At 47.9% G+C, this 61,436-nt stretch overlaps 16 protein-coding genes, besides 1 other annotated feature; 5 read left to right on the forward strand and 11 right to left on the reverse strand.

Annotated features, from left to right (window-relative positions):
- Nucleotides 1-1,704, forward strand: part of GSTUM_00007754001 (uncharacterized protein) — a 3,127-nt gene extending 1,423 nt beyond the window's left edge. Inside the window, exons 3-5 of the mRNA XM_002839641.2 lie at nt 1-338; nt 409-771; nt 844-1,704. The exon at nt 1-338 is cut by the window's left edge and continues 494 nt beyond it. Of these exons, the coding sequence (XP_002839687.1) occupies nt 1-338; nt 409-771; nt 844-1,469 (1,327 nt within the window). The 3' untranslated portion in view covers nt 1,470-1,704.
- Nucleotides 1,705-1,709: 5 nt separating this feature from the next.
- Nucleotides 1,710-3,894, reverse strand: GSTUM_00007755001 (uncharacterized protein). XM_002839642.2 has 9 exons: nt 3,567-3,894; nt 3,449-3,509; nt 3,201-3,391; nt 3,171-3,177; nt 2,999-3,040; nt 2,843-2,942; nt 2,631-2,787; nt 2,124-2,581; nt 1,710-2,033 (listed from the first exon to the last, which is right to left on the reverse strand). The coding sequence occupies exons 1-9, from the start codon at nt 3,764-3,766 to the stop codon at nt 2,005-2,007; spliced, it is 1,245 nt and encodes a 414-aa protein (XP_002839688.1). The 5' UTR covers nt 3,767-3,894; the 3' UTR covers nt 1,710-2,004.
- An 8,680-nt stretch (nt 3,895-12,574) lies between these two features.
- Nucleotides 12,575-14,108, reverse strand: GSTUM_00007756001 (uncharacterized protein; the record flags this gene model as incomplete). XM_002839643.2 has 2 exons in its annotated part: nt 13,868-14,108; nt 12,575-13,758 (listed from the first exon to the last, which is right to left on the reverse strand). The coding sequence occupies exons 1-2, from the start codon at nt 14,001-14,003 to the stop codon at nt 12,575-12,577; spliced, it is 1,320 nt and encodes a 439-aa protein (XP_002839689.1). The 5' UTR covers nt 14,004-14,108.
- Nucleotides 14,109-14,739: 631 nt separating this feature from the next.
- GSTUM_00007757001 (uncharacterized protein) lies at nt 14,740-17,479 on the reverse strand (the record flags this gene model as incomplete). XM_002839644.2 has 3 exons in its annotated part: nt 14,740-15,956; nt 16,009-17,358; nt 17,419-17,479. 3 exons carry the CDS (start codon nt 17,477-17,479, stop codon nt 14,788-14,790), a joined length of 2,580 nt encoding a protein of 859 aa, XP_002839690.1. The 3' UTR covers nt 14,740-14,787.
- Nucleotides 17,480-21,170: 3,691 nt separating this feature from the next.
- On the forward strand, nt 21,171-24,432 carry GSTUM_00007759001 (uncharacterized protein). XM_002839645.2 has 4 exons: nt 21,171-21,974; nt 22,038-23,477; nt 23,539-23,804; nt 23,865-24,432. The coding sequence occupies exons 2-4, from the start codon at nt 22,204-22,206 to the stop codon at nt 24,176-24,178; spliced, it is 1,854 nt and encodes a 617-aa protein (XP_002839691.1). The 5' UTR covers nt 21,171-21,974; nt 22,038-22,203; the 3' UTR covers nt 24,179-24,432.
- Nucleotides 24,433-26,331: 1,899 nt separating this feature from the next.
- GSTUM_00007760001 (uncharacterized protein) lies at nt 26,332-29,683 on the reverse strand (the record flags this gene model as incomplete). XM_002839646.2 has 5 exons in its annotated part: nt 29,469-29,683; nt 28,753-29,403; nt 28,082-28,690; nt 26,842-27,952; nt 26,332-26,794 (listed from the first exon to the last, which is right to left on the reverse strand). Exons 1-5 carry the CDS (start codon nt 29,548-29,550, stop codon nt 26,332-26,334), a joined length of 2,916 nt encoding a protein of 971 aa, XP_002839692.1. The 5' UTR covers nt 29,551-29,683.
- A 1,689-nt stretch (nt 29,684-31,372) lies between these two features.
- Nucleotides 31,373-32,861, forward strand: GSTUM_00007761001 (uncharacterized protein; the record flags this gene model as incomplete). Its single annotated transcript, XM_002839647.1, has 4 exons — nt 31,373-32,065; nt 32,112-32,117; nt 32,183-32,333; nt 32,386-32,861. 4 exons carry the CDS (start codon nt 31,373-31,375, stop codon nt 32,859-32,861), a joined length of 1,326 nt encoding a protein of 441 aa, XP_002839693.1.
- A 780-nt stretch (nt 32,862-33,641) lies between these two features.
- On the reverse strand, nt 33,642-35,847 carry GSTUM_00007762001 (uncharacterized protein; the record flags this gene model as incomplete). XM_002839648.2 has 6 exons in its annotated part: nt 35,788-35,847; nt 35,626-35,724; nt 35,475-35,548; nt 34,826-35,408; nt 34,720-34,741; nt 33,642-34,623 (listed from the first exon to the last, which is right to left on the reverse strand). The coding sequence occupies exons 1-6, from the start codon at nt 35,807-35,809 to the stop codon at nt 33,642-33,644; spliced, it is 1,782 nt and encodes a 593-aa protein (XP_002839694.1). The 5' UTR covers nt 35,810-35,847.
- A 323-nt stretch (nt 35,848-36,170) lies between these two features.
- Nucleotides 36,171-37,491, reverse strand: GSTUM_00007763001 (uncharacterized protein). XM_002839649.2 has 3 exons: nt 37,198-37,491; nt 36,777-37,149; nt 36,171-36,713 (listed from the first exon to the last, which is right to left on the reverse strand). The coding sequence occupies exons 1-3, from the start codon at nt 37,225-37,227 to the stop codon at nt 36,259-36,261; spliced, it is 858 nt and encodes a 285-aa protein (XP_002839695.1). The 5' UTR covers nt 37,228-37,491; the 3' UTR covers nt 36,171-36,258.
- A 1,080-nt stretch (nt 37,492-38,571) lies between these two features.
- GSTUM_00007764001 (uncharacterized protein) lies at nt 38,572-40,199 on the reverse strand. XM_002839650.2 has 1 exon: nt 38,572-40,199. Exon 1 carries the CDS (start codon nt 40,089-40,091, stop codon nt 38,640-38,642), a length of 1,452 nt encoding a protein of 483 aa, XP_002839696.1. The 5' UTR covers nt 40,092-40,199; the 3' UTR covers nt 38,572-38,639.
- Nucleotides 40,200-40,503: 304 nt separating this feature from the next.
- GSTUM_00007765001 (uncharacterized protein) lies at nt 40,504-42,691 on the reverse strand (the record flags this gene model as incomplete). XM_002839651.2 has 6 exons in its annotated part: nt 42,454-42,691; nt 42,169-42,374; nt 41,402-42,032; nt 41,162-41,342; nt 40,652-41,108; nt 40,504-40,593 (listed from the first exon to the last, which is right to left on the reverse strand). Exons 1-6 carry the CDS (start codon nt 42,503-42,505, stop codon nt 40,504-40,506), a joined length of 1,617 nt encoding a protein of 538 aa, XP_002839697.1. The 5' UTR covers nt 42,506-42,691.
- Nucleotides 42,692-42,856: 165 nt separating this feature from the next.
- On the forward strand, nt 42,857-44,168 carry GSTUM_00007766001 (uncharacterized protein). XM_002839652.2 has 1 exon: nt 42,857-44,168. The coding sequence occupies exon 1, from the start codon at nt 42,956-42,958 to the stop codon at nt 44,039-44,041; it is 1,086 nt and encodes a 361-aa protein (XP_002839698.1). The 5' UTR covers nt 42,857-42,955; the 3' UTR covers nt 44,042-44,168.
- Nucleotides 44,169-44,328: 160 nt separating this feature from the next.
- Nucleotides 44,329-45,354, reverse strand: GSTUM_00007767001 (uncharacterized protein; the record flags this gene model as incomplete). Its single annotated transcript, XM_002839653.1, has 1 exon — nt 44,329-45,354. The coding sequence occupies one exon, from the start codon at nt 45,352-45,354 to the stop codon at nt 44,329-44,331; it is 1,026 nt and encodes a 341-aa protein (XP_002839699.1).
- Nucleotides 45,355-48,801: 3,447 nt separating this feature from the next.
- On the forward strand, nt 48,802-51,656 carry GSTUM_00007768001 (uncharacterized protein; the record flags this gene model as incomplete). Its single annotated transcript, XM_002839654.1, has 5 exons — nt 48,802-48,867; nt 48,929-49,338; nt 49,397-49,604; nt 49,667-49,771; nt 49,824-51,656. The coding sequence occupies 5 exons, from the start codon at nt 48,802-48,804 to the stop codon at nt 51,654-51,656; spliced, it is 2,622 nt and encodes an 873-aa protein (XP_002839700.1).
- Nucleotides 51,657-51,973: 317 nt separating this feature from the next.
- On the reverse strand, nt 51,974-54,535 carry GSTUM_00007769001 (uncharacterized protein; the record flags this gene model as incomplete). The annotated part of the gene is made up of 6 exons (XM_002839655.1): nt 51,974-53,486; nt 53,541-53,871; nt 53,934-54,102; nt 54,186-54,251; nt 54,313-54,417; nt 54,479-54,535. 6 exons carry the CDS (start codon nt 54,533-54,535, stop codon nt 51,974-51,976), a joined length of 2,241 nt encoding a protein of 746 aa, XP_002839701.1.
- Nucleotides 54,536-57,496: 2,961 nt separating this feature from the next.
- Nucleotides 57,497-57,538: a sequence feature (Short protein (GSTUM_00007771001, CAZ83893.1) was converted to a misc_feature.).
- On the reverse strand, nt 57,538-59,109 carry GSTUM_00007772001 (uncharacterized protein). XM_002839657.2 has 3 exons: nt 58,747-59,109; nt 58,417-58,644; nt 57,538-58,361 (listed from the first exon to the last, which is right to left on the reverse strand). The coding sequence occupies exons 1-3, from the start codon at nt 58,766-58,768 to the stop codon at nt 57,691-57,693; spliced, it is 921 nt and encodes a 306-aa protein (XP_002839703.1). The 5' UTR covers nt 58,769-59,109; the 3' UTR covers nt 57,538-57,690.
- Between the last annotated feature and the right edge of the window lie 2,327 nt (nt 59,110-61,436).

Raw genomic sequence — 61,436 nt, forward strand, 5'->3', positions numbered from 1 at the left:
TGGGCAAATAGGCGATGGAGACTTGACAGAGAGGCCAGATATGGCTTTTGGCTTTGACGCTGGCTTTGGTATCGGTGATGATGATGGTGGGGATATGGGCTTCGGGGAGGGAGGTGAAATATGGGCCAATGAGACGATCGTGGATGCCGCACAACGGTTCATGAGCCCCGCCAAACGGCCTTTATTAGGCCTCGGAGGCGAAGGCGATGAGGACGAGGATACAAAGGAGTTTACAGTGGGTTTCGGGGGAGGCGGCGATGATATCCTGAGCTACTTCGATGAAACTCTAAAAAAGAACTGGGCTGGGCCCGAGCACTGGAGAATCCGGAAACTGAAAGGTTCGCAGAAAATTACCTTCTATTGACCTAAACCAGTAATCTATACACTGACATCAAAAGCGAAAGCCAGATAACTCCAAACCCGTTAATGCACCCGTCCGTCAGAGAAAGGAGAAAGAAACATTCCTGATAGATTTCATGAACCCTGAAGCCGAAATAACAGACGACGTAGTCCGCCCAAAGAAGGGAACCGCAAGCATAAACATGCCCAAGAAGGACTGGAGAAGCAAGTCTCGAAACCTCCTCCCGGACGACAAGCACTTCAACTCTACACAGCTCAAAAAGCTCTTCCTAAAGCCCAAAGCGGTGCTATACGCCGCCAAGAACAGTAAAACCACTGGCAGCGGCAAACCAGTCGAAGACCGTCCAGAAGACATGGACGAAGAATTCTGGGCAAGAGAAGATATGGCTAAGAATATCCAAGCTTCTTCAAGTATACCCTCTCTCCCCCGCCCCCTTCTACTTCCAATCAAACTAACATTCTCCCCAGCACCCGACCCCAAAGTCTCCGGCAACTACGATGCCAACTTCTTCAGCGACGAAGGTCTCGGCATCCCTGGGCCGGTAGACGATGACGACGACGACTTTGCCGATGCCCGGGAAGTCTTCTCGCCGCCGCCACCAGACGCTCTCCCCCCGGGCGCCCAAAACCCCATAGTTCCCGACCCCTCCCCACTCAACGCTCTACTCGCCGGTGGCGGTGGCGCAACCCAAGGTGTGGAATTCGGCAACCAGCTCGTAACCTCCAGCCGACGCGTCCGCCCAGAATACGTACAATATGCAAAAATTGCGAAAAAAGTAGACGTACGCAAGTTGAAGGAGAAACTATGGGACGGACTATCGTTTAGCAACACAAAAAAGGAGGAGCAGCAAAATGCAGGAGGAGAGAATGCAGTAAAGGATGAAGAAATGGAAGACGTCAAGGTCGAAGAACGCAAGTTCACGCAGGTCATGAACGGACTGCAAGAGGTTTACCCGCAGAAAGCCATGGCGGATATCTCCACCTCTTATTGCTTCATTTGTTTGCTGCACTTGGCGAACGAGAAAGGGCTCGTGATAGAAGGGAATGAAGCATTGTCCGAGTTGAGTATTCGGAGGGATATGACGGCTGAGGGGATGGATGAGTATTAGATGCTGCTGTTGGTGGTGGTGGTGGCGGCGAGGTTTACTTGTGTATAAAGAAGCGGGTGGTGTGGCACATTTATTTGTGTGAGTAAGGATGGGATCTGTGAATGAACAGACGATAGGTGGTGAACTGCTTTTTTTCTTATTTCCATGATTAATATTTTACTCGGTTTGGGCATTAAGCTTCACACATGCTCGACCTCCTGGCGCCCGGGGTGAATTCACACGCAATTGTTTCTTTAAAAGTGGCATATTATGACATGGTTGAGTTTTGTGTTGTTCTTTTTCCCACAATATCACCCGCGAACCTCTGATTCCTCAAATGAAGGTTCAAGAAGCGAGTGATTTTCCATGAAAGCCTATTCTAGAGATTGGAGGGGGGGGGGGTTGCTCCGCGAAGAAAAAGGGAAACGTCAAAGTCGATTGGCTCGAACAAGAGCAGGAGATTAACTAAGAACTGCAGATTTAAGAGGCTACAAGATTTTTTTCTTTTATTCCATGTCAAACCTGATTCAAACTCCGTATCAGTTCTATCGTGGCCTCACATGCGCCGGCGTCCCACGTCCATGCCTAACATTGTGATCAACAAATTTCTTTAGAGCCACGTCATGTTTCTAAGGATCATGGAGAGAGGGCCTCTATCTGGTGCCTTGTACTTACCACCCATTAAACTTGCGTCATCACTCTTGAAACCATCGCCATCGTTAAAGAGGGAATAGGAAAGAGCTCCTAGGGCAGCGGACCAATCCTTCATTGCCTTCATTCGTTCGGCATCGACATTAACCTCAACTTCAATCGTGCCCTTCTGCTGGTTAATTTTTCCGCGTATCTTCTTATCAAGGATAAGAAATCCCAAGATCTCTTGGACCTCTGCGACATGTATCTTAAGCTGCCTGGCAATGAAGTCAAGGGTGAATCGGGTAAAGGGGGCAATAAGCTTCAAGAGAGCTTCAGTACGGATGTTGCGAGTAACCTCGTCGATATGTTCGCGGATAAAGGGATCCGATAATATTTCAGCCTTGTGAGTCTCCAATATCGACTCGTAACGGTGGATCTCGTTGCGCTGGTAAGCCTCTACAAGGTCCGTCATAGCTTGTATGCGAGGGTCTGACTTATATCTGTAAGGTGATTAGGCTACAGGCCCAGAAAGGACAAGGAAGGACACACGGTTTAGTCTCTTGAGATTCAAAAGGATTGATCTCCGACTTCATAAGCATACTGGCTAGGACGAGATACTTCAATACCTGTATCCTCTGGATCGAGCCAGCTTCATCGTAGTTTCGAAATGCCTCGAAAAAGTCACTTTGAGCTTCCTTCCAGTTTTCTGCGCAACGAGTCAGGCCTGGATAGGGTATAGACGAAAGCAGTCAACACAATACCTTCATTCATGTGCATCTTCCCACCACATTCCCGAATAATTCCCATGATCCTTGGATGGGGCACAGCAGAGCGGACACGCAGAGATTGATTATACAGCTCCTACTGAAAAATGAGACTAGGACATCTGCCATGCGAGGAGAAAGGCTCTTCATTACCTTCATTTTTTTATTATTCCCGGTCTCCGAATACATTTGTATCTCAATGGCATAGACCTCAAGAAGATAAGTTCCTTTAGAGGGGTCATCACTGCCGTCAGGTCTCTGACAGGCTTTATGAAGAAGACGAATGTTCTTCTGAAGGCGTGCATATTCCTTCCTATCGAGCCACAGCTTCGCTAATTTGATGTTAGTCTTCAACCATAGGCGCTCGTTGTTAGTCCCCTGGAAAGCCGCAAGCGTCATGTCGTAGAATCTCTCCATGTAAGGCATATCATCCTCGTCATTAGACGAAGAGATATAATCCAGCATATTATTGAGAGACTTCTCAGAATAATTGCGTGTGACGGCGGAGCGGATATAGGTGAGAAGCTCTTCAAAGTGCTCGACAGCCTGATCGGAGTTACGGGGTTAGTAAATGAGGAGGATATGGTTTAAAAGGCAGAATACCCGATCATGCTTCTTGAGTTTGAACTCAAGCTTGATAGCTTGTTTCAAGCCCTTGAATCCCCTAGTAATCACAATTTTTAGCTAAACTCGTCTCCACCTAACAGCTAGGAAAACTTACCAATCACCCTTCTCTTTCTCCAGCCCAACAACTCCCAGAAACTCGTCTATCGCACCCCGAGGGTCACTCGGTTTCATCTGCTTAGCATTGTAATATTTGTTTTCCACATCGACGTCTCCGGATTCCTCCTCCCCTTCATCCTCGTACTCGAAATCGTAACCCTCTTGGTCGGATTCGATCATGAAATCATCGTCGGACATGGTTGGTGTTGTACTGAATCAAACCGGGACGGGTGCAAGTTGGTATGTGGTTGATGAAGGAATATGGTAGGGACTGTTGTGAGGCTGGGCGAGTGTATTGGTAGGCAACGGGATGGGGTAGACTACTGAATCATGGCGAGGCTGGGCGGCTGCTAATTATTTTAGTTGATGGAGTTGGTCAGAACAGTTGGCCCTGATCCAACAAGAGCTATATGATGACTCAGCCAGAACAGCTTAACCTAGTTAAGCTGTAAGTAGGATATCATACAATCATACCGTGCTCAAGTACCGGTATCGTACTGTATTGGGTGAGTGAGCGAGGCCACCGGTCTCCTGCGGATTCCGACCACTTTCTCCTGTTCACCATTCTGATATTACCGTATTTGAGTACGATATCATAACTCCGCGCTGAGTATTATTTATTCTCCGCCGTTTTTTATTATAGAATTATTCGGAGTACCGCTACTTGGAGGCTATTTTACTCATAAAACGTACCCGGTGCTTCCAACAATATCCCATAATTGCACCGCAGCCATTTCGTACCGGCACGGTACTTGCGAACTCCTACTCCCCCATTCACCGGCACCCGTGTTTACACGCAGCCCGGCGAAGCAAGGCAAAGTTCTCCTTATAAGTCTGTGTCGCACTACTACTATAGAAATCTGCAGATATTCCAATATCGTGACAAGGCCCTCACTAATCTAAGAAAATCTTACTTAGTCCGGGAGAGGCCCTTAATATCACTTACCATTGACACCAGAGCGCTCCAGCTATTTCTTGAGACTTCCGGAACCCTTTGCTCTGTGTAACTTAGAGCATCGTTCTACTGGCCCCGGTCCGGTAAAAGGTGATGCGTCGCGGCTGGCAAACTATGATAGACAGATACGCTCGAAATATGATCCCCTGGGTTCACCGCGGGTTCGTACCTTCACAGCTTGTAACGGTGAACAGGATGTATTTCGGTTCTGAAGTTTCGTCAGGGTGTTGCAAATATCACGCAATTTGGCATACTATAGCGTTAGTTCCGTCTCCTTACCGGTCCTTTTTTTTTATTGAAGTGTACAGTACTTGGCTATCTAAGCAGGGTAGGGTACAATAATACTATGAGATATTACACAAACCTTGGAAGGAAGGAAGTAGTAAACGACATAAAAAAGAGCTATGGCCTTGTTCTAATAAAACAAGTTCCATATCTACACAGTGTTGTACCCACACTTGATTTGGTCCTGTAAGAAGAGTGTAGTAAAAAACGAGATGAAGACAAGATGAGAAGATATCGTACGGAGACTAGAGAGAACCTCCGCAAAACGGCGAATATGCGATTAACATAAAACTTAAAAATATCGTGTGCGCCTCTGTCGCCCTTACTTAATCTACATCCGACATGTGGCCAGGGCCTTGGGGATCCCCAGCAGCATTAACATCAGCCATGATCCTGCTCCATTCTTCCCAATCGTTACCGATAATTCCGCTGCCGTGCGAGGTAGACGAGTCAATACCCAACTCTACTAATAGTTCGTCCAAGCCGGGGGGTTTTGCATCTCTAAGAGATGTTGTAGGAGGCTGCTTAGGCTTGGGTGGGTTCATGCTGCATATATTGCTTCGGTAGAGATATAATGAATGCGAAGAGATGGGAGAAAGCTTTGTTGGTACAGGGAGCCCATAGCGACCTACCTTATGGGTGCCTCCACGGTAGAACCACTCATCCGAGACCATCTTTTTCACATGGGTGGTCTTCCATGCATCCACCGGGATATCCTGACAGTCAGGATCCGGGAATGGTTTGATGTGATACTCATTCCTAGTATGGACGTAGTGGTACTTGTAGCCAGTGCCTATGCTCGTCCATCCAAATGATGGTGGCAGGCTCACAACAAGATCATCTATGAGAAGGGTTGGGATGTCAGCCCAATTCCCCACAATCCCAAATGGTACAGGTTGTCCATACCAGAATGGGTCACCCGTAAATACCTTCCAGGCAGCTTCTCAACCCACGTTGCCAACTCTCTGTTCCCTGCCTTCGGCTGGCCAATGGTAACCTAAAAGTTCACGCATCAGACAAATCCATATGAGCGCTTTACCTTCCTAACTTACCAGGTCAATGGGGCCACCTCCGCAGAAATCTTTGGCTACCGCGAACTGCGCACGCAGCAGGTATGCAACCGCTCCGCCAAGAGAGTGTCCAGTAATAGTAAGAGCAAAGCCCTTATACTCAGGTAAAGCCCATAGCCTCTTTATTTCAGTCCTGACGATTTTATGGATCTCGCGTGTTGCTATCCAGAAGCCTGAGTGCATGCAACAACCTTTACACAGATGTCTCGCGGGAACAACAATAATCGCTGCGTTTGCGAGCCAATTCATTAGGCCGATGGTTCCCCGAACAGACACTACAATCTCCTTGGCTTTCTCATCAACCAATCCCACCGCACCAATTCCTGTAATACCGAACGCAGACCTCGTCCAAATCCTTGGGCTAAATTTCGGACAAGAGTCAGAACCTATAAATCACCCCCAGGGCTAGAACCTGGTTTGTTGCAGGAACACTTACTAGTGAGTCTTCATGATTTTAACCGAGTTTTCTGGCATGATGAAGAATTCCTTTCTTGTCCGTTTTTGGCCATCTTTCATACCCAAGTTTTCGTTTTAACAACTTCATGTGAGGTTTCCAACCGCCCCATGATTTTTTCTGGACAGTATGCCAAAAAGGCCCGCTCTGCGTTTTTCTTCATCAACATGAGCTCGTCTTCGGTCACGTCCACCTCTGTGGTTTCACAGGTTAGTCTACATCCTACCCAATAACCGCCAAAAGACAGGTATGATAATACCGGCAGCTGCTGGGAATAGCTCATTAGGGTTTTTCCCCGGAGCAATCGACACAATGTCATATGCAGAGATAGGACGTCCATCCAAACCGGAGCGTCAGGCCCCGAAACAGGCTGGGAACCAAGGAGCGGCTCTAGAGAGTGCGCGTTCCTCACAGCTTCTTCCACCTCGTCGACCCACAGACTCTCCAAGTCCATCCCACCCGACCCCTGCGAGCCGCTAGGTGACGGGTCTCTTGCCGGGACACTCGTACTTATTGAAATAAGTTCTGCGAGCGTCCATAAAGCACCCCATATTGTTTTATGAGTGAACATCCCGTAGCCAAGAAAATATATACCCTAATCCACCAGTCGTGAAGACAGCTGAATATGTGTGTATAAAAAGCGGAACGAGCAGAGATTGTAAGCACGGGGTATTAACAAGTAACTCGTTCCGTGTTTGGAATGAGTTATGTCGAAGGGCGCCGGCGCCTAGGCTCTGCCGTGCCTATTATTTGGCAGATATATGTAGTTGATGAATTCGCGGCACCAGAGGAAGCTGGTCGCTTTTGGTTGAATGGGAGCAATATAGGGCAGTCTCCAAGTGCTCCTGGTCTTATATATATTTGGTTGAAACTTTCACCTATCTCCAGCTTGCCCCACGAATACCTTATACCCATTGCCAGATAGGCGGAGAACATCCTCGCCTGAGGTTGCCTCCGTTGGGTTGGTTGGAAGCATCACCGGATGGCTTGCTATCAGCCCGGCAGCCTCTGCACAAGGAACCAGATCCCAGATAGAGTCTTGCCCTCTTCCGGGTTACCTTGGCTACGAAAATCGGGGAGTGGCCTGCACCCACCGACACGAATAGATGATTCGGTCATCCGTAGTGCCCTCCTCTCGTGTCCGGGCAGGCAATGCAATTGACTGAAGCCACGGAGTTTCTACTGACTCCGGCGAGGTTTGTGAGCCTTCTGAGGTATCGTCCTACCATGACCACCTTCCAACAATAGTCCGGTAGCTCAGGAGAATAGAATATGCCAGAATAGGAGGATAATTTCTTACCATTCCGAGCCCATAATCCCGTTCGGAGGCCCGGATGTGCTAGTACAAACCATAAAAAGAGCTGGATAGAAACATATATCCTACTAGCAAGCGCAAATAAATCCCGCCATGTTAAAACTACACTTACGGGAACTATACCTACAATTATTAACCCCCGTAACATTCATTCACGTCCGACCTTATGCCAATGTGACACCTAAAAGAATAGAGTCTGATATCAGATTAAAAATAATTCCCATACTCGAGCAGTACCTACTTGTACTAACAAGAAAATGCAAAGAGAAGGTTTACCTGTAATGCCTGAAATAATTCAATTTATTTACCAGTAGCACAGATGGGGTGCATGAATATCCACCAGTATATTGGTATTGCGCAGAACCGTACTGCCACTAATGCTCCCACGAAGGCCAATATATCCTTTCACGATGCAGTTAATCGATTTAGGGATTTTTTCCCTATCTTCACGTTTCTCTTTTCACCACTTTTCTCCCATTCCCCCTCTTATCTCTCCCTCAATTCCCTTTCTCTGCATCAAGATCAAGCACAAATGAGGAAAAATGAGGGAGAGAAAGCGAGAGTTGTACCTCCAAATTCAAGCTGTGCTCCCGGCAGCTACGGTCCACCGAGCGACGTTGGTTACTGGATCAGAGGGACGGAGTTTGAGCTCCGGCGCCACAGTGCTGAGGCTAACTTTAGTTTTTGCGGTGAACGGAAGAGGAGTTTCCTACGTTTCGCACTGGACCAAATAATGAGGCCCCCCGGTGAATAAAAGAGCTACCAACGGGCTTCGGTAGGAACGCCTAGCGGGGGTGCTTCGGGAGAAGCATTAATTTAAAGGCCCACGCTATGGGTGCTGTGGGCGCTGATTAAGTATTCTGGAATCAAATGTTAGCGCATGATATGATGCCAACCGCGCCGTAGACTAGGCCTTTGATTGATAACTGCATTCCAAGGACCGCCCGGGCTAAGAAGCATCAACACACATAGCATGCCGATTAAGTACGAGCGCTGAAGAGGGACCAGCCGTTATTGATTTGAATGAGATACAAACATCCCACTACACGATAGGACGTGAGGTTTCCTAGTCCCGGGCTGGGCATCACTGGATGAGAATGTGCAAAATTGATGGTTGCAAGGATTAAGTCGGCGGTAAAGGTCTCCCATACCACCCAATTTTAAGCTTTATTCCTCCCATACCACCCATCCCTCCCATGTCACTACATTAAAATGTAATCCCACGATTACCTGGAAATCTTATTTTATTTTAACATTTGAAGCTGGTATAGCAAATAGCCATTTTTTGTAATATTATTTTTGAAAATAGAATATTTCCAAATATCTAAAACCAGTGGGGGCATGAAAAAGGATTTATATAACTATTATATAGTGGGTATTTCTCTATATACTCTCTTAAAAATAGGAAATATGAGAAGAAGTACTTAATATGAAGGAATGAATGAGGAAAATTGTAGTATTTTAAAATGTATCATCTCTGATCTCACTATCTTTTCATAACTATATTACCGATATCTCTCTTAATCCTCAACATATATACCATATACTGATATTTTACTTGGATAGAATTAGCAGAGCTTCATCTGTTATATAGTTACTACTAGATTAACTTCTTCCTCAAAGTAAGCTTGCTCTAGATATTAGGAAACTTATTGTTTTTAAAAGTTTAATATAATTATACAAAATATGTGCATATTAAACTGATTATAAATTGAAATATACAATATAATTAATAAGATTATATATTAAAAGAGTGGTATGGGAGGGATGGGTGGTATGGGAGGGATAAAACTTAAAAATGGGTGGTATGGGAGATCTTTACCGTGAAGTCGGATACCGATTCCGTACCTTAACTTAAACCCTAAAGCCAACTTATGAACCCCTTGTTAGGGGCAAACGATGCTAACCCGAAAGAACTATGATAATTATGATGAATGTCATAATATTATTATTATCATATTATGATAATGCAAGGAGAAATGCCAAACCCAATACTCACAGTAACTGTTTAAGTTAACCATAATCGAACTTATTCGAGTACAGTACAGGTTACAATATCCCCGTTCTACAAAAAGCCCTTTACTACCACATATTATGATACTACAAACCCCTTCATCTTCCACTGAATATAACCTACATTCGAGCACTATTGCACTCGGCCACGCAAGTGCAGTACAGTGCCCGGACTTGTTTTGGGCATTACGTTACTACCCCCCACCAATCTATCGGGCTATTCGATCACTCGCACAAGCAATTGTCCACCACACCAGACATTACACCATCCCGGCACCGGTATGCTACCGTATCGAAATCCATCCCTATTCAAACAGTCTGTCCAAGAACCCCCCCCCTCCGAACCAAACTTGAGCCGTGCACAAACCAAATCTAGTGATGGTTGATAGCCAATAGCCAAACTATATATATAAAAAAGAGACGATCAAAACCTCGCAAGTCCTAATGTCATACACAATATTATATCAGGATGACATGACGCTAACATACATTCCTATATTATACTGTTATAAGTAAGACCACGCATGATATGTGCTACAAGTGCTGTATTATACTGGCCTCCAGTTTTACACCAGGTTGTCTCTTGCTTTCCAAGCCTCGCTATCCACAACCTGACTACGATAGCTTATCCACAGTGTCAATTGGCCGGGAATTAATTACAGTATCGTAATTATATTAGGGACCTAAAATTTTCATCGTCCAAGGGCAGGACGACAAGCGTCGTAACAACGATACGAATAACACGATACTGGAGCACCCATCACGCCCACCGTACAGTACTCGAGTATTGTGCATGCGTGCAAGCAACTAGCTGGACTGCCTTAACTGTATCCTGAGTTATTATGTGATATATTTACATACAGGTATGGTACTACCCACCCACCTGTGCAGAGCTCTACCACTCGTACTTGTACGCCGTATCGTAAAAGAAGACCTATGATAGTCCATAGGATCACCCAGAAACAGCCAAGTTAGGTTCCTGCACTCCTACTATCCCTGGAGGCACCATAGGCTTTTCCAAGCCAGGGTTAAATTTACCTCTCAATGGCATACCTTAGCTCGCAGCACAATAAAAGCTATGATGATATTATCACGGTGACAATATCATACCAGTATACATAAAAAAAGAAGCTTTCGTGCTTTAGAAAGAAAATCTACAGCTGTGGAGTGACCACCTTAATAACCACAATAAACCAAACCAGGCTAGAAGTAAGAAAGAGAAAAAAGGAAGAGAATTCCGATACAATCCTACCATGCTTACTCTAGTGTACAACATATCCTTATACCCTCTCTTGGCACTCCACTCTGCCAGTCCCCCGCATGATGTTTCTATAGGCCATGATAATCTCCCCACAACCCCCTCACCCTAGTTACAATCACCACCCGCCCCCAGCGGCCCAGACCAGACCAAATAAGTTAATCGGGATTAATATACTTCCTCCAATGTGGGCGCCATGCCTCTCCGAACCCGGGGAGCGGGCGGGTTGGCGAGTGGGCAAAACTTCCTTCCGGGGAAGAAGACTTCGATATTAAATTTGTGAGTAAGCCAGCCAACCAACCAGATACAAGGGAGAGAGTGTGTGGGAGGGGGCATGCACTGTACCAGCGTTCCCTCATCTAGGCCATGGAGGTTTTTGGTCCAGGTGGGTACACCACAGTATGCAGTTCAGACTCGCCAGGACACACAGATAATGCAGATTCCAGTCCCCCCCCCCTAACAAGTACTGTCCAGTGCTCGTGTGCTGTGCAGTAGGAGAAGATATCGAGTGACAACCAATGATCAATTGCCAACGGCTTTGGAGATTTTGAGCAGGAGGATCTAATCTAATGGGGTTGGAGTTCCGTGCGTTTATGTCGATACGTGAGAGCCTGAAGAGCTACGATACGGGGATATTTGGAATGGTCATGCATTACAAGTATCCGAATTTTCAGGATCCTAGGGACGAAGCTTCGAAGTTCCACTCTTTCCCCCTTATGCGGTAAACAGACCGCGGGGGTAGGTCATCCTATCATGACACCGGTACACACCCTAATCCGCCACCTACTATACTGTACCAAACACCTCCCAGTATGGTAGTAACATACCGGCACTTCCAAGCTATTTTGCCCTATCGCTTGCCCTATCGCTTGCCCACATAGTCTACTTGCCTGGCTACCTGCCCCGTACTTGTACTATCATATGTGCAGCAAACCACCTCCTACTGGACGAGACAACCCCCCACCTGCCCTCCTACCGGCGGAGAGTTGCCGCTACCTACCCGTCACAGCATATGATACTTGTACCGGTGTGCTGCGGTGCTACTGGAACTTCTAAGCAACCTAGACACACTGACCTAGCCTGCAGGCACAATATTGTAGTTGTATGGGTGCGGCACTATACCGGTACTCCCCCTGCATCAGGTTAAAAAGGAGAAGGACATGTCCCTGGCACGACACAAGCACAGTCCCCGGATCAAAGGTTCCTGTTTTTCTGTCTCCAAAAAGACCCAATGGGGGGGTTAACAGAAATATTTGCGACCAACACCAAGTCTTGTGCATCGTACTGTGTTTGTATTGTACTCAGCGAGTCTTTGCTATCCTGGCCCCGTTGCCACACGTAGACTAACTCGCCTCAAGATAGGCATAGTTCGGATTCACGACTATCGTACCCCCCTGCCCGTAGCAAAGCTTCTCATTTCGCTAAGATACATACATACATACATACATACGGACATACAGACGTCCCGTATAATAACTCGTTTACCATCATGGTACTGCCTCGCTTCTTCCAAGAAGGGGTAGGTAGAAAGTAAAAAAATGAAAAAGGGAAAGAAAGGATACCAGTAGAAGAAAGAAAAAAACCAACCCGTGAAACGGGAAAACAACACGGACTCCAAATCTAATGCTTTCAATATAAACCCACTCCCTTCATTCTTCATTCCTCCTCACTGGACTCGCTTTCATCAAGCACCCCCCCACCAACCATTCCCGAGAGACTCGTGGGGACCGCAGATTTATGGACGAGTCCTAGTCTTGGTCTGCTGGTCGCGTCGTCGTCTTCGAAGATAATCTCTGAATCACCTCCTTGGACAGCGGGGCCGGGGTCCTCTTCACTCTCCAGGGCTTGTTCGAGTTCCTCAGCAAGGTTGGAGGCATCGTCGTCTTCCTCTTCCTCGCCTTCTTCATCTTGCCCAGGGGCGACCACAGGAACGGTCTGCTGAGGAGCTCTAGGAGAGTTCGGCTCGTCGTCCGAATTCTCGTCGGTGTCCGACTCTTCCTCGGGTTCCATGTCTGGAAATTCAAATACCATCTTCATATCGTCGTCGTCGATAGGTCGGGTATTCTTGGGTGGCTTGTGAGGTGGAGATTCATGACGAGGTGGGGCGCGATAGTGCTCATCATCATCCTCGTCGTTATCCTCGTTGTCCGCCTCGCTCTCTTCAGAGCTAGGGCTTGGGGCCGCCACGCCGCGGCGTCCCGTCGGTAGGCTCTTCCTCCCGCTAATAGCGGGGCTCTTCCCGCCGACTTTCCTGTTTGAGATATAGGATTTCCCAGTCCTGCTGCTGATAGGCGGGCGCCCATCGTATGTAATACCTAGCCCTAACCCACTCTCTTCCTCATCTTTGCCACCCTTCTCTCCCTCCGAGTCGTCGGGATTCTCCGACAAAGCCCCAACAGCGATCAAAGCTTTCTTTCTCCTCTGCTCCTTCTCTGCTCGTTGCTCCGCTCGGCTCTTGGTTGTAGCCTTCTTGTTAAGGAAATGTCTGTAATCAAACGGGTTGTCGTCCTCCTTCTCTTCCAGGGAAATCTCATCATCATCCCCGTCTATGACAGGCGGCCGTAGAGGAAGTGGGGGGTGAGCGTTTGCAAAAACCTTTGCGTTAAAGGTGAAAGCCGAAGACAACTTTTCCAAAGTGAATGTTTGCTTCGCAGGATCGAACAGGAGGATGCATTCAGTCTTCTTAGGGATATGCTGAGCACCCTCGTAGACGATATGATTAGGAGAGGGTTGGCTCGGGGGTGTGAGCGTTAAAGTGTAGGGTGCCTCACCGCCAGCCTCACTCTTAGTGAGACGAGGTGGGACGCTGTTAACTAGTGAAGACGGCGGCTTAAAATTATCTATACCACAGATCAAGTCAATTTCAAATCCGACTTCCACCCAATCACTTCTTCACAAGGAGTAACCGGCAAAGTAGGTGGGGTAAAGTGGGCGGCTAGGTTAACAAACATTTGACACTCGCGAAGAGAGCTCCATCTCCGTGACCATTCTCTCGCTTAAGGGAGTCCCCGATGACTATGTTGTACATTCCCTGCTTTATAACCTCGACAGTCGGCTTCGCCGATTTGTCTGCCGCAGCAGGCATTATAAGAGAGAAGTGATCAAAACCTGATGCAACTTGAAGAAAGTTCTGTGGCTGGTTTTTTTTTTTTCGCCCGTGGGGTGTCGGTAGGAAGGTGGTTAGATAGATAAGTGGCAGGAAGCGAGCGAAGAGGAGGGAAGACTTGAGTTGGGGGAGGTACGAGTAAGTTATGTGTGGTAGAGAAAAGGTGTTAAATATGTTTAACGTAAGCGATGTCCACAAACCACAATACCGTACGAGTAAATTATGCATAGAATTTGGTTGGTCTACGGTTGTGGCAAGCTACCCCACACCCTAACCTCATATGCAGATGTTGGAACGAACTTTGAATGTATTAACATAAGCGATGCTTCATTAGATTGGAGTACATATCAGTTGATGAAAGCTGGGAAAAAAGGCCCAGAACACCAAGCTTTCGGGGAATTGTTTCTCCCAAAGAGTTTTTGTAGGGCTTGTTTAAGGGGGGGAGGCATTACTCGTACAGTCGGCGTGCCGCTATGAAGTAAAGATATCATCCTGAATCATGCCCATTACGAAGGTTAATTCGAGTGAGAATACACGGATCTAAGCAGATCCTGAGTTTGGGGCCGCTAGGGGGCTCACTATTCCACCATGATGATGTTTGTCTCCTGGCGAATAAATTGTACGCTGGATAACGAATCGGGGGTTTGCAGGAATGGAAAGGTTTATGGTGCTTTAGATACAGCTTTCAACCGCATAATATCATGTGTGTATCATATTCATACTCAACATTCGGACACCGTTAGCGATCAATCTATCGTACATATCATCCCCCCAGAGTCTCCTTCGCAATGAAAGACCCCAAAAGCTGCGACGAGAAACGCACACCCCGAGCTACGACCGCCGCCTCAGCTTTATCGGTCACGACATCAGTTCCCTTAACATGCTTCTTCAAGAAGAAAAGCACACCACGAACTAACCCCGGGTTCTCCTTTATCTTGATGAACACCCTTTTAAGACTCTCCTCCACGCCATCCTCCTGGCCAAGCGTTTGCAGAATGACCGTGATGAACATCAGCTCCAGGAAAGTCTTAGTCTTGCTCTGCAAGTATGCTATGTTAAGAATCTTGAGTATGTCTAATCCTAGAGCATCCTGGGCGACCAAGGTCCCGTACATCCTGGAAAGATTGAGGATCTTCCGCATGTCTAAGTCTTCATCGTTCTCGCCATCTTCGCCAAAGAGATCCGCCTCCCCTCCCCCCTCGCCCTCGCCCATACGACGGAATACCCCCCAAAGACTGAATGTGAAGGCCATACGCAGGTTATTCTGCGCACAGAGCTTTCGGGCAACGAGTGTATAGTAGGGATTGTATGAAGCTTCTGAACCGCAGCAATGGATGAGAACACGGGGTATCTCAGGCTCTTGCTTGCGCTTTAGTCGGAGTTTTAGAATACGGAGGTATGCGTCCGTATAGTCTTCCGCAGACATGATGGCTACGAAGATTGCCTGTCGGATGTCTGTGTTCATTCGTTGCTCTCGGGCTAATTGCAAGAGGTCTGTGTTCGAGTAAAAGTCGAGGTCTTCCGGATCTTTCTTAGACTTCTTGGGGGCTTTACTGGGCAGTCCAGAAGCTGTGGATGTCGATGTGGATGCTGGGTTCCCTGCCCATGATGCGCCGACAAGCCACCATTTCCCCTTTGCATCAGTGTTCCTGATGTCCTTCAGAGAGATACGCAGAGGCTCGCTTGCCCGTATTCGGCCGTTGTTCAGAGCCCCCAGAAGTCTCTTCATGCGAATTGTTGCTTCCGCAACTACAACTGAGTTAGCGGCTGCCGCTTTCAAACGGTTGTTCTTAAGATTTGTCAACGTTTCGATCATAAATTTCGTTCTGATGCTAAGGTTTTCATAGCCAATCTTAGCAATAGCGGGCTGCATCATGATAACAAGATCCTTTAAGGAGGTCGGGTCGTCTTGTCGTAATTGGTAGCCACAATCTGACCGAATTAGCTTAGTGAACTGAACTCAGGAACCAGGTGAGTATCATACTCCTCGCAACTTTCAAGAGTAACTCTGTGTTCAATTCAGTTATCTCTTCCAGAAATATCCTCAAAAGATCGAAAATGAGCACAGCTCCCACGACCTGGAAATTGTAGAGCTCTGAAATGAAACTGATTAAATTTGTGCATTTCTTGCCGGCACTCGCTGGGTCATCGATTCGGTTCACTTTGCGGTAGTATCCGTCAAAATCCTCAATGACAGCTTGTACGATGTGAGCTCCAAAGTCCATTCCCATGATTTTATATATCCCAGCGACAAAGCCAGCATGTAGTATCATGAAGGTATCTGACAGAGCCGACTGATCACCAGCAATGGTTATTAGGAGGCTGGAGAGTGTGGATGTGACGTCGCCCCGGGGATTAGTAGTATAGAGTCCTTCCACTTCCGAAAGAATTGGGGTGAGATTGGCTTCCGAAAGACGATTGAGGAGACCGTGGCACTTCCGCCGGAGGCGGGCGAGCTTCTCGGGCTCAGTGGCTTGAGTTTTTCGAAGTGACGGTGGAATGTATTTCGGTGCGCCGGGAGTTGCGGAAACGCTTTTCCTCGGAGAGGCATTATCCCCTGCTTCCTGATCATCTTCTATATCCGGGCCGATTCCCATGAATTCATCTTCCTCCTCATCGCCTTCGTCCTCACCCTCTATGTCACTCATATCCTCATCCATGCCTTTTACATCTTCACCCTCGTCATTTAATTCCTCATCTTCTCCGTCGCTGTCATCCCCCCCTCCCTCCCCTTCCTTCCGTTGATGCGCCCCCTTGTGTGATCCCGGTTTACGTTCCCTCATCCTCTCGTTTGGCCTAGGCTGTACTGCCTCATCCCGATCGATCTCATCCAATCCTTCGAACAAAAAGTCCAGTCCATCCTCTTGAAAGGCTTTTGGCAATTTCCCCTTAATCTTCAATTTATTTTCCAAATACTCAATCTCCATATCATCCTGCTCAAGCTTCTCCCTCACGGCCCTCCGAAGCACAGGTTTTGGCTCCCACACCTCTTCCCCTTCTTCATCTTTGGCCCTCACTGGCTTCGGTTTCTTGAGGATGGACTTAAGTACCGGTCCCGGGTGTTTTCCTTTCCTTTCGTTCTTCTCTTTGGCTTCTGGTTCCCTTGGTTTCCCCCGGATAATCGGCGCTGGAGGTGGGGGAGAGGGCGATGGTGAAACCGGGGGGCCCGAAGCACGACTCACCCGTCGCTGCTGATGCTGAGATTCCTTCACTATGCGTTCCTGCCGTCGTTGTTCTTTTCTGCCCAGAGGTTTTCCATTTCGTGAGCTCCTAGCGCTTCTGCCACCGGTTGATGTACTGGATTTGGTGCTGCTGGACTTAAGGTTATCGCCGCCTTAATTTAAATCCTTGTTAGCGTTTATCCCGGCGGTAGAGAATACTTGAGAAGGCTTACCTAGACCCAGTTCCTCGAGGACCGACTTTGGTAGTCGTGTTGTACTTGTTTTTGGCGGCATTGTTGAATTTTTTTTTTCGGCAGCGGGGGTCGATTGAAGTTTTAAGGTTGTGCAAGATTGCTAAATCGGGCTAGTGGGGTGTTACCGGCAGCCGGTGTTTTATAGTAGTCAATGATCAAGCTGTATGGTGCTGGCTAGCAGATAATTTTTCGCGGAATCATGGAAGCTCGAAATTCTTTATAATACCGTACCATTTTTGCTTTCTCTCTGGGGTTTGGGATCAGAGTTTATTTCTTTGAAAGTGGCGTATTTTTGAATTTCGCGAGATTAAACATTTAGAACTACAAGTACGATATTTGCAGGTATCTAAGTTATCCAATGAGTCCGCTAGCAAGCATTTCCAAATCCTCCAAGTTTTCTGGAGCTTCAGCAGCTTCGATAACTTGCCCTCTGGTCTTCCCGGCTTTCTTTTCGGTCTTCTCCTTTTCTTCGTCATCCTCAAACCATTTTCTCTGTCTCTTAGATTGTCTCTCGTCTTCGACATCCTCATCTTGGCCGAGTTGATCGCCCACTACCTCCCCGTAAGAAGCCAACTCAACCCGAAACTCATCCTCGTCGCTTCTTTCCTCCATTACTACTTCCTCTGCAGCACGGAGTTTCTGAATCCTCCTCTTTTCCTTCCTCCTCTCTTTTGCCAATTTTCTATCTCCGATGTCCGCCTCTTTGACCTTCTTCCCTTCTTCATCCAGGAACTTTCTTCTCTGGATCTCTGCCGGTCCTGCTTCACGGAACTTATCCTCACCTTGAAGCTCGTGTAATTGATGCGCTTCTCCGCCATCGTCGAAAACAAGTTTTGTGCCCTTGGGTTTGAGCTTCACCAACTCCTTTTTAGACTTGAGCATTTTTTCCTTGCGTTTGGAGTTTATTATTATTTCCTTCCCTGGCACCTTGAGTGTTTTCGATCGCATTCCTGCGGGATCGGGGATGTCGGAGTCATAGCCCGAACGTTTGACGGTCAAGAAGTCAGCTTCGTCGTCGGTTTCCGCTCCATCATCTTGAACCAAGTTCGCATAATGGACATTGATGTTTTCTAAAGATGTTAGTGCTTACGATGCGCAAAAGAGTAGGGTAGTAATTACTTCGTTCGACCATTCGGTCATATTTAGTTCGCACTTCCTTTTTGTTCTTGTTTTCTCCTTCCCTTTCCTCATCGCTAGAGGCACCCTCTAGAGCCTTTAGACCTCTAGGTGCATTTTTTATTTCCTTGATCTTAGCTGCATCTACACTCTTTAGGCCCTTAATCCTTGGGGCGCCAAGGAGCCCGATACTAGTCGCATACTCGTCTAATGGCAACTCCTCAAGCTTGAATATCTCTCTATCCTTCTGAACACTGACGCTTCGGCAGTAACTCACAAAAGCCTTTTGTCCCAAATATTTGAGTTCAGGATCTTTGAACAGCAGCCCTTGGAGTTGGTTTTGAATACTCTGCTTTTTAGAGTTTTTCTGGCCAACCCTGTTAATCAGAACCTTCTTAGTGGCCAACCAGTCTGCAAACTTCTCTTCGCTCGGACACAGGAATAGCAGTGCCTTTCCAGTCTTTTCAAATCTAGCAGTTCGACCAACACGATGGATATAGGTATCAGCGTCCTCCGGTGCATCTAGCTGAATAACCCAATCCACCGCTGGAAAATCCAAGCCCCTTGCAACTACGTCGGTCGATAATAAGCAACTCTGCTTCGCGGCAGAAAATTTTGCTGTTATGTCTATCCTGGCGCTTTGTTTTTGCTTTCCGTGGAGATGAAGCAGCGGAATACCAATATGCAGTTGCCTAAAAGTCTCATACACGAAACGGACTTGTTTACAGGAGCTCATGAAGACCACCATTTTCGACTGCAAATGATTCCGGAGAAAGGCGAACAAGGTATTCAGCTTCTCCGGCAAAGGAATGATCATGTAGAACTGGTCCAAACCAGCCGGAGTAGCTGAAGTAGCCGTTTCATGGACAGCAACGTATTCCGCATCCTTCAATCCTAGCCTCGCGAGATCCGAAACACTTTTCGTTTGTGTGGCGCTGAATAGCAATGTTTGTCTCTCTTTCGGCAGATTCTCGATGATGGCGTCTAAAGTCTTTCGAAAGCCCATGTCCAGAATCCTGTCGGCTTCATCCAAAACCAACATTTGAACATTTTCCAGCACAAGTCCGACTGTCTGGTCCATGTGTTGTAACATTCGCCCAGGTGTGCAGACGACAATATTCATCCTATGCAGTGCTTCCTGTTCATCCTTCAATTTCTTTCCGCCGATGACCAGCCCAGCGGAGAATGCGTGCTCTCTTCCGATCTTTCGTAGAACATCAAATATTTGCGTTGCAAGCTCGCGGGTAGGTGAGATTATGAGTGCGCCTAAACCATCCATAGTTGTCCATTTCTTCCGATACAGAATTTCCAAAACCTGCTTTTATCAGAGGCCTGACTACATACCAGAAAGGCAGGAGCTTTCTTACAGGAACCAAAAATGCCAGTGTTTTCCCACTTCCTGTCTTTGCAGCACCGAGGACATCCCGACCTTTCAATGCCAATGGGATAGCCTTCCGTTGGATGTCGGTCAACGTCTTGAAATGCGCTTTATGTAATCCCGTCGACGTCTGCTTCGTTAAGGGTAATTTTGAGAAACTGGTGACGTCTTTGTCAACCTAATCCTATAATTAGCCACTATCCAGCAATCGGGAAAAAGACGTTGTGTGGGAACGCATACGAATTCCCGTACACGAGTCTCTAGCAATTGAAATTCTTCAGCATTCCTCTTTCGCTTTAGTTTTCTCGCAGCACTCTTTGTATGAACTGGGCGCTCCCCCTTTTTCTCTGGCAACCTTACCGGCGGTGGCATATCTTCCAAGTAGAGAATCAATAGTAGCAGCAATGGTGGTGGTGTTGGTAGTGGAGGGGGTTACACTCTTCAGCGGAGCATCATATTCTTCACACACACAGTGGTTAAACCATTTTTATTTTTTCCGATTCCCGGACTAGGACTGGTAGGGTAACCCGGATTTTGGATGTGTGAGGCTACGTTCCTAGCGGGACACTGAGAGGAACTGCGGTTTAAGCGTTTAGGTCCTGATTTCACATATCATAGAAATTGGCACTGTGTGATTTTCCTGGGCAAGAGAGGAAACCGAAGGGGCCAGAAAATGGGAGCTGTAATACTTGTAGTCGGTCGGTCGGTGGTGGTGCGATGTGGACTAGGATGTGGATGTCTGTGCCTAGCCCGACAAGCACCGCGATGTAGGGAAAGGGTCTAGAGTAATTGTTTTGGGTGCACTGCAATACCGGTATCATATGTAGGTATGATACTATGTGTTCCTCCTGGTGCCGGAGGGTTGCGGTAGGAATAAACGAGATGAGATTTTGGGTTAACTTACGGTACTGCTCGAGCTAGAGTGCAGAGTGTTGACTGCCGTGAGTTCAGGATTAGGAAATGTGGGCGATTTGAGATGCTCTTATTAACCTCAACGCACACACGGGAATGCGCAGTGCTTGGGGGAGCATGGATATATTGGGCGCCGGGGATGATAACCAATCCTCAACTATCTTTTAACATGCCTTTGGCATGAACTACCTCTTTGGGCACACTTGGTACCGGCAGTTAGGCGCCACACAGCAGCAAAGTTCTGCGTTTTTTTCGCATCTTTTTTTTCGTTGGTCCCGCACACACACCACATGAACCAACCCCATCCCTCTCTCTCGCCCTTTCTCCCTTTCCCAAACAACTCCTCAAATACCCACCGCCACCACCACCGCTACCACTATCATACCCAAAGTTATACCTAAAACTCGTCACAAACTCCTCCACCTAGTTTGCCTTTCTGCCAGCTCTGTTTCTCACTCTGCTCTGACCTCTTCATCTCAAAAAGGATCTAATTTCGCACCCGAATCGCTTCATGGGTTCTCCTTCGCATTGACTATCTAGCCACTTTCGAGGGTCAAACCTATTTTCAGACCCCGCACAAAGGAACTTCTTACCATCTTCGAACACATCGTCCCTTGTCTCAATCACCTTAAAACTATCCACACAGCAACCACTCTCCACCTCATCCTTCCCCCGGAATCTCGAGTCACCTTTGTCAAGTTCAGTAGAGCAATTCTTGTTCGGGTTCTCTGTTGATTTCATCGTTCGTGGAACTCCAGTGCCTCCGCGGCCTTTCAACCCACAAACCACCAAGTTGGCGGGATCCATTTCTCCAAAGTTCTCCTTCGCTCTCCCTCTCCTCGGTCCACTATCTTGGGTCCTCGGAGCTTCCAAGAAACCTCCATAACTGGCCCTCTGGTTGGTCAATCAGAAGAAGGACCACTGCTTATAGCCACTGTCCATACCACCATCAAACATCCCTCGGTCTTACAGCTGGGTAAACTTTTCGGCCCCTTCTCTTACCTTCCTCAGCTCTTGTTGAGGGTGATTCCAAACCCTCAAAGCTGTCAAATTGATTGCAACTAGCGTGGTGAGCGCACCTCGCGGCTCGCCCTAGGTGCTGGAATTCTCGGATTCTGGGAATTTGTTTGTGAGCAAATCTAGACGTCCATGAAGCAGTATCAACAATGACTGATGCGTTTTTGCGGTCTAGATTTTTATTATTATTATTACGGCTTTCTCTTCTCTTCGGTCTCATTTGCAAACGATTCATCGTGTATAATTTGATTTACAACCGCGATATTCATTTTTTTCATTCAATAATTTACGCTGGATTTCTACTATCTTATTGAACTCGCCCCCGGAGGAAGGCAGTAGCTATGGACACCCCACGATCCGAGTCGCCTCACTTTACTCCTGCCCCTGCTGCCGAGCTGGACGACCATAGGTTCCAGGCGCATTCTCTTCCTCGCTCTGGAACTACATCGTCGGATGCTCGTGCCCGTCCGGACATATCTCTCATCATCGAGGACGCTCATGGCCCAATTCACAGGGACTACGAGCAGGCTGTGTTGGATGACGACACACGCGATAATAGGCCTGCCCTTTCTCCGGATGACTGTGGTGGTCGTCAATACAGTGCACGCTACCCATCCCGCTCTTCTTCTCGGGCCCCTTCCACCAGATCGCCATCGCCGCCGAACTCTGTCGATGCGTTTGCGAATCCTGAGCACAGGCGCCGCGTCGACCGTTCCGCCACGATCAGCTCTCAAGCTCCTGCGGATCTTGCCTTAGGCCTCCGCAGGACTATGTCACGGCGTCCGACCTTTACTGAGGATGAGGCTGCTGGAAATGGCTCTGGTGATGAGGCTCTGCCTAATGCGGAGGAGGATGTTTGCTTCCCGCCTCCTGAGGAGAACAAAATTCGAGGTGGAATTGATTTTGAGGAGATGGATGAGTTTGTGGCCAATCAATCTCGCGCGGGTCCTTGTGAGAGGAGAAGGAAAATGAGCACTTGCGGGGCTGTGATTGGGTCTCGGTACTTCGACCAAATCAAGAACAAGGAGGATTCGTCTGCCACTCCCGGTGTTGTCGGGAAAGAGACTCCCATCCCCTCCACGTCATCTATCAATGATGAGAAAGCCGAGTTTTGTAACACGCCTACCACTCCCCGCCCTAGGCGTATAAGCAATCCTGATCGATTCAGCTTCTTCTCATCCGAGGGTGACGCTACGATTCACGCTCCCGAGATTGGCGACCTCCTATGCGATGGCGAGAATTTCCACGAGCTCTTCCGTGGTGGCCAAGGTGTCTGGTGGTTGGACTGTTACAATCCTACCACTGAAGAATTGGCTATGCTCATGAAGGCTTTTGCAATCCACCCTTTGACCGCTGAGGATATTCGAGTTCAGGAAACCCGCGAGAAAGTTGAACTTTTCAGGTCTTACTATTTTGTGTGCTTTCGCTCTTTTGTACAAAATAAGAACTCCTCAGACTTTATGGAGCCTGTAAACGTCTATATTATCGTCTTTCGCGAGGGAGTATTGAGTTTCCACTTCGCACCTTGCCCGCACAGTGCCAACGTTAGGAAGCGGATTAGGCAGCTCCGTGATTACGTTGCTCTCTCATCAGATTGGATTTGCTATGCGCTGATGTAAGTTTTATGGTGCTTGTGGTGGTGTTGAGAGATCGGCGCTGACTTGGATAAACTATAGCGATGACATCACTGATTCTTTCGGTCCCGTGATTCATGACATCGAGAAGGAATCTGATGCTATTGAAGATGGCGTTTTTGTCGCACGCACGGATGATTACACTCCCATGTTGCGGCAGATTGGCGAATGTCGGAAGAAGTGCATGACCTTGATGAGACTGTTGGGCGGCAAAGCCGATGTTATTAAGGGATTTGCAAAGAGATGCAACGAGCAATACCAAGTCACTCCTCGTGGTGAAATTGGATTGTATCTCGGTGATATTCAAGGTTTGTTCGTCCTATATTACTAGCTTGAAACTAGGTTCCCTAATGCGTGACTCCTTTTAGATCACGTCGTCACGATGATGGGCAGCTTATCTCACTTTGAGAAAATGCTTTCCCGCTCGCACGCCAACTACCTCGCGCAGCTCTCGGTAGACTCTATCCAAACCAATAATCGTGCCAACGAGGCCCTCGGGAAGATTACAACCATCGCGACAATTCTCGTCCCGCTCAACCTAATTTGCGGTCTCTTTGGCATGAATGTAACAATTCCAGGCCAACACGACCCACACCTTTACTGGTTTTTTGGAATCCTGGCAAGCATCTTTCTGTTCGTCACCGTGTCCTTCTTCCTCGCGAAGCGATGGAGATTTATATAAATTTGCCATTTGCTTTTTATTCCCTTCCTAGTGGCTTCTTATGAAGAAAAAGAAAAAAAGAAAATGTCCCGGGCGACGTCTTTTTAATTTTGTTTTCTGGGAGACTATTCCTCAGGCTTGTGCCTTCCTTTGAGATTGCTGTGTCTTTCTCCGTGTTAAATTGTTGCTTTTTTGGGTTTCCTTTCACCTTGTTTATTCACGTGTAATAAAAAGTTTCTCCTGTTACCTGTTTGTGCTACTAGCCTGTTCCCTATACTTTTCTCGATAGAGATTAGAGTGATATACTATGGTATCGGTAGTCTATGAAATTGTAGCATCGTGAAGGGGCAAGATGCTGTTGCCCCAGGCTCTGGGAGTAAAATACTGTACCCCAGTAGAATAGAGGAGACGATAAACGGGAGGTGCACAGCGGAGAGTTCTGTCAAATTTGATATTATTTGCCACTAGGTTTTTGGTGAATTTTTCGCCACTCCCCTCTCTTCGTTGTCATGATTTCCAACAGCCTTGGGTTGCGGCCGGTTGCCGGAGTGATGATCCATGATCCTGTTCCTAGCTCGAATATTTGCACAAAAGCTTGTCCCGGGTATCGAAATTCGAGCTCTAATAAGTTAGGATGCCCGCAGATTTCCCTATTATACTTGAGTACGGTACTCGTTCAGCACCTTGACGCATTAAACCGCACACACTACACAAGCGGGGAGGACCACCATGAGATTGTCGCGCTAAGACAACAGTCATCCCATAGGGATACACGTCACGGGACGTCACTCGGATTAAGAGATTGTTTGCAATGTTATGGGCACACGTGGTGCGGGAGGCCAGAGTGATCGGGCTGATAGAAAACCATGGTAGGCACGGGGTGGTGGAGGTGGAGAAGAAGAAAACGAGATGAGATGGTATCGCTCCTGCTTCACCCATCGAAATAACCCTGTCCCGGTGGTGCTCAAGTGGTGTATGGTAGTGGGAGGGAGGAAGAATAAAAAATTGCTTGACAAGCTACTCGTATTGTACTGTTCATATTCTGCGAGCACAGCAGTTGGCCTTGGGGCGGTATTATCCTATTTTACTCGTACCTCCGAGCTAAGAATTGGCACCTCTGTCGGAATAGCCCCCCATGGACCAATAAAAAGTATTGTGTTGAAGCCGCTACTATCTAAGGGAGCGCATAAATTTACACTGCCACGCTGTAGAAAAATAGACATCGCCAGCATTGATCGCACAATCTTTCGGCCATTAAACCAAATGGAATTGTATGCTACCACGTTTCCTCACCATTACCAATAAAGCTATGTTGGGCCATTGAGTCCTTAATGTCCCTATATGGTTCAATCTCTTTATTGGGTGGATTTGGTGGCAAGAAGGAAAAGCGTCCAATCCATTGTAAGGGTCGTTGTAGAAACGTGTGATGGGATACCATTATCTTGCGCCACTGGCACAGTCTTTCAACCAGCTCGAGCCCTATACTTTTTACGGGTCGGCCGCCATTCCAAAAGAGGTGCCAATTCTTGAGGCACGAGTACGGTGCTCGTACAAGAGTGAGTGGGTGGGTATTCGGGTATTCGGCGCTGGGTGCGCTCGGTATGTACGAGTAGTCACCGGGCTGTCATGTTTTGGCTCAGGATGAATACTGACTGGTGTTATGGTGCATGAGGTAGTTTTAATTGCTATCAGGTACTGTACGAGTATATATGATTCTCATTCACTTTTATATTCGTTCGTTCATTCATCCGTTAATTGATCAATCAACTTGTTGTTTATCCTGCCCAAAAAACTAGCCAGGACTACTTCTGGTATAGCCAATTTTAACAAAGGAAACCAGAAGTGAGTAATGTAAAGTGTGCTGTACCCTAAAGATTCCTACAATATGTATAATTATCCTGCTGAACAATAGAGCGCCCAAGCGGAAAAGAGAAAGCAGAGGATGGGGGTTAAATAGGTAGAAAAGAGAGGGAAAAGAAAAACTCCAACCATGCAAATTATAAAGAGCCGCCGCGTCATCCTACCTTACTATACCAGGGCCATTTCTATCACCTTCCCTGCTGCAATGTGAATGAGTGTATGCCTACCCAACTTTCTGCGCACAGCCATAATGCACGACCGCTCCACTACTACCATCAGCCACACTTCGGGGTAGGGAAGAGAACAAGAAAAGCTCACCTAGCCAATCTCCAAAGAACGCTCGCACCCAACCTCTTATGACAAACACCACAGCTCCTCTCCTCGCCTACCACTACCGCAACTCCTTGCTCCTTCAGTAGGCGGTCTTGCACGTCTACTAGGTAACTCTTTCTCAGCATTGCGGTTAATCGGTCAGTGCTAGCTTTAGAATTTGCGGTTCGAATGCGTGATTGGAAGTATGATTCTAGTGAGGCCATCGTTGTCCCCTCTGGGATGAGAGCTAAGGTTTCTGAAGCTTCGAGACGGGCGCCGTGGCGTGAGAGTAGGGTTAATGCTGGTGCTAGGTGAGGGGTGTGCGGAGGCGGGGGGCGGAGGTAGAGTGTTAGGAGAGTGTGATAGATTGTTGGGGTGGTTGGGGATGTTAGGTGGATTCGTTTGCAGTATCTGTCCCTCGTTAGCCCTTGCAGTGAAGAGGGGAGAGGAGGGACGGGGGGTACTCTTCAGCTTTGACATGATCGTGTAGCTTAAAAACATAAATCTCCAACGCAGCTTTGTGCTGGCCCATATTCCTAAGGACAATTGCCCTCGCTTCGTAGAACGCCGGGTCCTCTCTGGGCAGCCAGCCCAGGACTTTCTCACTACGGTACTGTTTACTCGCTGTCAAAAACGCAAGCAACTTCTCGCTGTGATGCGCAGAATTGGGCATCTGCTTCAGCGTGCTCAAGTAGAGCCAAATCAACCGGGTGTGGAACTCGGGCGTCTGGTCACCCAATTCGTGTATCACGTGTTCGAGATACTGGATTGCAAAACTAGTGGAGCGGGATTGTAAGTGCTCGACGACCTTTGAGCGAGGTAGGGATTCGGCGTTCTCGCTGTCGGCTGTGAATATCTCCATGCCAAAACTAGGGTCTACTTCCAGGGGCCATTGAGAGAACTCGAGGATGAGGTCTATGTAATTCGCTTTCAAACTCTGCAAGTATGCGATTGTCCTACGAGGTCCGCAGAGTGAAGGAGCACGCTCATCTTCTGGGCTCTTGCCGAATTGCAGGAGAAGATCTAGCGCTTCGCGATGTAGCTCTCGCTGGTAGAGAAAGTCTATAAGTTCCGTAAATTTCCCGAGTTCGCGGAGCTTCTCGCTGAAGACTTCTGGGTCACCGTGTTTTTGGATGCGCACAAAGGGACCGACCAGGCCGGGTCGTGTGATGATGTAGATCTTAAAGAGGGTCGTATCGATTAAGCGGGCGGCGGTGAGGAGCTTTTTTGTTCGCTCAGCATAGGCCTCCGAAGATTTATCTAGAGGTTTGCCGGCGGCGAGAAAGCTGGCTTCGAAGGGATCGCGGTTTGTGCTAGAGGTGCTGGAGGCGTTGGATATTATGTTTGCAGGGTCGCCGCGGAGAGTGCCGTCCGGGTGGAAGTATTTTGATAGCGCTTGACGGGTGTCGTTTAGGTGTGCGGAGAGTTGGTCTGCAGCCTTCTCGAGCTCGTGACCTTCTAGCACTGGCGGGCCATCTGAGACAGTTTCTGTGTGTTTTACGGCTATACTTGCTGTGTCGTCATCTACGTGGCTCTTCCCTCCTCCAAAGTTGAATATGGAACTTGCATCGCCGACCTTTTTGGTCAGGGATATGTTCCGGATGGAAGAGGTCTCGGGATTTGCTCCATTTAGCTTCTTTGGTATTGGCGTTGGCGGCTTCCCGTTCAGTGGAGGGGGTGTCCCCGACTTCTTTGGCGTGATGGGCTCAGCTCCTGTTGAGCAAGCCTCGCACTCGGGGGTTCCGGCTCGACTCCCAGCATCCGAACCATCCACCGCCTCGCCAGAGTCGACAGAATCGCTGGCAGTAGTATCACATATGGACAGATCGCCAGCGATAACTTTCGGGAATAGTCTTATTACTCTTTCAGGGGGGGCAGATACTTCAGTGAATAGGTCCATGCTTTCCCGGTATTTTCTCTTTTCGAATAACCGCTCTGCCTTCAGCATCTTCACCTCTCGGAGCTGCTCTTCTTTACTGTCTAGGAGTACGCTCTCCAGGATTTCAAGAAGACTTATTGCTTCGTCGAGATGGTCTCCTTCTATCAACTGCTTGATCTGTGTCTCATAGTCTGCTGCAGTCATCCGCCAGACTTGGCTTGAGGAACCAATGTAAAACAGTTTACCAGCGTGGACGAGTGATACATTTGGTGGGGGCACATGGAGTATTGAGACGTTGTTCAGGTGGACAGTTTGGAGTAGGGTATACGTAGATGGGTTGCGAACTTCTAGATGTTGCTTAGTGGTGCTCAGGGATACCAGGTACGGATATGAGAAGGCAACAGCGTCTGGAGAGGCTGGCCATGGCACTGGTCGCCTGTTTGGGATGATTGCGCCCTCTGAATCAATAAATAAAGTTGTAGCTTGCAACCATCAACTCAGTTAGGCGAGAAATAGTATAGGTTTAGGATACCAGTATACTCACAGTCCTTCACTAGTAAGAGGTCATCTCCACCCAAATGTGTACTCAAGGGTCTAGACCCCCAACCCCCCATTCCCATATAAGCTCCCCACCCAGCAACTTCACTGCTGGCAGGCCCAGAAGCTCCACCACCTTTTGTTTCTGGTGGAAAAATTTCCTTCATGACTCCAGTCCGCACATCAACTATAACAAATCCACCAGCAAGTCCCGCGACAACCTTTCTCCCAGAAGCCCAAGTAAGCGACCTCACAGCACCGCTCAAAACCACCTCCTTCCCTTCCAAGAATTCCTCATCATGCCATGAGTACAATAACAGCCGCTTCTTAACACCAATAGCTAACCGACTCACAATGCTGGGAATCTGTGTCTTTTCGTCCCGTTCAATATTACTCGTGACAGCAAAAGTTGAAGCGCCCTTTGTTTTTGTCAGGGTCTCGGTAAGGGTAAATTCGTTCAGGTCGTGGATGTGAACATAGTTGTCGCTGAGGGAAACTAGGATCTGCACTTCTTTGATACATGCGAGCAGTTCTATCGATCGTCGGGAGAACTTGTCGATATTGCGTAAGAGCTCTAATGAGATCTGGTCCGAATCCGGGGATAGAACCTTGTAATGCCGAAGAGTACCATTTGAGAGGCCTAAAAGTAATTTGTCACCTGCAAAGCCTTCATTAGCTGTGGCCTCTCCTCCATTGGGGTCGAGGAAGGCGAGGGAGACGAACCGTAAGCCAGTAGTGATTCGATCTTGAAACGCTCTTTCGGAGCTAGCTCAAAGATTGAATAGGCATTGAAAGCGTTGAGCATGGCTTCCGGCCGGCGCAAGAGCAGCAGAGGCAAATGAGGAGTGAGAAGTAATATTGAAGTTTCGTGATTTACTGAGATCCAAAGGGTAAAAAGTGTTGGAGAGGATGGTGTTTAGCGGAGGAGCTGGGGCTTGGGGGTTGTGTGAGGTCAAATGTTGGTGCTCGTTGTCCAGCTGTCTTACATACGTACAGGATAAACCTATCATCGACGCAGGTTGCATCCCCTGAACTGCCAAATTGACAGCGACCGTTTCGCCAAGCCCAGAGTGCATGCTGGAAGTTGTCTGCATCAGGAATTTTGGACGAATAGAGATTGAAGAATGAGAGAGTGTGAGGGTTTTCCCCTCAATTGATGAAATCAAAGGACTTATCATACTTACTTAGGGTATTCCACATTTAATCCGGTTTAATGGCGGGAAAAAATAGAGTATCCGAGCGAAATGGTTTTATCCCATGTTCCTGAAGCTGAGCAGTGCTACCTGCATCCTGCTAAACCTTACTCGGTGGTTATGCAATCCAAGACAGCCTTAAATCCATGCATTATGCCTTGTTGAGTTGTGAATATCATCCTTATCAGATTTCTTCATACTTGCTCACTCCGGGTGAAAGTGTGACTCGAGTGGTATTTCATGATTGAAAAACCCGACGTATGATACTTCAGGTTAAGAGATAATCTAGTGATTTCAATTGATTTTTTCTCTCTCACACTTTTTTTCTCTTTCGACATAATAAGCTACTGATGGTCTCATTCATGGGATCGACGTATACCGTGGCAATGCTATGTACCACTGGTCCCGATTGTTGGAAACATATACCGCTGTAGTAACGATACTTTACGCTGAAACTGAATCACCATAAAATAGTTTCCTGTACTCTCCTGAATCTCGAATTGTTCTTATAGTATGCCCTGGTCAGTATACAGGAAATATTCGTAGGGTTGATTCCATAGACTGCTTCTTGATATCTGAACTAGTAGCAGTAGTGATCATTGGGAACTTACGTCTCCCTCATGAGATCCACGCAAGTCATTCTTTAGACACATCCTTTGCCACGCAATCCTCCTTGTTGCTTTGTTTGCAGCGGCGACTACTTCCCTACCTATTTAAACCCGCACACGGTCTCACTTCTCTTGGTCCCTTTTTTTTTTCCCTCTGCACCCGCGGCTCCCACCTTCTGGGCTCTAGCACCCTTTCTTGAACAACTTCATCTGCTCCTAGTTGCAGTTGTGAATACGAGCTCTATCCTGAACTCCTTACCCACCGGCCGCAGATTCCCTTGTAGACAATACCCTCACCAATCGACCTTGCCTCACCCATTTACCAGTTCGCCCAAACAGTTCAATGTAAGTCTATACTCTCCCCCCTTACTGCTTGTGAGATTGTGCATACTATCATACTCTTTGTTATGCCTCTTCCGTCTTTAATCAATCCTGTTTAATCCTGTTTGGTAACTTTTTCTGTTTTCCTACTTTTCTTATCATTCTCCCCCTTCTCCTCCCTCCCTCTTCGACCAAACTTTCCGGCTCAGGACCGTTGATATAGCCCCTTCTTTACTCGCCCCACTCTCATTTTTTTCTCTGTGATATCTATTTTCGTCTCTGGTGCCTTCTAATTCACTTGGGTATTTTGTCGTATATTGCCTTCGTAACAGCATTAACGGTGAGTGGTTTATCGTAGTCGGAACTTGCGACAATGTCTATGCAACTTCGTCCTAGGGTTTCCTCTAAATCACTCCCTACCCCTTGTGTCAAAATTGGTAAGGGGAGGGGTAAAACTGCAAAGGCTGAGGTTTTGGAACCCATGATCAAAAATAGTGTTTCCAATATGGCCAATGCTAAGAGACAGAGGGTTATCCACCCTAAAAATGAGGCTATTGAGTGGGCTCAGACACCCAAATTTCTTCAGTCCGAGAACGATGAGAAGGTTTCCCTTCCCAACGAGAATACTCCAAGAATAGAGGCGGTTATCAAAAGAGAAGCCATCGAGAATGAAGCCGTGAAAGGAGGATCTGATGAAGATATCGAATCCCCCGGTCTTATTAATGGTCAGTCCGACCTTGACGGTGAGACCAAGACTAGAAATAGGAAACTGGCTTATGCCTTGGGCACAACGCCTTTTCCTAACCATAAACTTCCGACACCCCACGACATCGAAGAGGTAGTTGCCCTCCTCACAGTAGCGCATGGGCCAGCAATTCGCCCAGACAAAGTGCCAAAGCCGGATAATTCCGTCTCTGGATGCGGGGAGGTTCCATCTGTCTTGGATGCTGTAATCCGCACTCTCCTCTCAGCGAATACACACAACAGTAATTCTTCAAAGGCATTCGCAGGTCTCATCGATAGATTTGGCCTTGTGCCTGAGTGTTCTGAAGTAGAAGGTGTTAAGGGGAGAAGTGACGCAGGCACTGTTGATTGGGATGCCGTGCGTAGAGCCGATCTTGACGATGTTGTCAATTCCATCCGTAAGGGCGGCATGGCTCCTACGAAGGGTAGAAGAATCAAGAACCTTCTTGATGCTGTTTGGAAGGAGAGTATCGAACGCAAACGTGCCGAGAGGATCAAAGAAGAGGGTTCTACTAAGCTGGAAGATGGCATAAAAATGGAAGAGAGCATTGAAAAGGAAGAGACTGTCAAGAAGGAGCCTCTCAGCAACCCCGACAAGGATGACGAAGACGGTGACCTATCTTTAGATTATATCCATAAACTGTCTGACGACGAAGCTCGCCAGAAGCTTACATCTTTTGATGGTGTCGGTCCTAAGACAGCTAGTTGTGTTATGCTCTTCTGTAATAACTCCTTCCCTCTACTAACATTTCAATTACTGATGATTCATTACAGGCCTCCGACGTGACTCCTTTGCTGTGGACACACACGTTTTCAGACTATCCAAATTTCTCAAATGGGTCCCGGCAAAGGCAACCAGAGAGACTACCTACGCTCATCTCGACGTTAGAGTCCCCGCCGAACACAAGTACGCATTGCACAACCTCCTTATCCGCCATGGGCGTACCTGCAAAGAATGTAAGGCCGGTCCAAAACATAAGGGCAAAAAGCGCGTCTCTTCCGAAACCTCCTTAGACCTCTCCCCTGAACCTGGACCAAGGATGAGAAAGGTCTGGATCGGCACTGGGATGATGAAGGAAATCCTCGTCGAGGTTCCGGATATCGGTCAAGAAGGCGAAGCAGAATCCGAGAAGTGTGTCCTTAGGGCCTTGCTCAAGCGTCAGCGCGATGAGAAAGCTAGAGCTAAAATGGAACCCAAGGAAGAGATGGATGCGAAGACTAGGGGTCAATGTGGTGGAGTCAATGTCTAGAAGGAGGATGTGTGTTCCGATGTAGGTGGTGCACTCTTTCTACTGCTCCCATCTTGTTATTTGCGTTTTCGATGATTAGCCGGGTAATTTTCTAAGGAAGGAAGCAAGTTTCTGCACATATATCTTTTCTTATTTCTCTAATATCGCTTTCTACTATGGTATTGCTTTTTCTCTCTAAGATTGCTCGTTGAATATATCATCTTCACTCATCAATACTAATGACCGCATGGGTGTACTGTTGACTTTTCATACTATTATCTCATCTTTTTCAAAACCCCCACTCTTATTATTTATCCTTACGAAGTTGCTTTTAAAATCTTGATTGGGCACAGGTACATGATTCTGCGCCGGATGGTAACTCTTTTCCTGGTTTTTTTTTTTGCTGTTTACGAAAAACATTTCCACACTTGCATTGCCGTAGCTATAGATCCCCTTGCTTTGTTTTCAAATTTCCTTTCATGATATGTATTCTAGATCACGGCTATGATTGGGGGATTGTTGACGATTGATGTTTCATGATCGATGTCATGATTTTATGGAAATAAATGATAAAAGATCCTTTTTTTAAAAAAAACGTAGATTTCACTGTGTAAAGAGACTCACTTTAGGGATGAACCGCAAACATCGTGTCGTAAAGAGTACTAATAATAGAGAGAATTAAATAAAAAAAACTTTTGTAGCAAGCCTATTTACGATACACTTTCCCCCTCCACGCCCGCCCATCTACCCACTCAAATAATATCGGACTACCCTCTATCACAATATCCACTATAAAACCCACTACATTTCCTCGCTACCCTTCCCACCCTTCTTCCCTTTACTTCTCTCCCCTTCCAACCTCCTCCTCTTCCTCTTCAACCCCTCAACCTCGCTTTCCTTCTTTGCATTTGAATAAAGCATCTTCTCATACAGCTTTCTCTTCCTCCGACTCATCATGATTTTCTTCATTTCCTTTTGATCTTCTTCCTCTCGTTGTTGTCTGCTCATTTTTTCCTTATTCTTCTTCTTTTGCTTCTTCATGTCCTGTTCAGAAGGGGCGGGGAGTCCAGCACCGGCAGCTTCGGTGGCGAGCTCACGTTGGTAGTTCTTCTCGCTCTCCTCCTCCTCCTCCTCTTCCGAGGATTCGCCTTCGATGGGGGTGACGGTGGTGGGAAGGGGAAGGACAGGTTCGGGCTCGGGCTCAGAGTCAGAGGCTAGGTCTTCTTGCATACCATTGTCTGAGCCTTCTACTTCTTCGTTGTGCTCAACATCTGGGAGTGCAGCGGTGGGGTCGTATCCCTCACCAGGTTTAACCCACGGGCTCAGGTGTGGTGGTAGAAGTGCCCCAGGGGCGTACTCCCCCGGCGGAAGTAGTCTCCCGGAGTTAATGCAGTCCCAGACGTATTGTGGCTGGATGTATATCCTTCCCGGAATTCTCCCTGTGGCAGCAGCATTTGTGCTAGGGGCGTTGTCGCCGCCTGCGGCAGAAGGAGGGGGAGGAGAAGGGAAGGTGGAGGGCCGGTCAACGATTTGATGGGTTATGCTTGTGTCACTAGAATTCTCGGTGTATGCGCCTGCGCCTAGTACAGCATCCCAGCCGATGCGCTTGCAGCCGAAGGATCTCAGGAGGAATTCTAGCGGTTCGCGGGGGGTTTCACGGGAGAGGTAGAAAGTGGTACCTGAGAAGAGAGCCGTTGAGGTGGAGGTTGTTTGTGATGGAGTAGGTTGCGGGAGCTGGTCGGAGGCGGCGGCAGGGGTAAAGGTATCTATTGTTAGGTCTTCTCTAGGTGTTCCCTCTTGCCCGGGCTCGGTGATGGTGGTAGAGTCTTCCTTCGTGAAGGAAGCAATCTTAGCACCCAAGGTAGCCATCTGCTTCGACACATCCTTCCTCTCCCCAGCCTCTTCACCACGCTTCTTCTCCTCACTCCCAGCAGTAAAAAGTCCAACAACCCCTCGACTCTCAATACTGAAAGCCCCCAACCCACCCGCATTCTCATCCATATCCTTATCAAACCTGGGCGGGTAGACGAGCCCCTCGATAGCATATAGCCTAAAAAGCGCGAACCCAACAAGTGTGGTATAAAACTCCACAAAGGTATGCATAATCCGAAAGTCCACGTCAATCGGAACATCCTGGGCGAAGCTGTACGGGACCAACCAAAGTACCTCCTGACCGCCCCCGACCTCAGCCTGGTAATAAATCCCCTTGATGCTCAAAAAGCTCTTCCGTAGCGCGCCCGCACGGATGACGTAGTGTGCCCACTCCTTCGTGAGTCTGGCGCAATTGACCACGGTTGCGGGAGGCAAGTTTTCATTTGTGGGTAGGCTGGCGAAGAGGTGGATCATGGAGAGGGCGTCGTCCAGGTCGCGCAGGGCGTCGGTGAAGGTTGGGTAGCGCTCCTTCACGATGTGGTCTAGTCGGACTACTGGCTTCTGGGTGGTTTCCAGACGTTTTGCATCTGAGAAGTCACCACGGCCGAGGGCCTTTTGGAGTTTTTTTGCGAAGGCTTTGTGGTCGCGGAATTTTTGCAGGACGGGTTCGTGGAGGAGGTATTGGATGTCTTTGGTCTATCATATCCCACCTTCACATTAGTCATTAAAAGAAAGCGGAGTTGAGAGGAAAAAAGCACATACGTAATAAAAAGTGGTAGACTGTGTAGACCCTTTATTCGCCTTCTTCTTATTCCTAGGTTCACGGGGATAAATTCCTAATTCTCATCCATCCACCCTTCAGCATTTGCCCTTTTCCTCCTCTCCATCCGTTAATGAGAGTAAGCAAACACACCTTTAAAAATACACAGCCTCCGAAAATCCGGTAGCGAAACCTGCAGCTTTCGAACGGCTTGCGTCCGTGTTATGAAGTTTTTGGCATTGCCAGAGACTCCTGTTGTTAATTGTTAGCCACACACCCCTTTACATGGCGCCAATTTATTGCAATAGCACCTACCCTTCTTCTTGATTTTTGGCATCGTTGATTTGTTGCGATTGAAGGTGGAACTTTGGTGTTGGGGAGTGGTTGGAGGAAGGAACCTTTACTTTTTCTTTCAATGAAGAGCAGTTGGAACCCTACGGGGTTACCCGGCTGCATGGTGGGGTGTGGAGAGAGGGTCGCGGGTGGGTTGCAGAGCGAGTACGATACAAGTAGAGTAACTTAACTTACAAGTATTTCGAAGGCTTGTTCCCAATAGTAGCCTTTATTTTTAATTTTTTAATTGATCATTGCTTTTTCCGAGGTTGTTCGCATGGTGTGATCGACGGCAGTGATATTTCACGATTGAGAACGGTCTAATCTCTAAACACTTTAAAACGAAAATTTTAGGAATAGGGTAGTCTAGCCATTGCATTGGTATTTCCCGTCATGATCAAGTCGCTATCTGCTACTCATACAAGTATACAGGCCCCATTCCAATTCCCAACCTTATCCACCCTCACCGTTCCCACTCCCATTTGCAACTGCCTTCTCTGTCTTCGCCAACAACTTTTCCGTAATCCCCTCAAACACCGGGAAAAGCTTCGATTCTCCATACCTCTGTAGCAGCCCCACCTCATCCGTCGTCTCCTTCTGTCTCTCGAGCATAAGATTGAAGGCCGGATCAATCGGCACGGCGCCGAAAAAGTCCACGCCAAACTGCTCCGCCATGACGGCACCACCGCCGCTAGAGAAGATGTTCGTGCAGGTGGAGCAATGTGGACACACGAAACCACTCATGTTCTCGATCACGCCGAGGATGTCAAGCCCGACCTTTTTGCAAAAGTTGAGCTCCTTGCACACGTCTGCCGTGGAAATTGCCTGTGGGGTCGTCACGACAATGGCGCCGTCGGGGGATACGCTGCGGAGCTGCTCTGCTAAGGAGATGTGTTCGTCGGAGGTCCCTGTCGTGCACCTCGTATCAACATCGACAGGGGCAAACGAGAGAGGGGGAAGAGAAAGAATACCTGGCGGAGTATCAACCAATAAATAATCCACATCCCCCCACAGAACGTCGGTAAGGAACTGCCTGACCATAGCCGTCTTCTTAGGCCCTCTCCAAACAACACTATCTCCCCGATCTCGAAGCAGGAAACCCAAACTCATACACTCGATACTCCCTACACCATCCCCCGCTGAGCCCAAGTCCCCGACTTTCACGGGGATCCAGCCACCGGGCGCCTGGTGGACCTTTTCCTCCTCTACGTTGAACATCCGCGGGATGTTCGGGCCTGTCAGGTCTATGTCTAGGACTCCGACTTTTTTGCCAGCCCGGGCGAGGGTCAGAGCAAGTTGAACAGATACGGAGGATTTGCCGACACCGCCTTTGCCGGAGAGGACCTGTGGGGGGTTAGCCAGTGGTATTCAGGGGTAGGGGGGAGGGCTTACTAGGACAACATGTTTTACGTTTTCTAGCATTTTCAGGTTGATTGGGGGTGGATGTTGGTGGTGGGGAGGAGAGAGGCGACTAAAGATGGTGGGGTGTACTGTAGACGCGGGGGATGGTGCTTATAAATGGAATGAAGATTCGTTATTCTCGATATAATGGACTCTCTGCCCATTCGGGGATTTCAAAGGCAGACAGATGGCTTATAACAGGTTGTAGTTTCCCGTAGGAATCAAAGGAGGAATTAGCCCGCATTATGATACTCTTTGCACCTGGTATGATATAATATCTAATCATGGCACCCAGAGATCTCGAGGGCAAGGCGCGAACCCTTTGACCTCACTTTGGTAAAACCTAGGATAGGCTTGGCAGAGCTATGATGGTAGCCCCCGCCGGCCTTCATTCGGCGCGTTGAGTTCGGAGGAATGGACTACACGGTACCCCGTCGGAGGACCACCGTACTTGTGCCACCCAGCTCTTTTCACCATCTCGAACACTGTACTCGAGTACTTGGGTACGGTACCTTACAGCGGGGGAGGGGTCAGATTTAGTGACACCCTACAGCAAGACGAGTACGAGTATCGGTACCACACCATCCTTGCAGCAAGCAAGTAGCAAAAGCAAACAACACAGCCTTTAACTCGCAGCACCATACCCCACTCCTCTCACCTCCCCCTACAACCAAGGGGGGCCATGGCAATCCCCTACACCCGCTTCGAAGTAGAACTTGAGGTTCCTTCCCTTTCCCTCCATCCTCACCCAACTGCTAACGTGTCTAGTTCGTCCAATGTCTCGCAAACCCCTTCTACCTAAACTTCCTTGCGCACAGCAAAACCCTGGAAGACGAGCGATTCAAAAACTACATCATCTACCTTCAGTACTTTCGCAAACCAGAGTACACGAAGCTGCTCACGTACCCAGTGCACTCGCTGGCGGCACTGACGTTGTTGCAGCAACCGGGCTTCCGGGCGGAGATCATGAATCAGGGGTTGGCGATGGGGATGTTAGGCGAGGTCGTAGCTGAGGGGAAGAAAGAAGGAGAGAGGGAAAGGGGTGCGGAGAAAGCTGGGGAAGGAGAAGGTAGTGGTAGCTGTGGGGAGGGTGGGGTTGGGGGGAATTGAGGGATGGGTGCCGCAATACTGTAGCTATGGGATTGAGCGGGATAGCTTAGACCCTGTTGGGCGGAACAAAAAAATTGTTGATTTTTTTTACTTTTTGTGACGTTTTTTTCCTCATGATTTAATGTTTGTGCTGTAATAATGTACAGAAAGGGAAGCTTTTTGTTGACTAGATGTATCCAGTCCTGGAGTTCATGCTGCTTCTACAAGTACTAAGCGGTTACAATGGTAATGTTTTACATTGCACCTTAAATCATACCCAATATGAGGGGCAGCAATTGAGCCACCAGGAGAAACAGCCTCGAGGAGACCCCATCAAACCAAAGCTATCCCCTTCCAGCCAACGTCTCCAGCCTACTTGCCAGAACTTTATGCTTCGCTACAACCCCTACCCACTCCTCTTCCTCTCCATCCCCATCCTTTCCCTCCTCCCGTTCCCCATCTCCCATGCCAAAACACTCAATAACGCCCAGAATAGCCCCAAACTCCCCACCCAGTCTTCCCATACTCCCGGCAGCGTACAGCACCTGCGTAAGCAAACTCTCCCGAACACTCCTCTCCTCAATAGTCTTCAGGTACCTCCCCAGCGTCTCGGTCAAGAGCGACAACAAATGCAACACAAAGCTTGCCAGCGGATCTGGAGCCTGGCCACCTTCAGGATCATCATCATTCGCGCTGGAGCTCATGTTCGATAGGGTTGAACTGCTCCTACTGCGGATCCCTATCCCCACAGAGCTCATTATCGGCGAATGTGGATGCGGAGAACTCGGTGGTGGGGGGTCCGGGTTCGCGGCGGGGAGAGCGTTCGGGAAGATGCTCTTGTACATGGAAACTATACCGAAACTCTGCTCTCGGAAGACTTCTATCCAGCGTTTTAAGTAGCGCTCTGTCTGCGTGCCGCCACCCCAACTACTAGGTGTTGTGGTTGTTGTAGTATCGGTTGAGGAAGTATTTTCGTCTCCGCCATTTTGTCGGCGCTCCCGCTCTTCTTCAGCTAGTTCCTTGAGCGGGTCTAAGGCGCTGAGGAGGCCAGAGAGAAATGCGAGTCTGCAGACAAGAAATAGTCCGCGCAGACCTCGTTCATCCATTACGGCTTCTTTGGTACCACAGCGGCGGAGGAAGCCGATCGTTTTCATTGCTGTCGGGAGCTTCAATGGACCGCGGAGGGTGCTGATCAGATTTGCGGTCATGGACTTTTGTAGCGTTTCGCATTCTGCGTAGACCGAGTCGATTGTTGGCGAGTCATGGTATAGCGAATGTAGTCTTCGGACATGAGCTAGAAGGTCGAGCGCTGTTGGGTACGAGGATGTAGAGATTAGGGATTGGAGGAGCGCTGGGAGTTGCAGAATGTCCAAGAGTCTGTCCAGGTTTTTGGAGAGGAGGTGGGTTCTTGAGCGGTTAGTTAGGTATGTCCCGTCTCGACTAAAATTTGTGGTAAAGCTTGTTATTTCAGAGTCAATCGCAGGCAGGCTGTTCTCGAGTGTAGTGAGGGAGGAGTGAAGCGACTGGATGGATTGGGGGACCGCTGAGAGGTGGTTAGAAGCGGCTATGATGGACTTGTGAGACCGTGATGAGAGGGATTGTAGCGAGAGGTTTAGGGAGTGTAAAGAAGATGATAACGATGCTGGTTCGGAGTCCACAATTGAGGTGAGTGCAAGTGAAGATATCCGGGAGAAGTATTGTGTTGAAACGGCCGGGTCTGGTAGGGCAGCCGATTGAGGGATGTGCGGAAGCAAAAGGTCGAGAAGTGGGTTGAATGAGGAGACCGAGGGATCCATTATTGGTATTTGTGGGGGTGACACTATCTCCACAGAGCAGTTGAATTATGTGTAGACGACTGATTGTGGGGTATGCTTGTAAAAGGAGTTAATCCAAGTTAACAATTGATCTTAAGCTGGAGTACGGTATGATACAGGATAATACTCGAGTAGACTAAGCATTCTACCGCCACCTCTGAACCCGGAACCTGTGGCTATTAAAGTTACCCGGTTATGATATTACGGTATGATGATATCATACCCAGGAATTGGGTATCACATAGCATCACTCGGGTTGGCCTCCAAATGGTTTATAATTGTGGTAATATTACTAAATTTTGTATGATAGCATGTGGCACAATGAGAATCTGATTTTGATATAATTTTGCCCAAGAAGTTCAATGAAATAGTTCTATGTCTTAGTAGCTTTTGTCTATTCCTCTTGACCCCCGCCACCCCCACCACCCTGCTTAGCCCCCTTGGCGCCGCAGATTTCATCAACACGAAGAAGCAGGCATGCAGACTAGAGAAATTATTAGTGAAATGCAAATTCAAACACGTAAATAAGCTTCTTGTCTCACCTCAATAGCTGTCTTAATGCTTTGTAACTTCACTGCCTCGGGCTCCCAGACACCATACTCCTTCATATCAACAATCTTGCCGGTATCGCCGTCAATGCCCCAGGTGTGCTCCTTCGCGACATGCTTTGCGCGTAACTGGGTGAGTACTCTAATTGGGCTGGCGCCGGAGTTCGTGACCAGTGTCCTAGGAATGACTTCCAGGGCCTCTGCAACTCCTCTGTATGGCCACTGCTGCACACCCTCTATGGACTTTGAAATCTCTGCGAGGCGTGCAGAGATAGCCATCTCAGTTGCGCCACCTCCAGGGGCCAACCGGGGGTGGAAAAAGACGTTGCGTGCCACTGCCATTGCGTCTTGCAGATTACGTTCGATTTCGTTAAGGATATCTTTGGAGGGGCCACGGAGGAGGATTGTGCAAGCTTTAGGATCTTCGCACTTTGTCATAAACGAAAAATATCTAAGAGAGTCAGTTGTGCTGCTCTCATGAAGCCCAAGGGTAGGATCACATACTCATCACCAATTTTCTCAATATCAAAGAGACCACATTTTGTGCCAACATCTGACTCGTTGATGTCGTCTACACGATTCACAATTGTAGCACCAACGGCACGGGCGATACGGTTGTTATCGGTCTTTCTGACACGACGAAGGGCTGTTACATTGCCCTTGAGGAGGTAGTGCTGAGCAAGATCTTAAGGCAGTATTGTTAACCTTTTGTCCCAATGAAGGACCATGGGGGGGGGGTCACACCCGAAACTCCCTTTTCAGTAACGACCAAATCCGGCTTGAACGCTAAAATGGCATCACACATAGCCTTAACCTGCCTCTCCTCTATTTCCAAGATCTTACTCCAGTCCTCCTCCTTACTAATTTCGATATTAGTCTGAGACTCTCCCTTCTTATACTCCAGCGGGCAATCCAGTAAGATAATTCTAGGGTTCTCGATCCTCCTCCTCATCTTCGGGTGCGTAATATCCTTATTCAGCATGACACCGTCAAGAACTCTCGAATCCTCAATCTCTCCCCCAGGAATCTTCTCAACCCTGGCGTAACGCTTGATGTCGACCTCTTTCTTTCCACCCTGATCTCTCGCCACGGTGCGGACAGCCGAAAGAGCAAGATCACACATTAGCTTCGACCACCTAGAGACAAACTTTGTGCCGATGGAAGACTGAATCAAGTTATGCATCGCCTTATCGTCGTCAGTAGAGATAGGAATGGAGATGTCCTCAACGATAGCCAGGGCATCGGCAAGAGCTCTCTTGAAAGCTTGGATAATGACGACCGGGTGAATGTTGCGTTGCAAATGGGGAAGAGCTTGTGCGAGTATTTCACCGGCAAGGATGATAACGGTAGTAGTGCCATCACCAACTTCTTCGTCCTATTCACAAAGAGACCATAAGGTCAATGGTTACTCCTACAGAAAACCCGAGTTGCCTTCACGGCCCCCGTCACCCCGCCACCCCCGGGACTAGAAGCAACAGTAGCAGGAAACAGGGTGGGGAAAACGGTCATACCTGCGTCCGGCTCAACTCAATCATACTCTTAGCAGCAGGGTGTGCGACCTCAATCTCCCTCAGAATAGCATGGCCATCGTTTGTCAGCACGATTCCACCCATTGGGTCCAACAGCATTTTCAACATTGCTTTTGGACCTAAACAAGACCGAATGATGTCCGCAACAGTCTTAGCAGCGGTGATATTTGAAATTTGAGCTTTACGTCCTATTTATCGAAACAATCACACGTCAGAGATCAAATTTGACCAGATAAAAGCGGAATATAAAAATAGGCGAAAAGGTACCGGTCTGTCGCTCCCCGGACTGGGTGTTCATAACTAGTACTGGAGCCTGCATTACGAAGAGAAAAAAAAAGGATAGTTATCCAGAGCAAACTTCCAAGGGAGCTGTTCAAGTGCGGAGATGATTTTGTGGGAAGGAAGGGTCTGATAGGAAATGTCGGGTCGTTGTATGGCGGGGTGGTGGAAGACGATGATGCGGGGCGGAAAGGGCACGACAATCCCTTTTCCTTTTGGGGGGTTGTTGCATCTTTTGGGTTGTGGCAGAATATCGCCAAGACTAATGAACCGAAGTGTGCCAGAGGCTTGTCTGTGCATCTACTCGTACCAACTTCCCACTGTTGGGGACACCTCCATCGAAACTTTGAACTCGCTCGCTTCCCCCACTAATCACCACCTCTGCTACCACCTGTCATATTGTGCTGTTTCACAACATCCACTCCCCGACCATCGGGCACCATACCGGTATATCTATCAAAACACAGACACTCCTTAAGCACCCATCACCATGGTCTCCTGGTCAACAATACAACCCTTCCTCATCCTATTAGGACCGATAATCTACTCCCGCGGCAAAGCCTTCTACCAATCCACAAAGCTCCGCGGTCCCCCGAGAGTCCTCACTCCGGGTACCCACCGTATCTTAAATATTCTCTTCGCAACCGGGGTAGTCGCCCTCCTCTCCACCCTCCCAGCCTTCGCTCCTGAAAATATCTTCCAAAAGACGGGCTCAAGGTTGCAGATCCCCACTGATGTTCTCTTTAACCGGCTTTCCAAGATACGGGACATTACGCCTGACGATGAAATACTCCGTGCGCGGTTGGTGCCGAAGGAGGCAAGGCTGGCGTACGCCACCTTCGGACCGAAGCCGCTGGTGGAGTGTTCGTGGTGTAGCTTGGAAGAGGCGAATACCTACCTGTTCTATGCCTTACCGACTCTTGCGCTACCGCATCTTCTGCATATCGCTGTGTTGGGTGTTGTTACATCTTCTTACTTCTCCCCCTTCGGGAGTGTGTGGAGGACTCAGGCTACGGTTGCTGGGCTCGCGCTCTTCCTAGCAGAGCTGTGCGTTGTCGGAGTTTCGACATCAGATCACAACGCTAATGCTTTGGCGAAGCTGCCCGCTGACGTGGTCTGGACACACTGGAGGTTGATCCTTTGGCGTGGGATTGGGATTGCGTTTGTGGATGCTTGGCTAGGTTATGTTATCTTTCTCACGGGAACTGGGAGGTGGACCGCGGGCTTAGATGGGCTCCGTGTGCAGGAGAAATTGGAGACTCTGAACAAGGCTTCAGAACTTGTCTACGCCAAGCTGCATTCCGAGAACTTATTACGACAAACGGTGTTGCGGAATAAAGACCTGAGAGAGAAGTCCTTTGAGCTCTGGATGGCGGAGGAGAAGGTTGGGAAGGAAATCATGTTGGACGAGGAAGTCAAGAACGTTCGCGCGAACCTCACGTTGGACGTCACGCAACTTACAAAGGGGGCGGCACAAAAGAGCGAGGGGATGTTGAACACAATAAGCACTTGGAGAGGACTCCCAGCCCAAGTCCCTCCAACAAGCTTTCCACAACCGTCAACAACTGCGTCTTGATTACCTAACGTGCATCCTATCGCCCACTCTCACGATCCGTATCCGCTGCTTTTATACATGTGCATGTGTGTGTGTTTCTATTTTGTACATAGTCGTATAGAATTCGGAGCTGAGGTTTCTTCCTTTTCCTCATTACCAATAATGGGGGTATCTAATATTTGCCCCAAAATACTGCCCAAGTTCATGACACAAGACCCGAAATTTTTGTTTTTTTCCACGAAAACAAATGATGATAATAAGGAAAAAAAAGGGGGGCACCATCAGCTGTTCAGAGAGAACACCCCGGATCACTTTTCAGTCCTTATTTCCAGTTCATCTAGGAGGGTCCCATCAGCGAACTTCCTTCTATTCTCCTGCCACTCAGCCCAAGCCAGCCCCTGCAACAGACAATCGGCCAGATCATCCAACTTGACAACCTTCTTCCTGACGCCGGCCTGAGGGCGCACAAAGTGATCTGCAATGTCCTCGAGTCCCTCAGCGACGTCAAACGTCATCCCCTCCTCAACCCACTCGCTGACCAGGGCGATCTTCTGCATCTTGGTTTTATTCGGCCCGCTAACCTTCCTCTCGACGTACGCCATTTCCCCACCAGCGGTGCGCCTCCGCACGCGACTCATGACCTTTATGCCCTCGTCGATCCAGTAGTCCATGACGCGCGCGGGACTAACGCTCTCGACGCTGGCGGAGATCCTCCTCTCGTCACGGAGACAGCGCAGGGTGGCATGGATCATAGCCTCGAAACGGTTGACGTGCACGATCCATTCCACCACAGCGATGCCGGCGCCGGACTTTATCCGCTGCTGCTCGATCAGGATGGCGTCCAAGGGTGGGAAGCGTTGGAGGAGACTGCGGCAGAAGTTGTTGGCGTGCACGGCGAATATTGCTGGCTCGAAGGACTCTTTTATGGGCTTTAGGGGTGGGTTGGCATCGCGCTCAGCCAGGGATTCGGCTAGGATTTGGCGGAGTTCATCGAGATCTTGGGGTTTTCGTTTCTTTTTCGAGACAGAGGAGGAGGAAGAAGAGGACCTCGTAACTGCTGGGGCCGAGTCGAGGTCTGATTGCTCTTCCATCATGGCATAACTCTCCCCTAAACGGGGACTGCTCCCTGGCCCTTCTTGGGCCGATTCCATTGACCTTGACTTCCCCGTCATTTTCAATCGTTCCGAGAGTGTTTGCCCCCAATTTCTAGACGCAGCCAACTGCTCCATCCCCACAGACGCCTCGGCCACCTGTAAATCCTTTCTCGCCTTTGTCTGGGCCCCAGTATTCAAACCAGGAACAAGTCCTTTCAATTCCTCCATAAACTGCGACATTCTCACCCTCCTAGCTTCCGGTTTAGCCGCCTCTTTCTTCTGCGTCTTCATCTTCTTCTTCCCTTTCCCCTCTTCCACCTCCACCTCCGCCGCCTCCACCTCATCTTCCTCTTCATCCCCGGGTACCTTTGTATTATTCCAAATCTCCATTCCAGGCGGGGTCCTCCCGGCTTCCGTAGGCGGGATACATATCCGCTCCCACGCCAACACCTTCGGTCGAGCCAGCTTCTTCCGAGGGCTGGGTAACTCTATAAAGCAGAAGGCGAGATTCCGAATGCCCATGTCAATACTGACCACCCGTCTCGGCGAATCCATCGGCGCAGCCTTGGGTGAGGTTATCCGTGAAACCATTTGCTCCTTCGTGCCACCCATGTCGAGCCCCAGACTCTTGAGCAGAAACTTGAGCTGTGGCATCTTTAGGTTCAAAAGTGAGGATTTGGAAGGGACGGCCATCTATTTGCCATATGACAGGGGGAAATGACTTTGGAGGTAAAGCGAATGGAGTGTTTCCTTGTGTTCTCTCGTTTTTTTTTTTTTCACGCTGAATTGAGGCGGTTTGGAAGTTTGGATGATGGGAAAGGAGAAAGGAAGGAAGGGGGAAAAAAAAGTTTTGGGGTTTGCATAAATTATCCCATTGAAGTTGATGTTAAGCTTTGTGCCACGGCATTTAGGGTTCGATGATTGCAAGGTTCAAAAAATTTATCGATGAGCCAAACTGTTTTCGCCCCGACGCCCTGGTCCTTACTGGCCAGCGTTTGTATTATCATAAAAGCTCAGTACGAAGGTTCGATATTATTAATATAAAACTCAACTACTCGTACGGTTGCTTTGCTACACAATAATATGATAATAACGGTCAAGGTCACAAAAAATTCCCTCGGATGCCACAGCAGTGCCCGCATAGACTAATAGTACAGCTACGTGCAGAAAGTTCTGACACCCCGGGTGGTACTGTAACACAAAAGGGCTATAGTAGATGTATTATTATGAACTCATACTTAGGTAACCAAATCATACAGGTAACAAGTCAGTCAATGGGTATCATCATTCCCGATCAGTATTCTTCTATTGATTATCCACTCTCTTGAAAATCAAATCTTCTCTGAAAATCAGCAAATGGCACCTCCACATACTTCAAGTATATCCAAACATGACAAGCGGCAGGAAGTGATTTTTCTAAGAAGTCTGGGCTGGGGGTATAAGCGAACAGCTGAGAAAACCAAAATTCCTGTCTCTACTATTCATAATATTGTTAAACGATTTCAAACCCCGGGCTCTTCAGATGACACATCTCGCTCTGGTAGACCATCAAAAATTACAGAAGAAATAGCAGAAACAGTTGATTCCCTAGTTGAGGCAAATTCATGGGCATCTTTAAAAGAGCTTACGAAGAAGCTTCAAGAGCTTGATATTCAAGTTAGTCGTACAACCTTGAACAAGACCGTGAAACGACTTGGTTTCAGTCTACAAATGCCTCGCAAAAAGCTCTTCCTCTATAGTTTCAAAAAGATTCGACGCAAACACTGGTGTCTATGGAAGATTGAATGGGATTTGGATAAGTGGAAGAGAATGGTTTGGTTGGATGAGGCTAAGGTTGAGTTTGAGGGTTATCACTATAATTGAAGGGTATGAGTCAAGCCTGGACAAGAGTTACTCAATCAAAACATTGTACCTACCTTTCGATCAGGAAGATTTGGAGTTGGATGTTGGGCTACATTTACCTATGGAAGTCAGACACCTCTAATTCACCTTCGACAGCGTCAACCTGAAGAATGAACCTCCAATCATGACAGACTCGGTATTAACAGTCATCAATATGCAACCGAGGTCAATGAGCCATACCTGATCCCTTATCTCCTTTCACTTGACAACGAGATAGAGGACTATTGTGTTGTTCTGGATAATACGGGATATCACTTTAGTGATCTCAACAGGACTATTTACCCAAAATATGGGGTTCAAATCCTATGCCTTCCAGACTCTTCCCCCGACCTTAATCCAATCGAAAACGTTTGGAGTATTCTCAAAGCCCGGCTTCGACACCGATTTACAACTATTGAAACTGGACCTAGTAACGAGGATGAATTATGGACTGCGATGGCAGCAGAGTGGGAAGAGATTGATCAAAATATGTTAAATAAATTAGTTAGGAGTATGGGAAATAGGATACGGGCAGTTATTGCAAATAATGGAGGGCATACGAAGTGGTAGTTTGAAGGATAATGAATCTGCTTCTTGAAATACCTGTACATGATAATGCATCTCCTATAGCCCTTTTATGTTACAGTACCAGCCGGGGTGTCAGAACTTTCTGCACGTAGCTGTACTGGTATGCCAACCTGGTTGACTTATGATACCCCGAATCTCAAAAACTAAATTGGTTGCGAGTATTGTCCTGCTTTCTAAAACCCCACCAGAAGGTACCTAAACCTGGGTAATTAACTAGCCCATTTCTATATAATAAAATATTGTAAAGACAAACAGAAAATTATATAATTTTTTTTCACGGGGATCATCTTATCATTTAATAGAAGTAGCAAATTTTCCATATTTGCAGGAGCTGTGCCTGTAATTTATTTATCTATGCATAGCATGACTGAAGGCTGACCTTGTAGGATAAATCAATAAAATAAAAGAAAAATTATAAAAAAATTTTCCTCATAAATATCTACTCTTCATAATCTTAAATAATCTTAATTAATTTGCTTTCATTATTTTTTTTCAGCTAATGAATATATCGACTCCTGTGGGAAAACGGGATATGGGACAATACTTTTAACATAGGCTGTACCGATATAAGATCTCAACCTCACCAACAATGATGTTATTGTGGTGCCCAATTATTCGTTCATCATAATTCAGAAAATCCGGGCAGAATTAAAGCAAGGTTTCGTAGGAACATCACTTAGGAGTAAGATTTATCTACTTACACGTTTCATACTGCTGTGTAGGAAAAGAAGAAAACCATTACGCTGTGCTTTGCATCACACCCAGCAATACAGTCGAACTTGATATGTTCAACACGGACCAACAGCCCAGCCCTCTATTGCCTATCTCTTCTGCAGATAAAAGGCGGGGTTTATGGATGCTACTCCTTGGCCGCTGCTAGGGGGTATAAAAAAAAATCTCTAGACTTTGCTCCAGAGTCTACGACTTGATAGTGGGAAGCACCTTACGCTCGCAACGAATGGCGTGGGAAACTCTGGAAGGGAAATGCGCGAGTGAACGGGGCCTGGTCCCAAAGACGTGTGTGTGGGCATGTCTCTCTGATCTCATTTCCCTAGAAAGATTAGACCTTAAGACTACGTAAATCCTTTGACAAATATTACGAGTGATTAGCCATGATATGCGCATACTGTGGCGGTGGAGGCGTTTCTCCCGGAGCTTAGCATGAACCATACGGACAACTCTAGGCCTCACCCAACGTCATCAGGTCCATAATAGACGATGAATAGCCCGATGCAGCAAACAAGACTCGCTTCCCAGCGATCACTGCTTGAGGAAAATATAATCGTAGGCGCGCACACAACCCAAACTCTTCAAAACCACCGCCAAACTAACCTCGACCCTGCAGGCAGCCGAATCTCTTGCAGCTTCCCTATTCCTCGACGCAAAGTACGACGAGTCCCTCGAAGCCGCAATAAGGTCCATCGAACATTGCATGAAAGCGCGCCTACAAGCCCCTGACGTCGACAAGCCGCGGTTAAGCGAAAAGTGTGAGCAGCTCATCAGGAAGGCCGAGTGGATCAAAAAACTTCAAAAGAAGGCATTGGAGAGAGTCCAGGATGGGGACCATAATCCACCAGCACCTCACCCGAGCAGCTCGGGAATTGCCACTGGCCGAAAATCGCTAATCTCTACCAACAAACTTACGGTTAAAGAGCAAACGCTACTATGGAAGTCGTCTAAGGTGAACGGCCTTTCTTATCCACCATGGGAAAGTGATCCTAAGCCTTCAGAATTTTTCCCGGATGGGCTGTTTTCGTAAGCCACTGTCGTTTTTCCCCCCTGTGATTGGGATTGCCGGCCTGACACGAACGAGAGACCCCTCTGGATTTTTACATCTCTCCGATTCACAGCGATCCATGTTGGCAGCTTGGAGACGGCCGAACGAAATATTTGAGAATGGGGAAGTTTCGTTTCCTGGAGGGGGGCGCACACTTGACCTGACTCAAGATGTTGTCACCGATTGCTCAGTCGTGGCTAGTTTATGTTCAGCTATAGGAAGAGAGGAACACGGTTTCGGGAAGGTAAGTTTTCCTTTGAGATCGGGGGATTTCCTTACCAGGTATGAACTAAGCCCTTAGGTTAGATCCTTTCAAATATTTTATACCCACAAAATAAATATGATTGTCCAATAACTAGTCCTCTTGGAAAATATATCGTCAAGCTCTACTTTAACGGTTGTTTTCGCAAGGTTAGAGTCCTCACGAGCATCAAACACAAATACTCATAGAGCCATTGGTTAGGTGATTGTCGATGATTACCTACCTGTTTCAAATAATTCCCGGGCATTACACGTGACTTGCCGTAACGATCCAAATGTCTTTTACCCTGCACTCATCGAGAAGGCTTATCTAAAGTTGATGGGCGGATATGATTTCCCTGGCTCGAATTCTGGGACGGATTTGCTAGCATTAACTGGATGGATTCCCGAGCATGTATTCCTCCAGTCCGATGATGTTCTACCAGGAAGCCTGTGGAAAAGGATGTACAAGGCATGGAGATATGGTGACGTTTTAATCACATTAGGGACCGGAGGCATGACCAGGAGAGAGGAGATGGAATTAGGCCTGATTGGAGATCACGACTATGCTGTCTTAGCTCTAAAGGAGGAAAAAGGTCAGGGCATGCTGTTGGTCAAAAATCCATGGTCTGAGGGTACTGTATGGAAAGGTGCTCCGGTATTTGACTCGGACGAAGAAGAGGATTTTGATGCCGGTTCCGGGGTTTCCCCCTTTGAAACGAACAAGATCGGAAATGCACTCCCGGCCGCTTCGGAAGAAGAGACCTCTCCCGGTGTATTCTGGATATCACAAGATAATATTTTTCGCCATTTTGCGAGCATATATCTCAACTGGAATCCAAGCCTTTTTGCGCATAGGAATGATACCCACTTCACTTGGGATCTTTCAGGGAAGAGATCCGAAGGCTGTATCGGGGGAAACCCACAATTCTGTTTGGAGAATCCAAACCCACGGCCTGCACTCGTATGGCTGTTGCTAGGGCGTCACATAGTTTCTACAGGATCCTACAAAGCTCAAACCGGGATTGTGACCGAGAAAACAAGCTATATATCATTGTATGTATTCGAAAGCCCAGGAAGGCGAGTCTATCGATCAGAGTCGGCCCTTCATACAGGCCCATACGTCGATTCACCCCAGACCCTCCTCCGTATCGACGCAATACCGCCCAAAACGAAATACACCGTGGCAGTTTCCTCCCAAGACCTATCTAAGACCCAACACACCTTCACGCTCTCCGCATTCTCCCTAAATCCAATCCGCATATCCGAAGCAGAAGACCCCTACAGCTTCCACAGCGTCCTGCAATCACAATGGCTTCCTGACACCGCTGGCGGCAATGCTCAATCTCCGACTTACTCCACAAACCCACAATTCCGCCTCTCCGTCCCCTCAGCCTGCGATCTAATGCTCCTCCTTGAAGCTTGCGATACCCTTCCCGTCCACGTAAAGCTAGTCTGGGGCAACGGAAAACGCGTAGCATCGGTGACCACCCGCGACATAATCACGGAAAGCGGGGAGTACCGCCGTGGTTGTGCTCATGCAGAAACTGCCTCATTGCAAAAGGGCATATACACAATCGTTGCATCGACCTTTGAACCCGGCCAAATCGGCGACTTTACTCTAACTGTCGGGTCTACCATCTCGCGCACTACTGTCACCCAATTACCCTCAGAATCCGCAGGCAAGCTACGCAAAGACCTACAGGGCACCTGGGAAGCAGGTGTGACAGCAGTGACCTATCCACTAGAAGTAGAACGCTTCACTAGGGTCTCTGCTAATGCTCGTACGTTATGGACGAACTCGAGGGCGCAACCGATGCTTAGGATTTCCATCGAGAGGAAGATTGGCAGTCGGAGGAGGAAGACGGAGGCTAGTTCCGGGGGCGAGGGGGAGTTCTCGGACGTGCCGCAGGGGGTTAGGACAGGGGATGTGGACTTGGAGGGGGGATGGGATTACTTGGTTGTTCTTGAGAGGATGGGGAGCGAAGGGGGGAGTAGATATGGAGTTGAAGTGCTTAGCGATGGGGTGGTGCACTTGGGGGAGAGTGATGGGTAGTGGGTATATAGGTTAAATTGCAGTTGTCATTGGACACCGCATGATAGTTTGTGAAGCAAGGCTCTTTCTATCAATCCGATGGAGAAATTTATCGGGGAAAATATCATATAAATCGAATGAACCGAGTGGAGCATGACCCGGAGCAGCACACAAACACCACGTACACGCTGAGCAGGGCGAATAAAAAAGAAAAAGAAAGAAAGTACATCAACTAATCACTACCAAGGCCCCGCCATTTGCGTATATCACGTCGCTACCAAAGCCATACCAATGCGATTACTTAAGCCTATGTTATCAAAAAAAAAACCCCCGTCAGCCTAAATCCCCCCAAGCCCAACATCCAAAAGAATCACAAACCTAGACATAATAGTGCTCTCCCCACCCCGGGGCACATAAGTCCCACGGCTCCTGACAACCTCGAGCATATCCTTACTCTTGTCATCCCGACACTTGATAACGGCCTCGACCCAAGTGATGGGGAGGTCCCAATAACTCTGCTTGAAGGCATCGTACTTCTCGCCGAGGAGCGGCTTCTCGCTGCAAATGAGGGCAAGGAAGTGTTCCAGTACGGTCCACACGCCCTTGACCTCGCCCCTGTCGATGAACTCCGTCAGGAAGCCGTACCCGACGGCCACGTCCGAGCGGATCTGCGCCGCTGCCTCGGAAGCGCGGAATTTCGCGCCCCTGTTGTGCACGCCGCCAAGGTAGGCTACGCACGTCTTTTCCGAGAGCTGGTGCATGAATGCCGGGAACAGATCCGCGTCGAGACCCGGGTTTAAGTCGACAATGTAGGATCGCATGGTCGTGGCCATAGTTTCCATGTCCGACCCGTTGTACCAGACTGGGGTGAAAAGGTTCTTTATCGGGGGTTTGAGGTCGTTGAAGATGATTTCTATAATCTGTGCGAGGGAGTAGGTTGCCAGGTCCACGAAGCCGTTCATGGCATCTTCTAGCGCACGGCGGACTTGATCTTCGTATTTCTTGGAGAGTAGTGGGGCGACGCGGTCTGAGATTTCCTGCGTGTAGGCTGCTGAACGGATTTGGTCGTTTGCCACCGCCATCATGTATTCCAGGATTCCGTCCGGGAGGTCGTCCAGGTCTTCCTTTGTGGTGGCTTTGACGTGCTTGTTTACTTCGTCTGCCATGACCTCTTGCCAACGGACCTGGCGGTTCTTGAGCAGGCGAACGCACTCATCCACGACTCCCGTTACGACGTTGCCCTTGTTGCTGTCGAGCGCGATGTTGAGTTGTTGGTTTATCATGGTGAACATTGTTGGCACGCTGGGCATGTGCCATTTCGAGTCTTCCTCGTTAGGCTGGTGGGTTCGGAGGATGAAGTCCTTTGTGTCGTCCTCCGTTATCTTATTCATCCATTCTTCCATCTTTTTGACGATCAGTTGGGAGTATTCCTTCAGTAGCTCCGCCTCTCGACCGTCAATGAGTTGAGGCTTCAGTTCAGCTGCTTTGATGCCGAGTGCCTTCATGCCCTTATTATATTCCCCGTTCCACAGGATGATGTTTAGTAAACTTTGGCCGTCGAGGTCGGGCTTTTCGATTTGGACTTTGAGAAAGTCGTGCATCAAGCTGTGGTAGATTTCAAGGTATGTGTCGAAGATTTTCCAGCGCCGGGGCATCAACTGGACGAACTCTGTTTTGACGGTTTGCAGATCGCCAAAGTACCAGCCCAGACACTCTTCTAGGCCTTCTGGATTGTCTTCGAATCGCTCCTTCGCAGCGTCAAATTTAGCCTGAGCGGCGGCTTTTACGCAGGCGAGGAACTTTCCCTTATATCCTCGGGCTACTTTTGGCCCTTTTTGTATCGATTTGAACCTCGGATCTGCCTGTCAGTGATATCATGACAGAAATGGTTTCAGCCGTTTATACCTTGTAGCTAGATCCTGATGATTATTTTGGGCTTCCTGAAGAGCTAGGACCTTCTCGTCGGACCGCTCTTCAGAGTCGATGATTTTTGCAAGACGAACAACAAGACTTCTATTCCCAGCTCGAACCAGCTCAATCAAGCTCATAGAAATGATCCCGACCCTCTCATCAAACATTCCTACAGTATTCTCCAGCGGTGAAAAATAGCTCTCGAGTGTCTCCTTAACATCGTTATCCGCTCGCTCACTCTGGTGCATAACATCCTCTCTGAAATCCTGTAACTGCATAATCGCGAAGTGGATAGGTAGAAGGTTCGGCATCTCATTTGCCAACGCTGGAACCACACTGTCAGTTCTGTGTTGCGCCTGCTGGACAAATTCCCAAACCCACAGTCACCAGAGTCATCCGCGAGCATGCGGTCCACCTCCGCCAACCGAGAATCCAGGCCCTTGAGCTTAGACTTGATCTCTTCCACAGCGACGAAATTCCGGTTAATCTTCGAAATCTTGTTTATCAATGGGAATTCGTCGATCATATCCTCCGCTTCACTGCACAATTTATCAATCTAGGCGTTCGTATCAGTTCGGCCGGCATTTCTTGACGATCGGGGGTGAGGGGGGTGAGGGGGGGTGAGGAAGGAGGTGATACTTTAATCATCTCCTCCTTGATCGCATTCAAGATTTTTTGCCCATCATTGATTGCATTAATTCCGGACTAACAGACAATTAGTAACCAAAGCTCCCGGTAGTCGTTTTGCCCACCGTGGGGGTTATACCTGCGTGACCTTGAGCTGTGTCGCGAGCGCAGCTTTGAGCTGTGTATCAACATGGCCTTTCTTTCGCGAGAATTCAGACTTGAGCGAAGATATCTTGTCAAGGTCCTAAGCGAAAACAATGGTTAAATTAAGCACTTCTATAGCATATATATGGAGGGGAAGTTACTTCCGGGTGTCGTAGGAGCTCGGTGAGCTTAACAGATATGCTGTCGGCTTCGTCCATCGTGACATTGGTGGTTGAACTTCTCCGGGAGATTGCTGTCGCTGTGAGGCTCAACTCCGCGAACGTGAAAAAGAAAGAGCTTGGCATTTTCGGGGATGCGGCGTGGCCAATTAACTCGCGCTTTAGACAACAGAAATCAAAGTGAAGAGGAATATCCATACATCAGACATCAAGAGACAATCAAACTGATGAATTCATAGTTTTCCCATTTCTGAGCACAAAATTGTTCGCCCATGATTCTACGGAAGGAAGACTTGATCCATAGTTGGTCAGATGGAGCCAGTGACAGATTCGAGTGATACTATTAGCAAACAACTATTCACCTATACCTAGTCTGTCATACCATACTGGGTTTGAGATTTTCGGGGGCCTGAGAAATCTTATCTCCACGGTAGATGTTTTTTTCCATACTCGCTCCCCGGTGACACGTGGAGCGAGTGATACTTAGTGATTGTGCACTTAACGACGTCCATTCGATTTCTCATATCAATGTAGAAGAGACACGGCAATTGATAAGAAATCACCACCTCGGTATACATTCTCAAACCTCCCGGCTGAACGAAACCAATTACTGCAATCACCACAAGAAAACCAGAAATGATGACACCTCCCCAGCCGGCAACACGAGACTAGCACTCCCATTGCATTGGAGGGAGTCACGGTATACAAGTTCATAAGTACTAGACAAGTGGGTAGATCTAATTCTCCAAATATCGAGTTTACAAACAAACGGTTCTTCCCCGGGAACCACAGTTCAAGAGATAAGTTAGGGTTCCGGGGAGCAAATAGCCGCGACGGTTATCATTAAGCGGTGATCCGAACGAGCATGTTCCCGGGCGCTCGACCCCTCCGCTATAGTAACGTCATAATATCAAGTTAACTTGGGATTCCACCTTATGAAGGTACCTGGGGGAACGTTTGGTAGAGGGGGGAAGCGGGTGGTGTATAAATATTGCTGGGGGTTCCAACGTGGTGTCCGCCAAGTTGATATCTATCGAACATAGCAACGCTTCAGCCGATTCTTGTATTCCTGCTTCTCACGGTTTTCTCTGTTTTTGGACATTCCGCTACTGCCGCCACTCCTACAACTGCCAATCTTCGAACAGGGCCGGGGAGTAGTTCTAGGTCGAATGGGGAATCTTCTAGCAGAGCGTTGTAACGATGTAAAATGCAGCACATCAACTGGGTTCTTTGAAACAATTTCCAAGCGTAACCTGACGAGGGCTTACAGGCCATTGAACAGCACCTCGAGGACACATGCGAGGAATTACGTCTCACTTGGGCAAATAGGAATTTAGCCAGTTTATAAACCTGACCCTTGATGACCTTCGCAACCTGCGTGTAGAGCACAATCGACGGGAACAGCACAATCCCACATAGCCTGTCGGCAATTGCGAATCCTTCCTGTAACCTGCCTGGAGCTGCAGATCATTAGGACGTCCCACTTCATGACTGGGATTCTGTGCAGCGTCTCGCGATCAAAGCCCACCCCCCTTCACATCGCCGACTTCACTATTCGGCGGTACGTTGAATAGCTTACCCCCGACTCAAAACCACAGCCAACGACTTGCTCCCCGAATTCCGTATCGGAACGTGTGTTTGCACTCCTCGCCACGACCCCAGATTAAGCATATAGCACTAACAAGGGCAAGACATGGAATAGCAGCGCCGGCCGGAATAAGGGGATTTTGGACCAGGAGGGACAGACAAGTCTCTGACACACATGAGCGGAAGATTCCTGTCCACAACGGAGAAACTGCGGGTATCACAGGACGTGCAGATGGTACCACTACAGGGTTCCTCCGCCCCTCCTTACCGCAATCTGTTTGTTCAAAGGAACCTATCACAAGCCCGCAACACCAGCCCTGCCTCCAGCCTCTCAGTCCCCGCAGCCACCAGCCTCGACGAAAAACTAGCAGCGGCCCCTGCCGGCCTCGTCCTCAAATCCGAGCATAGCCCTTAATATAGTCTGTTCCACCCCGAAGACGCATCCAAAGATTGGAAACGTTGTACGATAAGGAGAGACCGAGGGACCATAATGCGCCGAGTGTTTTCCCGGATCTCACCGCGTGGAGGATGCAGGTTACCGATTTTTGGCTGGGAGTCTGAGTGGTGGAGAGGGGCTGCTTGAGTGATTGTGTAGGGTGGATACAAATTCGGTTTTGATAGAGTGTAGTGATCCAGGAGCACTCCTTTTGGCTGCAATTTCTCAACACTTTTAACCTCGGTACTTCTTGGAGGTATCCGCACTAGTAGTAAAATTTTTCTTTATACTTGTATATGTTTTCCTCCTTCCCCCACTTTACCTCTGATGTCCTCTCACTTTACCAGACAGCTGACAAACTTCTCCTCTCCTCATATCATAATCCCTTGTCCTTTAACCCCTATTTCTCTTAACTCCATGCAATCCCTGATCTGATCATCTCCCGTTTTCAACAGTACTAGAGGTTAAGAGTTGCCGAGTGAGATTTTATGAGAACCCACAGGTCGGAGGTCGAATGGTACGTCGCAGGTAGGGGACGCACAGCGCTCGAGTCGGGAAATTTCAAATACTATATAAGTACTCGAATACTCAAATACAAGAGAAACATGTTTATTTTGTTGATATCCCCCCTCTGGGAGGAGAGGTAGGCAAATCACCACAAACTCAGCCCCCAGCTAGAGCGGGGGAAAAGAAAGATACACAGCGCCTTACTCGTATCGGTACCGCGAGAGGTAATTACAAAGTCTTAAACCGTTTCTCTTGTATTCGGACACTTAGGGAGTTACTCTGCATGGCTGAAAGATCGACTCGGCTTTAGCATTTAACACTCGAATCATACTGGAATAACATTACGCAATCACCAGTGAAAAAAGTTCACCTTCCCCAAAGTAAGAAGCGGGCGCACATGGATAATATTATTGGCCCAGCTTATTAGTACCTTGGGTGTACCAGGATAGCTACCGTGCAAATCACTCGCCCTAACAGGAAAAAACGTTTGTTGCGTCAGAAGAGAATATCATTTGGTAAACACCAATCTGATACAAGCCAGGGTACTCGACCCAAACACCCAGAACCCAGTAGAAGAAACAAAAATCAAAATAGGAAACCATCCAATCATTTTACAAGCCACAACAATCACATGATCCGTTCAGTCGTAACACATTTCTAAACCTTACAAAGACCCGCCACGAAGACGAAGAACCAAGTGAAGGGTGGACTCTTTCTGAATGTTATAATCGGAAAGAGTACGACCATCCTCCAACTGCTTACCAGCAAAGATCAAGCGCTGCTGGTCTGGAGGAATACCCTCCTTATCCTGAATCTTCGACTTGACATTGTCGATTGTGTCAGAAGACTCCACCTCGAGGGTGATAGTCTTTCCGGTCAAAGTTTTAACGAAAATTTGCATTCCACCACGAAGTCGAAGGACGAGATGAAGGGTAGACTCCTTCTGAATGTTGTAATCAGAGAGGGTACGGCCATCCTCAAGCTGCTTTCCAGCGAAGATCAATCGTTGCTGGTCTGGAGGAATACCCTCCTTATCTTGGATTTTCGACTTGACGTTGTCAATGGTGTCCGAGGACTCGACCTCGAGGGTGATTGTCTTGCCGGTTAAGGTCTTGACAAAGATTTGCATTCCGCCACGAAGACGAAGAACCAAGTGAAGGGTGGACTCTTTCTGAATGTTATAATCGGAAAGGGTACGACCATCCTCAAGTTGCTTGCCGGCGAAAATCAAGCGCTGCTGGTCTGGGGGGATGCCCTCCTTATCCTGGATCTTTGACTTGACATTGTCAATAGTATCAGAAGACTCCACCTCGAGGGTGATTGTCTTGCCAGTTACTGCAGCATAGGGTTAGTATTTTGCCACCGTAGGTGTGGAATGTGTGAAACCTACGAGTCTTTACAAAGATTTGCATACCGCCACGAAGACGGAGAACAAGATGAAGGGTAGACTCCTTTTGGATGTTGTAATCTGAGAGGGTGCGTCCGTCCTCAAGCTGCTTTCCAGCAAAGATCAAACGTTGCTGATCTGGAGGAATTCCCTCCTTGTCCTGAATCTTAGACTTGACGTTGTCGATAGTGTCCGACGATTCCACCTCAAGGGTAATGGTTTTTCCAGTGACTATAAAAGGATGATTAGAATTTTTTCTCCAACTCGCCCGCCTCCCAATAGGAAAAAAAAAAAACAAGGCTGAAATGAAAGGGTTTATTTAAATAAACTCACGAGTTTTGACGAAGATCTGCATGGCTGATTGTTTTTATGGAAGATGTTTTTGCTAAATGGAAGTTTTGAGTAGAAGAGTTTCGTAGTAGATGGGGGAGAAAGGTGTTTTTAGTGGTGTGGTTGAGAGGGAGGAGAGAAGAAGTCAAAGAGGGAGAGGGGGCAGGCAGTTTAAATACCGTGGCACGCAAACTTATCTCTCACGCGGCGCTACTTGCCGCTCTAGGCACCAACCATTTTAGGCTCTAGGGCTTACCAAAAGCGTATTTGGTGACGCCACCTGCAGCATGCTCCAGTCGTTTCTATGGGGAACCGTCCGCCGCCTCTGTCCTTCAGAGATTTTGTGTGGAGGCTGGGCTTTCTCTCTTTCGCTTCTCATTACTTGTATGATACCGAGGGGAAAAGCCTTTTTTTGCCATCACCATTCATCCGTGGTGATTCCCTCACAAAAAATGTAAGAGTAGAATATAATAATAATTATTATGATATTACAAATCGCACAGATTCGGGTCCGGCCATGCGGGCCCGGAAAAAAAAAAAGACGAAGAGTGTCTTACTCGAGTAGACTACGAGGAAATGACTCGGGGCATCGAGAAGGCTCCGACACCTTCTTCACCGCCACCACCATGGAATACCTTCCACAGCCCACTTTACCTCCATCCTCATCATCATCGTCGTATACCCATCCATGAATCACCGCAGCGCACGCAGCCATAGTAACGTACCGCAGCAAGCGGGAGAAAATAAAATGAAAATAAAATAAAATACGGCACTAACTGCTCGAGTATGGCGGTACTTACAGTATCGTATTTGACGTGGCGGCTCCTCAAGCGAACAATGTATGTACGAGTACAATACTCGTACTGTACATGGCGGTAAGAAGAGGAGTGCATTATTTTGAAATGAGAAAGAAAAAAAAAAAGAAAAGAAAAGAAAAGAAAAGAAAAGAAAAGAGGCGACTCCTACATCGTAAGGATATTATATGTAAATTTAACGTTATGTTAAGCTCAAGCTTCTCTCCCTCCCATTACATCCCTTCCTTCAGACTGTGGACTTGTGTGTGTGTGGTGGATGCTCCCCAGTAACTTAGACTACCGGTAATGGAACTGACACTTGTACCAGACGACTATTAGTCACGCCATCGAAAATATCAACCATGACAAGTACTGTACGTACCACTAGTAGAATATAGTACCTGCACGATCCTACGATAGTCGTAACTGAATGACACTTGTGAACACAACTACTGCGGTATTCTGTACGGCCAAAATCCAGCTCACATTGAAGCCTTCTTGCTTGGGTCTCGGGGTCATGCAGTGGTGGGCGTCTCCGTAAACGTCGTTCAATTCCATTGGTATTGTCCGGGGACAAAATTAACTAGCTGTCAACGGCCGGAAAATCTTCGGTGATGACAACCACACTCCTCCACCAACCCACTATCATGAAAACCCAAAAGAAAATTAAAAAATATAAATACATAGTAGAAATTAATATTTAGTATACCATCCATCAGCCTTAATAATTGCCTCCACCCTATCCACCATTGATCTTGCCAAAGTATCAAAAACCTTTGGGTCCAGAAGTTCCCAACAATGAGTGATAGCCTTCTCTATAATTTTTTTGATCTCATTGACAGGGCCCTTCAGGAGAAATAGCTCAGGATAGTGCTTATGAAGCTTGTCTTTCACCAGAGATCAAACATTTTCAATTGGATTGAGGTCTGGTGAATAGGGAGGAATTTTCATCAGAGAAATTCCATTTCTCCTAAGCCATCTCCTGAAAGGCAGGTGAGTCTTAGCATTGTCAATGATCAAAAATACCTCTTCCTCCCCAACATGCTTCTTGATATCCTCCCATATTCCTGGAAAGTAATATTGATCATAAATATCAATAATTGACTTTCCAGTCACTCTACCTCCAGCAGAAGTAGGATCAGGAAAAACAGGTAAAAAAAAGACCATGAGTTTGACCATAGAAACAACCAGTCATCATCTGACTAATCTTTCTCTCTCCTTTCCTAGCAGTAGGTTCAACACAATCCTTATTCCACTTTTCTTTTGGCTATCTAAATACCCATTTTCTTCTCTTTAGGTTGGTGGTGGGGTCCAATGGTGGTAAATACCGTCTGGAGGAAGTACTATGGATGGGATAGGGGGTGAAGCCCCCTCCTCCGTCACATTCCCCTAGACAGTATCGTTTAACTACGATACAATTTATCGATTACATTAAGGAAAACGCAATTCCCATCTATCCATTCCACATCGGCCCAGTTCGCTAAGCGAGGGTCATGGTTAAAGCAACCTATAACCGGGCGACCGTGAACTATCTGAGTTTTCCAACAGTACTTGTCCGTACTGGTAAACTCAGCCTGTGAACCAAACCAACATTTAAATACATCCATACGCGTAAATTCCACATCGTTGAAAACCACATAGTTGTAAGTCTCGCGATATAAGGAAAGATTAAAGAAACCCGAAAAGAAAATATGAGACCCTAAACTCTGCGCCCATTCGGTCTTACCGGTCCTTGTAGGACCGTATAAGATCAAGGCCAAAGGTCGTAAACCAAGGATACTCCTACATGAATCATCGCGATACAATGAAAGGAAACGATTACACCAAACCACCAAATCCGAAAGCAAATCCCAACTCTCAACAGGATAAGGAGATTTATATACATTTTCTACGGTCGGA

Source organism: Tuber melanosporum, assembly GCF_000151645.1.
Source record: "Tuber melanosporum whole genome shotgun sequence assembly, scaffold_39, strain Mel28".
NCBI lineage: Eukaryota > Fungi > Ascomycota > Pezizomycetes > Pezizales > Tuberaceae > Tuber > Tuber melanosporum.

Excerpts from the sequence above, each read along its gene's own strand:
- GSTUM_00007755001 (XM_002839642.2), bottom strand. The coding sequence starts at position 3,766 with ATGTCCGACGATGATTTCATGATCGAATCCGACCAAGAGGGTTACGAT. Across the intron at positions 2,788-2,842 it reads GAAGATGCACATGAATGAAG|AAAACTGGAAGGAAGCTCAA; the intron begins GTATTGTGTTGA and ends CTCGTTGCGCAG. Across the intron at positions 2,034-2,123 it reads TGACGCAAGTTTAATGGGTG|GCATGGACGTGGGACGCCGG; the intron begins GTAAGTACAAGG and ends TCACAATGTTAG.
- GSTUM_00007759001 (XM_002839645.2), top strand. The coding sequence starts at position 22,204 with ATGGACACCCCACGATCCGAGTCGCCTCACTTTACTCCTGCCCCTGCT. Across the intron at positions 23,478-23,538 it reads TGGATTTGCTATGCGCTGAT|CGATGACATCACTGATTCTT; the intron begins GTAAGTTTTATG and ends GATAAACTATAG. Across the intron at positions 23,805-23,864 it reads GTATCTCGGTGATATTCAAG|ATCACGTCGTCACGATGATG; the intron begins GTTTGTTCGTCC and ends GACTCCTTTTAG.
- GSTUM_00007763001 (XM_002839649.2), bottom strand. The coding sequence starts at position 37,227 with ATGCTAGAAAACGTAAAACATGTTGTCCTA. Across the intron at positions 37,150-37,197 it reads ACGTAAAACATGTTGTCCTA|GTCCTCTCCGGCAAAGGCGG; the intron begins GTAAGCCCTCCC and ends AACCCCCCACAG. Across the intron at positions 36,714-36,776 it reads ATTGGTTGATACTCCGCCAG|GGACCTCCGACGAACACATC; the intron begins GTATTCTTTCTC and ends GGTGCACGACAG.
- GSTUM_00007764001 (XM_002839650.2), bottom strand. The coding sequence starts at position 40,091 with ATGGATCCCTCGGTCTCCTCATTCAACCCACTTCTCGACCTTTTGCTT.
- GSTUM_00007766001 (XM_002839652.2), top strand. The coding sequence starts at position 42,956 with ATGGTCTCCTGGTCAACAATACAACCCTTCCTCATCCTATTAGGACCG.
- GSTUM_00007772001 (XM_002839657.2), bottom strand. The coding sequence starts at position 58,768 with ATGCAGATCTTCGTCAAAACTC. Across the intron at positions 58,645-58,746 it reads GCAGATCTTCGTCAAAACTC|TCACTGGAAAAACCATTACC; the intron begins GTGAGTTTATTT and ends ATCCTTTTATAG. Across the intron at positions 58,362-58,416 it reads GCAAATCTTTGTAAAGACTC|TAACTGGCAAGACAATCACC; the intron begins GTAGGTTTCACA and ends CCTATGCTGCAG.